Genomic DNA, 58,111 nt, shown 5'->3' on the forward strand with positions numbered 1-58,111 from the left:
TCATCTTATTGCATGATTCTCTCTATGCAATTGCTTTGCAAAATTAAATTGGATTGAGAACAAAAGAGATCAACCAATGAACTTTATGCCTAGGGATAGGGTAACGATCATTGGTTATCATTTAAAACCCTAGTTCATATTGTTGGTCAATTGATTATATTACTCAAGGGATTGATAGTGCAATCAAAACACTTTGGTTTTCTCACTTAAAAGATTAAGGTTAGCAAAAATTGCAGGTTAATGATAATATATGCTTAATTGAATAGGAATAATTTGTAATGCATGTTACGTTAACCCAATGAAGTTAATCTCCAATGATTTCATCCATTGATACAAACCAAGTTTTCTGGGCACACCAAGTGTTTGAAAAAAATCAACAATCAACTTTATTCCTTTTTAACTCTTTACTCTTATGCAATTGTCTTTACTTTTTGTTATTGTTAAGTCAAAAGATATTTTAAGATGAATCAAGACCCTTAATTATTTTTATTAGATACAAATAAATACAACGGTTAAAAGTTTTGTCTTATGTGATATCAGATTATGCTTCATGATCTTCTATTTGATATTTCAGACAGAAGTATGAATAAGTCATGATCTGATACAATATTAAAGATGACATTTAAGACTTCATTTAGTACTTTGTGTCTGAGGTTCATTTGGCAGAAATTGTCTCACAAGACATTCTTTCAGGATTTGTCGAATCCTATGAAGAATAAATGAAGTTTAAGTTCTAAAAGTTCCCAAACAACATCAAAAGATGTGTTTTACTGTGATAGATCTACTTTGACTAAAAGGAACTGATTTTTTGTTATAGTGATCAACACGAAAGCCAATCATAGTGGTTTTCCTGCATGAAGCAGGATATGCGTTTAATGCAAGCATTAAATGATCTAATAACCACAAGCTTCAGATGCAAGCTCAAAGGAAAATTATAATCGTTTAGAAACAACAAACACTTGAAAATGAAAACCTATAAATACTAGATGCTTTGAAGAAATGAGTAACGAACCTACACGCTATCATTCAAATTCTTTATGTAGAAAACTCTTTGTATATTCTTATAAAGTTTGAAAAGCTCTCAAAACATCTTGAATACTCTAAGACAAAAAACTAAATGCTTAGATTTCACATTTGTTTGTAAGATGATTAAGATTTAATCAGTTAGCAAATCAAACAACATATCTTCTTATTTGTATAGAACCAACAGTGGCTTGGTAGGACAAAGAATATTCGGTTGTTAAAGCTTGGCGATAAACTTTGTTGTGAGAGCTAAAAGTAACAGTGACAAATACTTGTAACTTTTGTGAAATTAGTGAAACTTGATTGCTAACCAAAAACTGAACTTAGTCTGAATGGTAGAGACAAACCAATATAAATATGGGTCTTACTTTCTTTTTAGTTATCTTTTGTCTTAAACTGACATAGTGTTTGAATTTGATCTTGTTTGAAAAACATATTCTATTTTTTAAAATATGTTTCCATCGTCTAAACTTGTTTTTGCGCAAATTTGTTATCTCGTTTTATTAAGTTATACTTCAAATGATAACTTTAATTTTCACGAAAAAAGACTTAAGAAAATTCTAAAATTACAATTTAACCCCTTATGATATTTCTAATTGTAGTTACTTTTTTTAAGACTTTACTTTTGATCACTTAATAACATTGAAATTCATAGTCTATTAAATTTATTATTAAATAACCTAATTATTGCACAAGTTTTTGTGGAGACGACTCTATTTATCGCTATTGCTACCTGAAGGATTTAATACTCTTGCCAAAATTCCAATAACAAATTGGAAAACAAATACATAAAGCCTTCGTTAAGTTTGGGCGAGAAACATTGGCTGAAGACTCAACTTGATTTGTATAAATATATATTAAGATTTCCTCAAGCTCTCAAACCATTGTTCCCTCCCATTTTAAATTCGAAACAAGCTCCTAGATTGGAATGGCAGCATAAAAAAATGATTTAATCATGCTTTTTTTAACTATGACCATGATCTTAAATGTACCAAACAAATGTCCACAATGTCTTCTAATGAATTGAATTTAGAAGAAAACAATACTAGATTTTGTCCATCCATTTAGACGAAATGATTAGACACATGATATTTTGAAGATAAAGGATTTGGTGTTCATGAATATAGTGTGGGATATTTTTTAGAGTAAAATTTATGATCTAAAACTTTATATATATATAACCAAAATCCTGCTGTTTATATGTATAATAAAAACAACTTAACTACAATTATAAAAAATTAAAAATATTCATCAAATAATATAGTTATGTATAATGAAATGAATTTCTCCTCTTAATTTAATTTTTTTTAATGTTTTTTAACTTTACCAAAATATTCTTTCTTTGTCAAAAGTTAGACTTCAATGTTATTTAAATTTTTATATTTAAAATATTGAATTATTAATTATTTTTTATTTTTACATTAATTTGTAACATAAAATAATTGATTGTTTTTATTATTTAACTAAGGATCAGTTTGTTTAAACTTTAAAAAAATTGTGAAATAAGTGTTTTTTTAAGAAACATATAAAGTTAACTTCTCAAAAAGAAGTAGAAAATTAATATTTTTTTAAACCAAAAGCAGTTTCAAACATATCAAAATATAAAAAAATCTGTTTATTTTATCTAAAAAATATTTTTTAATAAATAGGTTTGAATAAATGGACCCTAATTCAAACACTATCAATGTTGCTTCTGAATTAGACGTTTTACAAATTTACGTGCATCCTGAATGCCATTCAAACCATAATTGTTTTCATCACAATATGTTAAACTAAACAAAAAATTTCATACAAAAGCATATTAAACCTAGCCCAAACGTACGATTATCCAAGAATCCTCACAAAACAAAATCATACCAATTACCAGAATCAAATTGGAAATGGATCGAAAGCTCCTTTGACCATTTTCTCAAGAGGCCCAAACAGAGGGTGTGACAAATGATCCCACTCGTACCAATCCCAACCATCACACTTGGTAGGTTCAAGATTTTGTGAAACTTGTTCTTTAACTACATCCACGTCCACCATTGCCCTCATGAAAATGGTCACATAGTGACACTTTTTTGGCTGCTCTAACATAGTTTGTTACGGTCAAAATCTGAGTTTCCTATGTCCAACTATGTTTCCTCTTTCACTTCTCTTGCTGCGCATTCCTCAAAACTCTCCTGAAAAATTAAAATGCCCCCAAATTAGTTAGATAAAATAAATTTAATTAACAATTTGTTATATTTATACTATCATTTAAGAGTTTACTATCTATGTACTAATAGAATAAATCAAACTTATCATACCTGATGAATTGCGATTAGATGATTCTATAAAATATATTACACTATCTATGCATAATTCTTCTCATCATTTAATTATTAAACAAAGTACTATATTTTTTTAGTTATCTACAATAACAGTAATGGAGTTTAAACATAAAACATCATACAAACTTAATAACTTTCCTTTCACCCAGCTAACCTTGGTGGGTTTTAATTATAAATGATAATTTTTAATTTTATTTTATAAAAATTACTTTAAAAATAATGCTTAGAGTAACTTTAATTAAAAAGTATTAGGAACATAATCATCTAATTCTAACACATTTTTTATTTAAAATTTATTAAAAATTTAAAAATAAAACTCTTTTAAAAAAATAGTTCATAATAAAGATTATGTTTAAAAGAATATTTAAAAAAATATATTACTAACATGTTTTATTTAATTAATAATACAATTTTGTTTTACTAATAATAAAGCATCAAAATTAAACTAAACACAAATAAAATTTGCACTTAAAAAATATAAGCTGCACTAACTAAGGTCAGTTTAATAATAATAAAAATTCATAATTTATATAAAATTCTAAGTTATTTTTACGCCCATATTAAGTTCAAATAATAATAATAATAATAATAATAATAATAATAATATAAAAACAAAACTAAGCATTACTTGATTATTTCGTTTTCAAAATGTTTGACGAAAAAAAAAACATAATATGAGAGAGAGTAAGGGAGTGACCGAATTCGAGGTGGCCGCCTAGAAGGGTGAAGGTGGCATTGCCGACAGCGGAGCGGCAGCGACCGAGGAGGATCGATCTGCCCTTCAAGAGGAAGATGACAACCACCACCCGCAGCTCCGACTCGCCACTGTTGTTGTTTTTGTTCTCCATTTCTTTTAGGCTCTTGTTTCACCTCATTGTTACTATGTTGCTAGTCAACACTCAACTTCTGCAGTGTTGAATTATCCAATAAGTGAATGACATGTGATCTAGTGGTTGTTTTTCTACGAACATGTGTAAACAAATTAATTGTTAGATCAAAATTAATTGTTACAAAATTTATTATCTAAACTTTCATGCGCATTAAATATTAAAAATTTTAGTGTTACATATAGTGACATTAATTATTTTATAATATAATTGATTTATTAATTCAGTTGGTTAGAGTGTTGTGCTAATAACACAAAACTCGAAGGTTTGATTCTTGTTTGGGTCATTAATTTTAAATTAATTTGTAAAACGTTTTTAAAAAAAAATAGAAAAAAAATATTTGGACCACTTATGGATTGGACAATCCTTGAGCTTCAACACTCGTTTGATGGGTGCACCATCTATTATGCTGGGTGCGTGTAACAAAACCCCATTATGGAATGGACATCCATCAACTACCATAGAATGGACTTAATTTAGTTTATTGGGACGGATAATAATAGTCGATTACAACACTTTTCATAAACTTGTAAAAACAAATGTAATAAATTTTGTAGGGAGATAATTACATTATTTTAAAAAATTAATATATAAGTATATTTTCCTTCAATTATACATTGTCGTATATGATAAAATTGTTGATTTTAATAATAATTATTTTAAAATCATATTGATAATATTTTTTATTAATCAATAATGTTAATAAAAATATATATTTACTTAACTTACATTTAAAAGATTTTTTAAATGACCTATAGTTTTACCTTTTAACCAAATAAGTTTTTTTTATAAAATTTTATGCATAAGGTTAACTTTTTTTATAAAAAAAAAAAGTTTGGCTTAACCTAGGCTCTATATAGGATAGGCCATAGGCTTGTATGGAGCGGTTTGATGTATTCTTTTTGCTACAAAGATACAAAGGAGATGCCATCCCTGAGACATGAAAACATAAGCAACAAAATAGCAACCCAACAAAGAAAACTACAAAACCCAACCATACACCCCACACTAGGTAAAGGCTAAAGACATAAATGAGGACCATTGCTGAAAAGGAACAACAAAATCCTTTTCCCACCCCCTCAACCAAGACCAGGTGAGAAAGATTGCATTATCCACCAGCTTAGGGATGACAAACGGTTGATTTTTAAAAATCATGTCATTTCTAAGGTTCCAAATAGATATTGTAGCTGCTATCCACCAAATCTTCCACTTTCTATTAGAATCCCTCAAACCAGCCAAGGAGAAGTGCTGAGAGAAGTTGTCCCCAGGCCTACAGTGCATAACTCTGTCTTCCTTGACCCAAGAGTTAAACTCCCACCACGTTGGCATAACTTTTTTGTAAGTGAAAAAGAGATGAGAGGCACATTCAACTTGGCTTTGGCAAAAGGTGCAAAGATCATTTTCAATTACAACTTGCCTTCTAATTAAGTTTTCCTTAGTCGGTAACCTATCCCAAAGTAGTCTCCAAGCAAAGGATAGGGCTCTAGGAGGTACTTTGATTTCCCACAGCTGACTGAAGCCACGATTTAGGTAACCAATTGGCTGATCACCTTTAATACAAAGATAGGCAGTTCTAGTAGTAAAGATTCCCTTTGGGTCAGCTCCCCACACCCAATAATCCTTCAAAGCTGCATTAGGGCTTAGTGTTGTAGCCTGTTCAATAAAGGCTGAAGCTCTTCCCAACTCATTGTCGAAAAGATTTCTTCTCCATGAGAATTCCCACTCCCAACCAGCTTCTCCAAAGGACCCCATGCTTTCCACTGTCTGAAATTTTTGAGAGGATATTTGATACAATTTTGGGTATTTATCTCTAAGAGTTATTCCATCACCCACCTAAGAGTCTTCCCAAAATAGTATTTGATCACCACTGCCCAATTTCCAAAGAAATTGCTTTAAGACATCACCCATGCTACTGTGATGAATTATAGACCTCAAATCAGACCACCAAAAGGAATGGGTTTGCTTAGGAAGGCCCTTTTCCAATCCTCTCCACCCCTTGTACTTTGAAGTGAGAATTCTACTCCATAATTGGTCAGGTTGTTGGAACATTAGCCACTTCCACTTGATAAGGAGGGCTCTATTAAAAGCCTTGATGTTTTTGATTCCCAAGCCTCCTTTATCTCTAGGAGCACACACTTGATCCCAAGCCACCCAAGTTATCTTTTTACCTTCTACACCTCCACCCCAAAGAAAGTGTCTTTGGATAGTAGTAAGCCTATTTATCACTACTGAAGGGGCCCTGAAAAAAGACATGTAAAACAGAGGCAAAGCTGTCAAGACAGAACTTATTAGAGTAATTCTGCCTGCCATTGAGACATTTCTCTGGTTCCATTTATTCAACTTAGCCTCGAATTTTCTAATTATGGGCTCCCACACCACCTTCCTTCTAGGATTGACACCTATAGGCATCCCTAGGTAACTGAATGGAAACTGCAGGGGGCCACAATTCAGGTAATCAGCTGCAAATCTGCACCAGTCCTCGGTTTGGCCGATTGCACCAAATTGGCTATTAGCAAAGTTAATTCTGAGACCAGATACCATTTCAAAGCTTTTGAGAATAGCCTTAATAACTGTGACATTATCCATAGATGGTTCCCCAAAGAACATAGTATCATCAGCAAATTGTAGTATGTTGACTGGGATCTTTTTCTTTCCCACCATAAAATTGTGGTAGTAGTTTTTGGAAAATACTGCCCTCATCATGCCTGTCAAGCCTTCAGCAACTAGGTCAAACAAAAAGGGAGCCAATGGATCCCCTTGTCTCAAGCCTATTTGAGGTTTAAATTCAGAAGTAGGACTTCCATTCACTAGTATAGATATTGATGCTAATGAAAGACACCCCTTAATCCAGCCAATCCACTTTTCATTAAACCCCATTCTTCTCATCATGTAAAAGAGGAAATGCCAAGACACAGAGTCATGCTTTTTCAAAATCAACTTTGAACACCAAACAAGGTCTCTTAGATCTCCAAACCTCCTCAACAACCTCATTAGCAATTAAAACTCCATGAAGCAACTGTCTGCCTTTAACAAAAACTGATTGCCTTTCATCTATGAGATGATTCATAACCTTGCTAAGCCTATTTGATAGTACTTTGGCAATAATTTTGTAGACACAGCCTATTAGATATATTGGTCTGAAATCACTAATAAGTTGAAGGTCCTTGATCTTGGGGATAAGAGCAATGAATGATGAGTTGAGACCCTTGGGGAAGACTGCATTCACATAAAATTCTGAGAAGAACCTAAGGAACTCAGGTTTCAGCTCCTTCCAGAAGTGCTTAATGAAGCTAAAATTAAGCCCATCAGGCCCTGGGCTTTTTTCACTGCCACAAGCCCACACTGCACTAGATATCTCCTCCTCTTTGAAGGGTTCCACCAACATCTCACTTTGGATTGAAGGCAAGACATTAAAAGAGACCCCATCTAAGTTGGGTCTGTGCAGGTAAGGTTCAACAAATCTGCCTTTAAAATGCTGAAGAACTGCATCCTTAATGGCAGAAGGGTTTTCTACCCAACTACCATTAATTTGCATCCCCCTCAAGGCATTCCTCCTTCTGCTGGAATTAATGATTTTGTGGAAGTAGGAAGTGTTGCTATCTCCCTCTTTGATCCACTTACATCTAGACTTCTGTCGCAATATTGATTCATGAAGAATAGATTGCTCCCAAAGGTCAGATTGGGCTTTCTTGAGCTCTTGAACTTGTTGATCAGTAGGTTGAGCTGTGAGGGAATTCTCCAAGTCATTCAGCTTATGCTGGATTAGCTTCACCTTGTTGCCCAAGTCTCCACAATTTTCTTTGCTCCAGGTTTTTAACCTTTGCTTAATTTTCTGAAGTTTGCATTTCAAGGCATATCCCCCCCATCCCATAGGTTGATTAGCAGACCAGCAGTCCCTCACCACCTTATTGAAGTCCTTATTGTGCAACCAAGCATCAAAAACCCTAAAAGGCTTAAGGCCCCAATCAATATTTTTAGAATTCAAAATGATAGGGCAATGATCTGAGTAGTTCCTTTCAAGGTTGTGTAGGGAACTATCAGGCCACTTGGATACCCAATCATCAAAGACCAGCACTCTGTCTAACTTGCTCTTACAAGAACCATTAGGCCTAACCCAAGTAAAGGGCTTGCCCAAGCAAGGAATATCATCTACCTCCATTTCAGCGAGCCACTCATTAAATTCAGCTATAAGATTAGTGTCTGCATTACAAAGAGTGCTTCCCATTCTTTCAGCTGGGTGTTTAATGCAGTTGAAGTCCCCTACAAGGCACCAGCACTGAACCTGGGACTGATTCTTCATTAAATATAGCCTCTGCCATAACTGTCTTTTGCTTTCTAGCTCACAAGAAGCATAGATATTAGCCACCACTACCCTCTGACTTTCTACCAGCCATACCCCCTCCAACATGATGAAACCCCTTTCAGCTATTTTAATATCAACCTGGAAGTTATTGTTATTCCTGACACAGAAAAGCCCCCCAGCTGTATTGACCGCAGGAAACCATTTCCAATCAAAGTCTGAGTGACCCCACAGAGCCTGACAAAGTGCCTTGTCAATGGAATCCCTCTTTGTTTCTTGCAAACAAAGAAGATCTATCTTATGCTTCCCAACCAAATTCCTGATAGAGGCCCACTTAATACCTTTACCCAACCCTCTAATGTTATAGGATAGGATATTCATTTAAGAGGTTTCCTATTCCCCAACTCCTTAGCTTCATTTCTGTCTCTACACTCCATAGAAGCATAACTGTGAAGGAAATGTAGGTTATCTGTAACTGTCTCCATGCCTAAGTTTTCTCCGAGATGCCATAATTGTTGAGCCTCTTGCAACACCTTATCACTGCACTCAATTATGCTTTTTAACCTCCTTTCTGAGTCCACGTAACTCTGATTTTTGACCTTATCCTGATTGGCAAGTTGATCTGCTAGAGCCTGGATGCCATCTTGAAGTTGAGGATGCTTTTCCTCAATCTGTGAGAGTCGGGCCTTAAAGAGAGAGTTTTGTTGTCGAAAGTAAACTTTAGAATACTTGTCTGGAGTCTCTTTTATGGATTGGATTACAGGTAGGGATTCCTCCTTATGGCACCCGTCAGTTTTCAAAATTGGGCCTAAATCATTACTTAGCCCACCCTCTTTTTGATTCTGCACAGCTTGCACCCCCAAAAGCTCAACTGGGTGGATGTCTTCTTTATTACACCCTCCTTGAGTCGAAATTGGGCCCTTAATGCAACCTGGCCCAATTCCTTGTTGAATCTGCCCCGATAAAGAAGGAGAGAGAGACTGCGTGACATGTCCCTCTTCTTCCCCGATAAAGGTCTGGTCAGCAGCTACTTTCGCTCCACCATTCAAATACTTTCCCTCTATGTGATTCCTGTGCCTTCGATCATCCTGTAGGGTATTATAGCAGGTTACCTCTTTGGTGTTAGCAGCTTCCTCTTCTGTTCCTGCGAAGCTGTCCCCTAGGTTGAGCTTACCAAAGCTAGAGCCCAGCATACCTTCTACAGTGCCTTTTGACTTTTCTTTGGGTGTAACGTCTGCCTGGATATTACCCAGGGGTCTAAGATCACAACAGCGCACATCGGTCCCTCCTTCTGCCCGTTGGGTACGAGACGGAGACAATTTCTGGTTGGGCAGCTCCGGCGAGAAGGAGAAATTGGTATTAGTGTCGTCAAGAACATCGCCAACCTCCCCTTCGTCGTCCGATGTTATCATCTCCGACCACCCATCGGACGGCGAGCTTCCTTTCCGGTTCGACCCACCTTCGAACCCTGTCTCTTCCACAATCCATACCCGATACTCAAGCTCCCCCACACGGATGATGACCTCCGACCTTATCAACGGCGGAAGCGGTGTCCGCACCAATACTCGAGCCCGGTCCAATCGTCGGCGGTCCTCTGTGTCATCGTCTGACTCGATGACATCCCCAATAGCAGCTACAGCCCTCCTGATATTTTTCATTTCCCACACCTGTATCAGAAATCCCCACAGCTGGAGCCAAACAACCCTGTTATTGGGTCTACATTTCGGCGTCCACTTCTCCAGTGAGTAAAAGAGAGAATCATCGCTTTCCGTCTCTGATTGAATGAGGAGTTGAGCTTTGTCATCGGACATCCCAGGGAGAAGAACCATGTCGTCTCCGAGGAACTTAGTGCGGACGTTATATCCTAACTCCCAAGTGATACGATCCTCTAAGGTTTCCACCTCCATCACCTTCTTTAGCATGCCCACCCAGGTTTCGTTACACCAATATTCCCCACCTTCATCTGGGTTGATCAGAATAGTTGGTGTTTGTGCCTCGTCTGCCCTTTTGTCTCCTTGGCACCCCCCCCACCCTTAGTCATCACGTCCACATATGATCTCCGAAGAGCACCAGTAGTTATCCCGCAGGGCTTACTTGCTTCGTCGGTGTACTTCCTCCTAATGGGGTTCTTTTTCTACAACTCTGTATTCCGAACTGGTCTGTCGAACCTAGGAAGGTTGACAAATAGTTTACAATCGTTGATGAAGATGTTGTCCAGTCTCACCTCCAATCCTTTTGCATCCGAGACTCCCTTGAACCGCATGAACCCGTATCTCCTGCCATCCTTGTTGAGCCTTTTAGCGATGTATACTTCACGTACGTCACCCCAGTTTTTGAAGTGCCTCCATAGCAACTCTTCATTAGCTTCGTCGGGGAAATGGGTGAAATAAAAGGAGGTAATGTCGGCATTGTTCCTCCAGTTAAGGCGATAGTGTTTGTTGTTGTCCCCTATCTCCAGATTTTGTGATTGTCTTCCCGCTAAAGAGGATTTCTGCATAACCTTCATTGATCTTCTGCTTACCACCTTAGTCCAGTTTTCTTCCTCAGCGTAGTCATTGTCCCTTCCGAAAATGTTGACTCGTCGCCCTCCATATGGTTCTTCCCTTCAATCCATACTCCTCCATCTCCTTGAAGGGGAACCGTTTGGAGTTCTTCTGTTTGTGCTAGTCCTCGCCGTGTTTCGATACTGCTTCACACTCGTCCTCGCCGTGTCTGTTTCGCTCCATCTCTCATTTCTTCTGTCTCTGTCTGTCACTCTCCTTCTCTCGCGCCCTCTCTCTGTCTCTCTCCCTCTCTCTCTCTCTTTCTCTCTCATCTTTTTTTGTAAAGTGATCATGTAGGTGTGTAGTATGATAGATGCATTCTGGTTGAACAACTCTTGAGCAAGAAAATCAACCACTCCTTGGAAGCTCTGTTTACGTATCAAGGAGGAATGTTGAAGTGCTAATACACAGTTTCAGTCGCATGTTCTGTTCTAGATATTTTGATAAGGGGTATGAGCTTAATTGAAATTTGGAAAAAGATATGTATGATTAATTGAACCAGTTGATGTTTGTAATATTTACTGATATAGGCAGTTACAGAAGGAGTTTCAGTCCTTATTTTGGGTAAATTTGTATCAAAGTTTGAATTGACTTTTAGCTGGCTTTGAACTTCCTCAAAGTGTAGTGTACTAGCCTTGGTTTACACCATAAACTAAGTTCATAGATCTAGAGTTTAACTTTAAACCTAAAAAGAACAAAAAGCAAGTTATAGGTAATGTAACCAGTCAAAGTTGTAGACTAAAGTTATGCAAAATAAACTCTCAAACTTCAATCAATAATATTGAAAAATGAAAAGAAGCTCAAAATAATTTAAATATCAACTTCTTTCCTTTTCTTAAAATGAAAAGTTTTACCATCCTACTGGATATAGAGCTTGTAAAGCTTTGCTATGTATAACAATCTCACCTCTATACTGGGAGGAACCAGTGGTCTCTTCCCTTTCAACTCTCTAGTTAAGAAGTCCAGTTTCTTTTCTTCATCCCATTCACTGTACGTGCCCATATCCAAATACCTTGTAATTACATCAATGGTTTCAGCATGTCTGCTTGATTCCTGTCACACTGCTAGTTTCAGGCCACAACTGATTATCCAAACAATAATGAACAAAAAACTTTGAAACATACCTGACGCAAGTCAAGCTTCATTAACACCATGCCAAAAGTAGCAACTCTTCGAATCAGATCAGCTAGTCGACCATCAGCTAGCACCCCAGATCCACATAATTGCTGGAGAAATGTAGAGCTAAATGATAATTCTGCACAATATTAGAGGGTAAAAGGGTAGAAAAGAAAGAATACCAAAGATTCATAACAAAGGAGAAGAGGTTCCAAAAGCTGATATTTTGTTTCATAATAATCCATAGGATCATGTTTAGATGGACCATGTCGATAAGAATCTCCAACCGTCTACGAGTTCTCAGAAGCTAAACACATGGAACGAAAGATAATATTACCGGTTATTAAGACAATATATAAAATCTGCATATTCAATAAAAATGTAGATGTGATTTAGTTTTAATGGCACCCCAGGATACAAATCCTCCACAGACAATATTCAAATCAAAACTAGGAAAATATATTTTTCATACTATGCATATCCTAACGTATATATGGTTCTATCTATATAATCATCTTCACTGTGAAAGCCGTGGAACAAAGCAAATAGGATTGATCTCAAGATTAGTACATTTAACAGTCTTTGACCAAAAAGCAATATGATTTCATCATATCCAGGAACGTTCCTAATAATGCATATAAATTAATGATCCATGTGTCTGCTATCTGTCATTCTACACAAAGACATTTTGCAATTGAATTTCAAATCCGTAGTGCCAAGGCTCAAGTTCAAAAGTCCTTCACTCTTTATCTACAAATAATACAGAAAATATCAATATATGCTGAAATCAATCTCATAGAGCTTTATTTGCCACAACGTTTTCTACAATAATATCAATCCTTAGTGGTTCTGCTGACTTAATTTCATAACCACGTCTTTCTCCCTAAAGGAAAAATCAAGCCAACAACATAAATAAAGATAAGATAAAAAAAAATATGGTTTTAGATTGTCCATTTACGGGAAAATATTTTGGACTCCCAATATTTCCAAATTATTTGCCGTGGAACTTCACTTCTAAACCAAAATGTAGTTTCTACCAACCCAAACAAACAAACAAAAAGTTATGCAATATCATTTATTTCATTTGCAAACTACAGTCTACACGGGCACATTTAGTACATGCCTGCCAGGTTATAAAGCTAAAAACTCCTAAGACATAAGCAGCATAGTTTTGTACAAAATAAAACAGCAGAAACTGAATACATGTGTCCATGCAACCAATTTTGAAGCATTGTTGAAGTAAACCAGAAGTAATACCTTATCTTTTATATATTCAAGGACAACTCTATAAGGAGCAATTCCAGGAACCTGAGTTTGGCTCCAAAAGCCTCTGAAAACTGGTCCTTCCTATTTGGGATTCTGCAAACAGTTTCCTCTGAGCAACAAGTTGACTAGAGTTGAAAGAAGGAGAGTATGTCATTGAAACTAATGAAGAACTGGAATTTGGTAAAATTGGTATTGACGAACGGACATTTTGACTGCCACCATTGCTCTCAGTTGAACTTGAAGTCTCACCACCCTATCAGTGAATATATGTACACATGTATTATCTAGGATTCAATGGAAAATTTGGAAATCTACTGAATTGATCTACCTTGTGATTGGGTTGCTTGTGATCAGCTCCTGGCATGTGTCTGGGATACTCAGATCCACCCTCTTCTACATGAAATGTAACATTCAAACCAGAACTTCATACTAATAGATAATAAGTTAATAACATACTTGATTGGGTCAAGAATTTATATATGTCGGCATATGAATAAAATTGCACTATATTCCTCATGCATGATAGCATGAGAAGTTATTCAAAGGATTGGAAGGATTCCAATTCATTTGTTCATGCAATCAGCAATGGGCATCATTCCTTAATTAAAAATTGTTAAAGATTATTAAAGTTAGAAGCCACTCAACAAGTAAATATTTTTTTGCAGTTACAGAAGAAAAGAACATGCCAGTTAAAAACAGGATATGCAAACAAAAAACCAGACAGCAATTTTTTGAAAAATTATACGTACCAGGCCAAGCACAAGAGGGTATATGAGCTCCAGCTGGAAGTTTAGTCGGAAGTGGTGAAGCTTGTTGATTAGGATGTTTTGACTGACTTCTACTCATAGATCCATTCCAGTGCTCATGGTGATCCTCCTCATCATTACCTTCTGAAGAGAAAGAAGTGATCATCAAGTCTTAAAAGTGGATTGAAAGAGTATCAAAGATATCTTTGAGGATATAACAGTGACAAGGCGTAGTCTAGAAGAACAAATCATATAGAAAAATCTTCAGCTAATCATGTAAAGACATTGTGAGTGCATTAATAGAACAATAAATGGATGACCATTTCACTTGCAGTGTATCATCAAATACTATAGTGTATCTATATTAGTCTAACTCACACCAAGGTTTAAAATACTTTGTAGTATCTACAAACTATTTTCATGCCGGAAGAAAACTTTCCATTTGAAAAAGCAGATTTTGTTGCCTCATCATATGAAACCTTTTGCAAAAACATTCCGAGGAAACATATAAAAAAGACCTCAAAGCTTTTACCACACGTATGCAACTATTGTCAATCTCATATCATTCAATTGGAAAAGATTTGACAAAGTGGATTGGAGGTAAAAGTTGACAGGTTGATGTCTACGGAAACAAGAGAAAAGTAAAAGAGCAAAACACAGGCGTATTTTGATAAGTTTGAGTTATTAGTAAGGCCACAAAAGAGATACGTCAGGATAATTTTTAAAGGAATTTCCAAGCCAAGAGGACAATGCCTTGATGCACCAAAGAAGTAATGCATAAAAGAAGACCAAAGAGGGATTAAATGAATGACCAAAGCCTCAAGGATAAATAGATAGAGCATAATATCATCATTCAAAATATTACACGGTAATATTAAGGGTTTCAAAAGGACCATCAAATTCACATGATAATCTAACACAATAAAGAAAAAAAATAAAAAACTATACTATCTTTAAGTGGTTCAATTTGCCTGTGCACATGAACTAGTGTTACTTCTTGACAAACAGTATCCAGAGGTCACATGATATAAAACAAAGATGACTGCTATGCCCATTAGCATTTGGAAGATATCAACAAACACAAAACTAAACAGACAAACCTTTTAGAATTTCATGTGCCAGTTCTGACAACTTATCACTGCACTGGTTCATGGATAGCTCAAATCTTAGGCCATCCACTTCCCGAATGTAGAGGTCAATCGCCATCCATCTTGACAGAAGTGAAACATCTTTTGTGACCTGAAGAACAAAACGAAAACCAATTACACAATCAGATTTGAATAACAGGGTCAAATCAAACGCAAATATTCTTCAAGAAAATCCCACTCCTAGGTAAGAAAAAAAATTTCTTGTAATTTATTCGTAATGTTTGAATTACACGCTACAAACTTTAGTAATTGAAACAGCAAAGCACATCCTTCAACTGTAGTAACATCAACACCGACCACAATCAAGCTTTATCCCACACCTGATGGAGTCAAACACGGATCAGTTAATATCAGAAACCAATTTTTCTTTAAAAGCCATTTTTCTGTCCATATCTAAAGAACAATAACAACAATAGTGATGTTAGCTACATGGATCACACAATGTTACTGGGTTCAGTTAAAAACCAAATTCTCAGGCTATTCATGTCTAAAATACATTCAATGTAATTTTACATTGGCTATCAACTGCCCAAAATTACCCACCTCTTTTATCCTAGCCTGAGACAATATAAAATTTGACTAAAAAGTACAATATTGGAAAAGTTCCAAGAAGATTATTCAAACAAATATTTTGCATGTTAAAAGCTCATTTATTTTTGTCTGCAGTTTTCCCAGTTCAATCATCATTAAACTTGCACTTTCCAAAATGACAGGCAGTAATACTGGACATCTTCAGGTTGTCAATAATATAATGATATTACAGATTCAACTATGCTTCCACTACTAGAAAACTTCTCACGTGTTGAAAAAGAATCATGTAGTTATTTGAGAAAATGAAATCACATAGTAAAAGTACAGGCAGCATGAATGGATATTTGAAGATGCTACCTTTGCTGTCACATTTGGGTTTCCGTCTCTATCACCTCCCATCCAAGATCCAAATTTTATTGGAGTGCAAGTCAATGGAAGTGGTTTTCCTGTGTGCTGCAAGGAAAGATAAATTGCACTGAAAATCTTAAAGAGAAAGAATGTACAAGTTAATTGACATAAATTAAAGATGACAAACCTTCTTTAAAGCGCTGCTAACTCGACGTAAATAATGAGGAACAGCTTTTCAGAGTGACTCCTCCACAATATTCAATACTGGGAGAATTGAAAAATAAATAAACCAAGGGATTCTTCCACTTCTTTTTTTTTTAACAGTGAATCAAATCATGCAAGAGATGACATATTGTTAGATCTCAATATAGACCAGTTATCTGGAGGGTCTATTCTAGAAGGAAGAAAGCCCCTACACGGGAGATAGGATCGAATTAGTTATTAGTTTAATCTTTAGGGCCATCTATCTTTATTATTCTATCTTTATCTTTATTATTCTATCTTTATCTTTATTATTCTATCTTTATCAATTAGTTGGATTAGGATATTATAAATAAGAGTATTCTCATTAGAGGAGGGGGTAGAGAAGAATTAGAAATTGTAAAGGGTTTTCCCTTGGAAGAAGGTTTCCTTCTTGAATAAATTCAGTTTGCTCCCAGTATTTTCCGTTTATTCTTCTATTTTCTGTTTCTCTTGTTTTCTCTGCTGTTAGGGATATTCAATACCCTAACACATATAAATTGTCAAGGATTCTCTCTTAAAAGATTGATTTATTATGTGTTCATGTAGGTGCCTTTGGGGATAACAAGGACAAAACTCTTGAACACTTGGTCAAAATGGCCATAGACCATTCTTAGGAACAACTAAAAAGCCTAAAGCTAAGAGGTAAAGTATATCTAACATATAATACTCAACCAGCTTACCTGCCCTAGCTTCATCAACTGGAGTGGGTTTTGAACGCCTAAGTTCATCTGTCTGCCATATTGAAGTTTTCTCTCCCACCTAAAAAAGCCAATATGATTGATGAGAATAGAAATAAAGTGTGTTAGAAAAAGGAAATCCACTATCCATTCACATTTAAAGATAATCTACCACACTGAAAAACTAGTGGATTTTTTACTTTTGGGGTACAAACACCGGTGGTTAAGTAGAATGGAAATAGTTCAAGAATGGTACCAGATCTTCAATCCACATATCTCGATCTTCAGGGCTAAGATCAGGTCAATCATTATAATCCAAAAGATGCTGCTTGAAGGTGAAAAAGTAGTTAGAGACAACACACTTCCATAATATTTGAGAGATGATATCATAAAGTTAAAGGCTCAAGCTTCCAGTAATTTAATATATTCAGAAAAGAGAACAACTCACAGCAATTTTAAGGTGTTTATATTGCAAGGTACGATGGTTAATTTGAGTGGGATGAGCAGTGAGAACAATTTCAACCTCCTGTGGCAACATAAATGAAATTAGATTTTGAATGACAATAGCAATTGGAACCAGATTCTGTTAAAATCCCTGGCAATACACACATAATGTTTCACTAAATTAATAACAAGATAATTGTCAAGAAAGAAAATAATTACATGCTTTAATCTCAGCTTGCAGAGTGCATAGACAACGAAAGATCATATACTTATTTTCATCTATACGTCTCAGACTATGCAGATTAACCAGAAATGAGGAACAAAACCACAGACCTGCTTGAACACTGTCTTATAAAAACAGGTTGTTAAAGATATCATCACAAGATTTTGCAGCAAGAACCATATTTCCTCCTTTACGAACCCTGCAAAAACATAACTTGTTCAAGACTATCATACTGGGGTAATCTTAGATTAAAGAAGTATAGTATTCCCTCAATGTTGTTATTAGTCAAAGGTTCGGCTTATTTTGGAGAGATTGCGGCTTAATTTTGCACAGAGCTCAGCCAAATAAAGACAAGACAAATTATCAACTAATGGAATAAAAAGACAACAATAGTTGGAGACAAGAATGTATACCTATGGTGGGTTTCAGCTATACCCATCAAAGTAAGATGATGGCTAAAGGCACGAGCAAGGGGCAAAGCTTCTTCCAGCGTCATCTTGGATAACTCTGAAGCCAATTGCTTCTCTAGCATCTCAGCCAAGTCCTCCATTCCCGCTTGTCTCATATTACAAGCACTCTAAATACCAAAACAAACTCTTAAGGAATTTTCAACTCCCAGCGATAAAGATTGTTACACTGTTAACCAATTACCAACGAAATCACACATGAATAAAGGTCAATTTTTCAATTATATGGCAATTCATGATTGGATGACACGCTACATTTCTAGTTAGCACTGTTGCTTGTTAGGAAAAAAAAGAGTAAACCACCATTTGAGTCTGTTACATTAGTTCTTACATATAGTCCCTAGCTAAAAGCTAAAACTAAGGAAATTTTAAATAAGTTCCTGAAAATACAATCTGTCTATCACATTAGTCCAAAAATATAAGAAAATTGTGAATTAATGATAATATTAATAAATGTTTAGGGGCCAAAATGGCAATAAGTAGTTATGTTTAAGGACTTAATGAATTCTAGAGACTTATTAGAAATTTCTTTAATTTCAAGGATGAATTTATGTGACAATGCATTACACTTTCACGAACCAAAATGATGATTCACTAAAGGCAAAAACTGTAACTGATACAAAGCAATTGAATTTCCAAACTGAACAAGGAATATTGAAGATTCCATTCGTAACATGAGGAACCCAAAAACTAACTAAAAAAGCAATTAAATTTCCAGCATACGAGGTTTAGCTCAGTCATTATTTGAGTCTTTGCATAAAACAAGAACCCCACATGCATGCATCATGAAAGTCTAAATGCATTACGCATGTCATGTTTCAACCTTCGCCCATTTTCTCCACAACCGAACAAAACCAAAGACTAATTGATAAAACAGTGATGAAATCACAACGACAAGAACAAAGATAACAAGAAAAAAGAAATTAGAACCCCATCACCGAAAATTCACAAAATCAAGTTAAAATCATTAACAGCATACTCCAATCATTCTAGGAAAAGGTAAAGAAGCAAAACCCATTAAAGAAAACACCAAAAAAAAAAAGTGGGGTATTGATTAAAAACCCAAAAACAATTATTTTAAGTGAAAAGAAAAAAGAAAAGAAAAAATGAGAACCTGTGAAAGGACTCGAATTTTTTCGAGCTTGTCAACGAAGGTGGAGCCAGCCTCCCTCTGGAGAATGTCGTTGAGAAGGTTCCCTAGCAATTTACAGTCATCTTCGAAGCCCTGGAAGGAGATTTCCTCCGCTATGTCGTCAGTGATGTCCGTCATTGTAATGTTCCCACACACACACAACAAAAAACTTAACACACACAAAAAAAAAAACGAATACAGAAGAAGAAGAAGAAAGAGAGTGAGAGAGAGAGGGTTAATGTGTGTGTGGTTGAAGGAGTGAGTAGAGGAGAAAGTGGTGGCATATAATAAGGTGGCAAACAATAACTAACTGGCGCGGAGGAAGGGACCGTTGTGAAATTGTGACGTTTTACTTCCATCCACTTTATAGATTAATACATAAATTAACAATTCTTTTCTCCAATGTTTTAGGATCATATTATTATTATAATATTAATTTAAACTAAGGATTAAGTCTATACTTTTAATAATATTAATTTAAACTAAGGATTAAGTCTATACTTTAATATGCTTAAAATTCGAATACATGAAAAATATTAATTTATGGTGTAACATAGTCAACTGAGCACTGAATTGTTATAAACTTATTTAACGAGTTTGATTTTTATGAATTAAAAAAATTTATATATTAATCATAGTATGCTAGACTCATAGAAAAATCATATTTTATAAGAAAGGTAATTTTTCATTATCAAAGTGCATTTGCTTTTATCATAGAAATATTGGAGTATTTAATAATAATAATAATAATAATAATAATAATAATAATATAACTCTAATTATATATTAATTAAAATATCTAGGTATATTATTGGTGTATTTTAAGTGTGTTAATAAACTATATTATTGGTTTATTTTAAGATAATATCTAGGTATAATTTGTTAACGTACTCATATTAAAAAAAAAACAAGTATATATACATTAGTAAACTGGAATATATTTTAAAAAAATTCAAAATGTTATTTTTTTGTCAAAATTTAAGCTTGAACATCTGAACCTAAGTGGCATTTTTTAGTTAAATTTTAAATGTAATTTTTGGTGATTAAAAACAATCATAAATTACAAAATAAAAATTAAAAGATCAAATCACAATTTGTGGCTGTACAACAACCACCACACACGTCCAAGGCAAGAGATTCAGATTGAGGGCCCAATTGGTGGCTAGAACAACGGTGTTGCTGGCAAAGTTCAATGTAATCACTGACAACACCATCATAGTCACCCAACGCATCATCAAGAAGCTTCCAATAGGGACAAACTTCAGGCTCACAAATTGCAAGTCCACCCCCGCAAAGCCTCCACCCTACACTCTCACAGATCTGGTTGTCGATGTAGAGGCATCCATCGGAGGAAGAGGCAGTGGTGCACAGTGTCAGGGTTGAGCCAACAGAGGAGGTGGAAGGGCCGACTTGATGAGGAGGAAGTCATCGTCGGAGTCCTAGATTTGGAGGGAGAGAGAAAGAGGGGAAGGCGAACCACTTGTCATCGAGGTTGTCATGGAGGTGAGAGGAGGAGGGACAAGGGCAATAAGGCTTCGGAGTAGAAACAAAGAGGACGAAGGGTAGAGAAAGAGAAGGAAGAGAGGCTGGGATCGTTGGATTAGAGAGAGAGAGAAAGAGAAAGGGAAAGAAAAAGAAAAAGTAGGATAGTGCCTAATTTTTAGTGGACACACATGAGAAACTTAGGTTCGGATTCGTCCAAACCTAACTTCGGGCCAAAAAATAACACATTTCTATTTTGTGAGAACGAAAAACATACAAAATTTTTTACAGAGATATATTCCAAACATTTTGACATTTATAAGAACAACAAATATATTTTAGTCTTATTTTTATTGTTAAAAAATGAGTAATGCTACTAACATACTCTTTAACACACTCCTTCATACACACTTTTCTCCAATGTGTTAAAATGTATTGAAAACTGCAAAATCAAGAGAGAGAAAGTCATTGAATACTATGTGGGACTCACTGAATTTTGTGATTTCAAATAAATTTCAACAAATGAGAGAATGTGTGTTCAAAAGAATGTGTGACCCTAACATTTCTCGTTAAAAAATATAGTAGTTTACATATATAATTGTCCTTTAGTTTATGTTAATCTAAATTAAGAGTGATTTTTTTGTTCAAATGAAAGGATACTAGATGCTAATATAGACCTTCTAATTTTTAAGTGGGTCTATGTTAACATTCCCCATTTATAGATAGATATATGAGGAATGTATCTTATATGAGGGTTAGAAGATTAAATTTGGACTGTCTAATCAAACATGAATGATCAAGATTTAATGTCATGTGACCAATTAACCACTTAAAAATTCATGTTATTTTTTTAATAAATCATGTGAATTTTTTAGATTAAACCTTAATACTCCACATATAAGATGTTTCCTCTTATTGGTATTGTTGTAAACTCAACGATGGTTTTTGATAAAACCGTTGTGCTTAGCTTTAAACCAAAGATTGTTTTGCAAAAACCGGTGTGTTAAGCTTCAAATCAAAGAAGATTCTATAAAAATCATCTTGAACACCTTCTTTTAAAGACGGTTTTTCAAATTAAAAAATATTAGTCAATTATTGTTTCATAAAGTAAAATAGTAAACAAAATGAAAAATTATTTAAAATGAATTTTTGTAACCATTTTTCTGGCAATTTAATTTTTTTTAACCGACTTGACTTGTTCATCATCAATTTCTTTTTTTTAGTTTTTTCTTCTTGGGTTTTTTTGACCAATGACATGGACAATTCATGTGTTTTCCAAAAAATAAAATTATGGTTTTCATCAGTTTTCAATTGAATTGACTAATATTTTTTTATTTTTTCCTATATATTAATCAGAATATGCTAGACTCATAGAAAAATCATATTTTATAAGAAAGGTAACTTTTTAATTGTCAAAGTGCATTTGCTTTTATCATAGAAATATTGGAGTATTTGGTAATAATAATAATAATAATAATAATAATAATAATAATAATAATATAACTCTAATTATATATTAATTAAAATATCTAGGTTCGGATTCGTCCAAGCTTAGCTTCGAACCAAAAAAACAACACATTTCTATTTTGTGAGGATGAAAAACATACTGAAAATTTTGCAAGGATAAATTCCGAACATTTTGATATTTATAAGAACAAAAAATATATTTTAGCCTTGTTTTTATTGTTAAAAAAAAAAAAGAGAAATGCTACTAACATTTTCTTTAACACACTCCTTCATACACACTTTCTCTTATGTGTTAAAATGTATTTAGTTGAAGAACAAGTTCCACAAAATCTTGAACCTACCAAGTGTGATGGTTGGGATTGGTATGAGTGGGATCATTTGCCACACCCTTTGGTTGGGCCTCTTGAGAAAATGGTCAAAGGAGCTTTCGACCCATTTCCAATTTGATTCTGGTAATTGGTATGATTTTTTTTGTGAGGATTCTTGGATAATCGTACGTTTGGGTTAGGTTTAATATGTTTTTGTATGGAATTTTTGTTTAGTCTAACTTATTGTGATGAAAACAATTATGGTTTGAATCGGCATTCAGGATGCACATAAACTTGCAAAATGTCTAATTCGGAAGCAATACTGATATTGTTTGAATTACGTTCCATTTATTCAAACTTATTTATTAAAAATATTTTTTAAATAAAATAAATAGATTGTTTTATATTTTGAGATGTTTTAAACTGCTTTTGGTTTAAAAAATAATAATTTTCTACTTATTTTTTAGAAGTTAACTTTATATGTTTCTTAAAAAAACACTTATTTCACATTTTTTTAAAGTTTAAACAAACTGATCCTTAGTTAAATAATAAAACAATCAATTATTTTATGTTACAAATTAATGTAAAAATAAAAAAATAATTATAATTCAATTTTTTTAATATAAAAATTTAAATAACATTGAAGTCTAACTTTTGACAAAGAAAGAATATAATAAAAAAATTAAATTAAGAGGCGAAATTCATTTCATTATACATAACTATATTATTTGATGAATATTTTTTAATTTTTTTATTATTGTAATTAAGTTGTTTTTATTATACATATAAACAACAGGATTTTGGTTATATATATATATATATATATATATATATATATATATATATATATATATATATATATATCAAGTGTTAGATCATAAATTTTACTCTCAAAAAGTTTCAACATTATATTCATGAACATCAAATCCGTTATCTTCAAAATATCATGTGTCCAATCATTTCGTCTAAATGGATGGAATAAATCTAGTATTGTTTTCTTCTAAAGTCAATTCATTAGAAGACATTGTGGACATTTTTTTGGTACATTTAAGATCATGGTCATAGTTAAAAAAACATGATTAAATCATTTTTTTCTACTGGCATTCCAATCTAGGAGCTTGTTTCGAATTTAAAATGGGAGAGAACCATGGCTTGAGACTTGGGAGCTTGAGGAACGAGAGTAAAATTGAAAGGAAATCTTAATATATATTTATACAAATCAAGTTAAGTCTTCAGCCAATGTTTCTCGCACAAACTTAAAAAAGGCTTTATGTATTTTTTTTTCCAATTTGTTATTGGAATTTTGGCAAGAGTATTAAATCCCTGAGGTAACAATAGCGATAAGTAGAGTCGTCTCTACAAGAACTTGTGCAATAATTAGGTTATTTAATAATAAATTTAATAGACTATGAATTTCAATGTGATTAAGTGATCAAAAGTAAAGTCTTAAAAAAAGTAACTATAAATAGAAATATCATAAGAAAATGGTTAAATTGTAATTTTAGAATTTTCTTAAGTCTTTTTTTTGAAAACTAAAGTAATCATTTGAAGTATAACTTGATTAAAAGAGATAAAAAAATTTCACAAAAACAAGTTTAAACGATGGAAACATATTTTAAAAAATAGAATATGTTTTTCAAACAAGATCAAATTCAAACACATCTTTTGATGTTGTTTGAAAACTTTTAGAACTTGAACTTCATTTATTAATCATAGGATTCGACAAATCCTAAGAGAATGTCTTGTGAGACAATTTCTGCGAAACGAATCTCAGACACAAAGTACTAAATGAAATCTTAAATGTCATCTTTAATTTTGTATCAGATCATGACTTACTTATACTTCCGTCTGAAATATCAAACAGAAGATCATGAAGCATAATCTGATATCACATAAGACAAAACTTTTAACCTTTGTATTTATTTGCATCTAATCAAAATAATTAAGGGTCTTGATTCGTCTTAAAATATATTTTGACTTAACAATAACAAAAAGTAAAGATAATTGCATAAGAGTAAAGAGTTAAAAAGGAAGAAAGTTAGGAATAGGAAAAATTGTCAAGGGTAAACCTTGCGTACCTTGAGTTCCTATGAAGATGGAACTTAGTAATGGAAAGGGCCCATCAAGGGTGAATCTTGGGTTTGTCGAGCCTTGGACCAAGGACGTGTTTGCCCTGGGTTTTGTACTTCCATGGAGTTGTGTCGAGGCTTACCAAGGACGGGCCTTGGATTTTGTAAACCCTTATGGATCAGCAAGCGCGAAGGTTGGGTTTGATGAGTCTTGCGTGCAGTGCAAGTATTGTGCTCTTACATACACGCCTCTTACAAAGTGGCAGGTACTGGAGACACGGTGGTGTCTATCAGTGGGACTCACCAAAGGAGGACCTTGGGTTTCGCAAGCCCTTTGGAGGATTGACCAGGGAATTTTCCGACTTGGGTTTTGAGCACCGTACTCTTGCATACATTGCATACATATCACTCGCCATGGGTGGTATGCACTGAAGACGTGGTGATATGTTTCTGCATATATGTCACTTGCCGTGAGTGGCACACACTGGAGACTTGGTAGAGTGCTTGTGGGCATATGTCACTCACCGTGGGTGACATGTACTGGAGTCACAGTGATGCGCTCTTACATGTATGTCACTCGCTGTGGGTGGCACATACTGGAGTCGCGATGAAAATATGCTCTTGCATGTATGCCACTCATCATGGGTGACACACACTGGATACTTAGTAGTATGCTCTTGCATATATGCCTCTTACGAAGTGGCGCGTACTGGAGACTTAATAACGTGTTGTTACGTGCATGTCACTCGTCGTAGGAGGCATGCACTAGAGGCTTAACTAAATTCTCGTGCATATATGTCACTCGTCGTGGGTGACATATACTGGAGTTATGATAGTATACGCTCTTGCATGTATGTCACTCATCGTGAGTGACATATACTGGAGTCGTGATGCTTAGAAGGAGGGCTTCCCAAGGACGGACCTTGGGTTTTAAGAGCCTTGTAGGTACGACTATGGATGTTCTTGTCTTGATAAGAGACATGTCAAAAGGAAGTGATGCAAAATTTTATTCAATGTATTTAATTAAGTACAAATCCCCTTCATTACCCCAGATGTGCCACGTTAAAAACCCTTCAAACCAAAACCCTTGATTTTTCTACTTTTGGGACATAAGACTTGATTAGGGAAAAGACTACAACATTAGGTTTAAAGTGTAGGTCAGCTAAAGTAGAACTTCAGGTGGGTGGCATTCAACGTTCGTGGAATTACTTTGCCATCTAGCTCTTGTAGGCAGTACGCTCCATTGTCATGGTTGGTTGTGACCCTAAAGGGACCTTCTCAGTTGGGGCTAAGCTTTCCCGCTCTAGGATCTTTTTTGGCTTCCTCTCGGACTCGCCATACGAGGTCACCAGGTTGAAAGGCTCATGATTGAACCTTTATATTGTATCTTTTGGTTGGCAAATTCTTCTCTAATCCTTGTCATTTCTTGGACTTTATCAATGATTTCAAGTTCCACCCTCATATTTTCTTCATTTTGTTGTTGCTGAAATAATAGTCTCCTTGTTGACTATTCCCCACCTTCTATGGGGATCATGGTGTCTGTGCCATATGTAAGTTGGTAATGAGTTTCGTTGGTGGTTGTTTAGGGTGTACAATGGTACGCCTAGAGTATGTTGTAGAGTTCTTCTTTCCATAGGCCTTTAGACTTGTCAAGTCTAGTACGCAGGGCCCTGAGAATGACTCGATTAGCTGCCTCTGCATGTCCGTTAGTCTAAGAATGTTCAACAGAGGTGACTAGGTGCTTGATCCCTATCCTTGTCAAGAAGTCTTCGTAAGTCTGAGCTTTGAATTGAGTGTCGTTGTCGGTGACGATAGCATATGGGAGGTCGTACTTGGAGATAAGGTATTTCTAGGTGAACTTTTCCACCTCGCTGGCCATAATTTCCTGAAGTGGTCTTGCTTCTATCCACTTGGTGAAGTAGTTAATAATGACAAGTAAGTATTTCACAGCTCCTAGGGCCTTTGGTAGCAGTCCCAGTATGTCCATTCCCACATGGCGAAAGGGCAAGCGCCACATGGCGAAAGACCAAGGGGAGCTTAGACTGTGAAGGTTGTTAGGAGAAGTGCATGGAACGTCTGCAAACTCTTGACATCTTCGGCATCTCTTGGTAAAGTTGAGGGTGTCTATCCTAAGTGTTGGCTAGTAGTAGCCCGCTCGCACCGCTTTAGTGGCCAAGGAGCGTCCTCTGGTATGGAGACCGCAAATCCATTCGTGAAGTGCTCTCATGATGTAGTCTGTCTGTTGACTATTTAGGCACTTGAGTAAGAATGCTGTCAACCCTCTTTTGAATAGCTTGTCATCAAGGATGGCATAGTAATTGGCCTTACATTTGAGGTGTTGGGCTTCGTCCTCATTTGGCGATAGGACCCCCCAAATTAGGAAGTTCTTGTAGGAGATCATCTAGTTTGGTTACTTCTCTTCTCCTGCCATAATTTCCTCAGCATCTATGGTTGGAGTTTAAAGTGTCTCCTAGATGATTGTCTTGAGGTGCCAACACCTTCTTAATGCTAGCTAGCTTAGAGAGTAGGTCCACTCAAATGTTGCTTTCCCTGGGGATGTAATACATTTAGAAACACCCAAAATTGTTGATGAGAGACTTCGCTATGTGATAGTACTTGAGTAGTACTGTTTCCTTGGTCCGGTATATGTTGGCAACCTGTCCTTGGACAAGTTATGAGTCTATGTAGCTTCGTAGCCACTTGGCTTCAACTTTTCTTGCTAACTTTAGACCTGCAATGAGTGCTTCGTGGTTTGCCTGGTTGTTTGAGGCTCTGAAGTTGAGCTTGAGGGCTTGCTCTAGAGTGATATTGTCAAGGCCTTCGAGGATAGTCCCTACCCCGCTTCCTTTTACGTTGGACACACCGTCAACGAAAAGGATCCACCAGTCTAGGGTGGTTTGTCGTTTCCGACGAATTCTACCAAAAATTCAGTCATGAATTGCGTCTTCATGGGGTCGCGTGGTTCGTACTGGATGTCAAACTCTGAAAGTTCGATGGAGCAGGCCACCATCTTTCTTACGAGTTCAGGATTTCTCAAAAACCTGCTTGATGGGGTAGTTCGTCTTGACTACCACTTGATGACTCGGGAAGTAAGGCTTGAGTCGTTGGGCCAAGGGAATGAGTGTTAGCGCAACCTTTTCAATCATTTTGTAGCGTTTCTCGGTGTCATGGAGCATATGACTGGAGAAGTAGATAGGGAGTTAGTTCTTCCCTTCCTCTTGTATAGGGGCTGAGCTGACAACTTCGTCAATTACTGAGAGATACAAGAGCAAGGGTGCTCTTGGCCTTGATCGACTCAAAGATGGTAGTGTGGTTATGGTCTTCTTGAAAGCTAGAAAGGCTTGTTCACAAGTCTCGTTCCATTAAAAAGGCTTAATTTTCTTGAGCAGTTTGTAAAATGGTTTCGCCTTTTCGGTGAGCTTTGGGAAGAACCTAGACAGGGATGCTAGCCTACCGTTGAGCTTCTGAACTTCTTGTATGTTGGTTGGGCTATGCATCTCCAGTATGACAGTGCATTTGTCGGGGTTAGCTTCAATCCCCTGGTGGGTGATCATAAAACCAAGGAACTTGTCGCCGCCTACTCCGAAAGTACACATTTTAGGGTTAAGGCGCATTCGTATTTTTGTAGTTCCCCGAAGACTTCTTCCTTGTCCGCCACATGTTGGGGTATGCTTTGAAACTTGAAAACTATGTCGTCCACATGTACCTCGACATTTCATATGATTTTTTGTTTGAAGACTCAGTCCATCAGTCGTTGGTATGTCGCGCCTATGTTTTTTAGGCCGAAAGGCATGACCCTTTAGTAAAATTTGGCATCTTCAATGATGAATATTTTTTTCTCCTCGCCTGGAAGATGCATTCTAATCTAGTTGTATCAGGAATAGGCTTCTAGAAAGCTTAGCACCTAGAACCCGAATGATCTATCGACTAGCCTGTCGATGCTGGATATAGGGTATGCATCTTTGGGGCATGCCCTGTTCAGTTCAATGTAGTCGATGCACATGCGCCATTTGCCGTTGGCCCTTTTGATCATGACGACATTGGCGAGCTAGGTACATAACCTAACCTCTCTGATGAAGTTTGCGTGGAGTAGCTTGTCAACTTTTTCTTTGACAGCTTTATGTCACTTTTCTCTCGTCTTCCTTTTCTTCTATGATACTTGTTTGGCCTGGGGCCAGATAGCAAGTTGGTGGAAGATTATGTCAAGGTGGATTCTTGACATTTCAGATGGTTGCGAGGCAAAGAGATCAATGTTTTTGCGTAGCATGTCAGCAAGGCACCGGTATTCATGAGCGGAGAGGTCTCTATTAAGCCATGTGCACTACCCTAATTTAGGTCTAAGTTGCAACTGCGCAAGATCTTCAATGGGTTTCAGGCCTCTATTGAAGGTGTCATATCGCGGATCTATGTCAAATTCACCACCCAAGCTAGCTTGGTAGACAGTTAAGGCTCGAACATGAGACCCTTCATCCACTGTCATGACTTGTGTGCATTCAGCCACTATAGGGTGAGGCATGGCAGGCTCCTGAATGGGAGGATATGGTGCTACCTTCAGGCTCTCTGCATAGCACTGGCGTGCTTACTTTTGGTCAGCCTTAACTATTACAATCTCCCATGTCAGTGTAGGGAATTTCGTTGTCAAATGGGGCATGGAGGATATGGCTCCCAACTCCTTGAGTGTCTTTCTTCCTATTAAGGCAAAGTATGATGTGGTCGCGTCAACCAGTAGATATCTGATGGTGAAGCTCCTAGAGAGCTTGCCCTGACCGAAGGTGGTCATCAAGTCCACATAGCCTCGGGTTTCGACTCTCTCGCCTATAAAGTCGAGGAATGGACTTGCGTAAGGGTGGACAATGTCGAGTGAAACCTCGAGTCTCTGGAATGTTTTTCAATACAGGATGTTAGGGAAATTGTCCTGGTCGATGAGGACCCTAGACACCATGAAATTCACTATGATGATGGAGACAACCACCGGGATTGTCTTGGTTGATGAGATTGATGCCCCTGAAGTCCTTGTGCCGTAAAGGTGATAGGAGGGACACTTCGCTATAGGAGGTGTCGACAAAATTAATGTTGATGTCCCAGATAGTGTGTAGGTGCTGCTTTCGGGACTGGTTGGACTATCCTTCATAGGAAAAGCCTCTAGCGATGGTGTTGATTACACCTCTGATGTGCTGGCGGATTCCTATTCTGGTGAAGGTGGTCGCTCGTGCCGCTGTGGTTGTTGTCTCTGTCTACCTCGGTCTTCCACTCTTCTCCTGTCTACTTCTTGGTTCTTGTGTTGCTCCTCTTGATGTCCTTTAGGCCTTGCTCCTGCCTGGTAGTGGTCTGGTCTCTTAACAAACTGGGCTAAGTATCCAGCCTGTATAAGTTCTTCGATCTTGCCGTTCAAGGCCCAACAATCTTTGGTGTTGTGTTCAATACTGCGGTGAAACTTGCAGTACTTGGTTGCGTCTGACCCTGGCCTCAGAGATTTCATTTGGGGTAGCCGGACAGGTACCTCCAGGTCGAAGGCTTCCTCAAGAATCGTGGTACGATTGGCCGTCAAGGGTATGTAACGCTCATACCGGGCCTTTTGGAGAGAGGTTGGCACTTGTCTAGCTTGTGCCTCTTATCTGACTTGTGCAAGTAGGTCTTGGTGTTTGCTTTGCACCTTTCACACTTTTGTTTGACTTGGTAGACTTCATTCCAGAATTTGGACATTTCTTCTATCTGGATGTAACCCTTGGCTCGTTCGTGCGGCTCATCCATGCTACCAGGTAGTTTTTTGCACAAATTATCTACGAACTTGCTAGGGTGTAGTGCGAGAAGCATGGAATGCAACTTTATCTCAGTGTTGAGATTTCGGATCTGGACGACTGTGCGCCCAAATTTGCCAATGAACTTTCTGAGGGATTCATCGTCTGCTTGTCGTAGACTGGCCAAGGCAGCCAAGGTCATGCAATGAGACCTACTGGTGGCGTACTGCACACTGAATCGTTCGATGAGGGTGTCGAAGCTATCTATGGATCTTGGTGGGAGTCCACCATACCATGTCAATGTTGCTCCCTCGAGGGATATAGGGAAGACACGACATAGAATTGTGTCGTCATTGGTGTAAAGGTTTGTCTATGTTAGGAAGGCGTCCAAATGCTCGTCTGGATCTGTTGTCTCATCATACCGCTCGAGGTTAAGTGATTTCCACCCCAAGGGTATGTCTACCTCCATAACGCGGTCGATAAAAGGATGTCAATGGACAGTCTGTGTTGTTGGACGATGCATGAGAGAGACTCGGATCGTCTGCAGTGTTGCTTGAGCGTTGGGGGTGTGATTCCCCTATAAGACTTTTTATGTTATGTTCACTTAACCAAGTCGTGTGTGCCTCGTTTAAACGAGTTTATTAGAAATGCCTAATGCTATGAACCCACTTGTAGTATAAAAAGGTGGCCTAAAACACAAAGCAACGGTTCCAAAGTTTATGAATTCCAAGGCACAAAGGTAAGAGAGAGTTGTGTGCTGGTTTCCATGCTTAGAGATTCATCCCTAATTGTCTGTTTATTAATTTTTCTTTTCCCATGGTTATGAGTAGCTAAATCCTTTGTTTGTTGGGATTTAATGTAATTGGATACTGCTCCCATGTAATTATTGTATTTTCCTTATTCAATAAAGTACTATTATTGTTTCTCTTCTATATTTATTATTTGTTCTTGGTCTGATCATCTTATTGCATGATTCTCTCTATTCAATTGCTTTGCAAAATTAAATTGGATTGAGAACAAAAGAGATCAACCAATGAACTTTATGCCTAGGGATAGGGTAACGATTATTGGTTATCATTTAAAACCCTAGTTCATATTGTTGGTCAATTGATTATATTACTCAAGGGATTGATAGTGCAATCAAGACACTTTGGTTTTCTCACTTAAAAGATTAAGGTTAGCAAAAATTGCAGGTTAATGAAAATATATGCTTAATTGAATAGGAATAATTTGTAATGCATGTTACGTTAACCCAATGAAGTTAATCTCCAATGATTTCATCCATTGATACAAACCAAGTTTTCTGGGCACACCAAGTGTTTGAAAAAAATCAACAATCAACTTTATTCCTTTTTAACTCTTTACTCTTATGCAATTGTCTTTACTTTTTGTTATTGTTAAGTCAAAAGATATTTTAAGATGAATCAAGACCCTTAATTATTTTTATTAGATACAAATAAATACAACGGTTAAAAGTTTTGTCTTATGTGATATCAGATTATGCTTCATGATCTTCTGTTTGATATTTCAGACAGAAATATGAATAAGTCATGATCTGATACAATATTAAAGATGACATTTAAGACTTCATTTAGTACTTTGTGTCTGAGGTTCATTTCGCAGAAATTGTCTCACAAGACATTCTTTCAGGATTTGTCGAATCCTATGAAGAATAAATGAAGTTTAAGTTCTAAAAGTTTCCAAACAACATCAAAAGATGTGTTTTACTGTGATAGATCTACTTTGACTAAAAGGAACTGATTTTTTGTTATAGTGATCAACACGAAAGCCAATCATAGTGGTTTTCCTACATGAAGCAGGATATGCGTTTAATGCAAGCATTAAATGATCTAATAACCACAAGCTTCAGATGCAAGTTCAAAGGAAAATTATAATCGTTTAGAAACAACAAACACTTGAAAATGAAAACCTATAAATACTAGATGCTTTGAAGAAATGAGTAACGAACCTACACGCTATCATTCAAATTCTTTATGTAGAAAACTCTTTGTATATTCTTATAAAGTTTGAAAAGCTCTCAAAACATCTTGAATACTCTAAGACAAAAAACTAAATGCTTAGATTTCACATTTGTTTGTAAGATGATTAAGATTTAATCAGTTAGCAAATCAAACAACATATCTTTTGATTTGTATAGAACCAACAGTGGCTTGGTAGGACAAAGAATATTCGGTTGTTAAAGCTTGATGATAAACTTTGTTGTGAGAGCTAAAAGTAACTTTTGTGAAATTAGTGAAACTTGATTGCTAACCAAAAACTGAACTTAGTCTGAATGGTAGACACAAACCAATATAAATATGTGTCTTACTTTCTTTTTAGTTATCTTTTGTCTTAAACTGACATAGTGTTTGAATTTGATCTTGTTTGAAAAACATATTCTATTTTTTAAAATATGTTTCCATCGTTTAAACTTGTTTTTGCGCAAATTTGTTATCTCTTTTTATTAAGTTATACTTCAAATGATAACTTTAGTTTTCACGAAAAAAGACTTAAGAAAATTCTAAAATTACAATTTAACCCCTTACGATATTTCTATTTGTAGTTACTTTTTTTAAGACTTTACTTTTGATCACTTAATCACATTGAAATTCATAGTCTATTAAATTTATTATTAAATAACCTAATTATTGCACAAGTTTTTGTGGAGACGACTCTATTTATCGCTATTGCTACCTGAGGGATTTAATACTCTTGTCAAAATTCCAATAACAAATTGGAAAAAAAATACATAAAGTCTTCGTTAAGTTTGGGCGAGAAACATTGGCTGAAGACTCAACTTGATTTGTATAAATATATATTAAGATTTCCTTTCAATTTTACTCTCATTCCTCAAGCTCTCAAGCCATGGTTCCCTCCCATTTTAAATTCGAAACAAGCTCCTAGATTGGAATGCCAGCAGAAAAAAATGATTTAATCATGATTTTTTTAACTATGACCATGATCTCAAATGTACCAAACAAATGTCCACAATGTCTTCTAATGAATTGACTTTAGAAGAAAACAATACTAGATTTTATCCATCCATTTAGACGAAATGATTAGACACATGATATTTTGAAGATAAAGGATTTGGTGTTCATGAATATAGTGTGGGATATTTTTTAGAGTAAAATTTATGATCTAAAACTTTATATATATATATATATATATATATATATATATAACCAAAATCCTGCTGTTTATATGTTTAATAAAAACAACTTAACTACAATTATAAAAAAATTAAAAATATTCATCAAATAATATAGTTATGTATAATGAAATGAATTTCTCCTCTTAATTTAATTTTTTTAACGTTTTTTAACTTTACCAAAATATTCTTTCTTTGTCAAAAGTTAGACTTCAATGTTATTTAAATTTTTATATTTAAAATATTAAATTATTAATTATTTTTTATTTTTACGTTAATTTGTAACATAAAATAATTGATTGTTTTTATTATTTAACTAAGGATCAGTTTGTTTAAACTTTAAAAAAATTGTGAAATAAGTGTTTTTTTAAGAAACATATAAAGTTAACTTCTCAAAAAGAAGTAGAAAATTAATATTTTTTAAACCAAAAGCAGTTTCAAACATATCAAAATATAAAAAAATCTGTTTATTTTATCTAAAAAATATTTTTTAATAAATAGGTTTGAATAAATGGACCCTAATTCAAACACTATCAATGTTGCTTCTGAATTAGACGTTTTACAAATTTACGTGCATCCTGAATGTCATTCAAACCATAATTGTTTTCATCACAATATGTTAAACTAAACAAAAAATTTCCAAGAATCCAAGAATCCTCACAAAACAAAATCATACCAATTACCAAAATCAAATTGGAAATGGGTCGAAAGCTCCTTTGACCATTTTCTCAAGAGGCCCAAGCAGAGGGTGTGACAAATGATCCCACTCGTACCAATCCCAACCATCACACTTGGTAGGTTCAAGATTTTGTGGAACTTGTTCTTTAACTACATCCACATCCACCATTGCCCTCATGAAAATGGTCACATAGTGACACTTTTTTGGCTGCTCTAACATAGTTTGTTACTGTCAAAATCTGAGTTTCCTATGTCCAACTATGTTTCCTCTTTCACTTCTCTTGCAGCGCATTCCTCAAAACTCTCCTGAAAAATTAAAATGCCCCCAAATTAGTTAGATAAAATAAATTTAATTAACAATTTGTTATATTTATACTATCATTTAAGAGTTTAATATCTATGTAATAATAGAATAAATCAAACTTACCATACCTGATGAATTGTGATTAGATGATTCTATAAAATATATTACACTATCTATGCATAATTCTTTTCTCATCATTTAATTATTAAACAAAGTACTATATTTTTTTAGTTATCTACAATAACAGTAATGGAGTTTAAACATAAAACATCATACAAACTTAGTAACTTTCCTTTCACCCAGCTAACCTTGGTGGGTTTTAATTATAAATGATAATTTTTAATTTTATTTTATAAAAATTACTTTAAAAATAATGCTTAGAGTAACTTTAATTAAAAAGTATTAGGAACATAATCATCTAATTCTAACACATTTTTTATTTAAAATTTATTAAAAATTTAAAAAGTAAAACTCTTTTAAAAAAATAGTTCATAATAAAGATTATGTTTAAAAGAATATTTAAAAAAATATATTACTAACATGTTTTATTTAATTAATAATACAATTTTGTTTTACTAATAATAAAGCATCAAAATTAAACTAAACACAAATAAAATTTGCACTTAAAAAAAATAAGCTGCACTAACTAAGGTCAGTTTAATAATAATAAAAATTCATAATTTATATAAAATTCTAATTTATTTTTACGCCCATATTAAGTTCAAATAATAATAATAATAATAATAATAATAATATAAAAACAAAACTAAGCATTACTCGATTATTTCGTTTTCAAAATGTTTGACGAAAAAAAAAACATAATATGAGAGAGAGTAAGGGAGTGACCGAATTCGAGGTGGCCGCCTAGAAAGGTGAAGGTGGCGTTGCCGACAGCGGAGCGGCAACGACCGAGGAGGATCAATCTGCCCATCAAGAGGAAGACGACAACCACCACCCGCAGCTCCGACTCGCCACTGTTGTTGTTTTTGTTCTCTATTTCTTTTAGGCTCTTGTTTCACCTCATTGTTACTATGTTGCTAGTCAACACTCAACTTCTGCAGTGTTGAATTATTCAATAAGTGAATGACATGTGGTCTAGTGGTTGTTTTTCTACGAACATGTGTAAACAAATTAATTGTTAGATCAAAATTAATTGTTACAAAATTTATTATCTAAATTTTCATGCGCATTAAATATTAAAAATTTTAGTGTTACATATAGTGACATTAATTATTTTATAATATAATTGATTTATTAGTTTAGTTGGTTAGAGTGTTGTGCTAATAACACAAAACTCGAAGGTTTGATTCTTGCTTGGGTCATTAATTTTAAATAAATTTGAAAAACATTTTTGAAAAAAAAATAAAAAAAAATTATTTGAACCACTTATGGATTGGACAATCCTTAAGCTTCAACACTCGTTTGATGGGTGCACCATCTATTATGCTGGGTGCGTGTAACAAAGCCCCATTATGGAATGGACATCCATCAACTACCATAGAATGGACTTAACTTAGTTTATTGGGACCGATAATAATAGTCGTTTACAACACTTGTCATAAACTTGTAAAAACAAATGTAATAAATTTTGTAGGGAGATAATTACATTATTTTAAAAATTAATATATAAGTATATTTTCCTTCAATTATACATTGTCGTATATGATAAAATTGTTGATTTTAATAATAATTATTTTAAAATCATATTGATAATATTTTTTATTAATCAATAATGTTAATAAAAATATATATTTACTTAACTTACATTTAAAAGATTTTTTAAATGACCTATAGTTTTACCTTTTAACCAAATAAGTTTTTTTTATAAAATTTTATGCATAAGGTTAACTTTTTTTATATAAAAAAAAAAAGTTTGGCTTAACCTAGGCTCTATATAGGATAGGCCATAGGCTTGTATGGAGCAGTTTGATGTATTCTTTTTGCTACAAACTAGATCTTGATAAAAAAAAATGTATATATTTAAAATTCAATAGTACCATCCATAAAAAAATTCAGTAGTACCTTAAACAATATTATTTTCTATAAAAGAATTGTCGTTCTTGTGAAACCAGAAACAAAACACTCAGAATTCTTGTGAAACCAAAAAACAAAAAACTTAGATGAGTAGATACCCTTTTTTTAGTCTTGATGGAACTGGATATAATAATTGATTTGAAGGACTTCATTTAACCCCATTTTAAATAATATAAGAAAAAATAAAAAATCTTAGTCAATTCAATTGAAAAATCTGCACCAGTCCTCGATTTGGCCGATTGCACCAAATTGGCTCTTAGCAAAGTTAATTCTGAGACCAGATACCATTTTAAATCTTTTGAGAATAGCCTTAATAACTGTGACATTATCCATAGATTGTTCCCCAAAGAAGATAGTATCATCAGCAAATTGTAGTATGTTGACTGGGATCTTTTTCTTTCCCACCATAAAACTGTGGTAGCAGTTTTTGGAAACAGCTGCCCTCATCATGCCTGTCAAGCCTTCAACAACTAGGTCAAACAAAAAGGGAGCCAATGAATCCCCTTGTCTCAAGCCTCTTTGAGGTTTAAATTCAGAAGTAGGACTTCCATTCACTAGTATAGATATTGATGTTGATGAAAGACACCCCTTAATCCAGCCAATCCACTTTTCATGAAACCCCATTCTTCTCATCATGTAAAAGAGGAAATGCCAAGACACAGAGTCATATGCTTTTTCAAAATCAACTTTGAACACCAAACAAGGTCTTTTAGATCTCCAAACCTCCTCAACAATCTCATTAGCAATTAAAACTCCATGAAGCAACTGCCTGCCTTTAACAAAAACTGATTGCCTTTCATCTATGAGATGATTCATAACCTTGCTAAGCCTATTTGATAGTACTTTGGCAATAATTTTGTAGACACAACCTATTAGAGATATTGGTCTGAAATCACTAATAAGTTGAGGGTCCTTGATCTTGGGGATAAGAGCAATGAATGATGAGTTGAGACCCTTGGGGAAGACTGCATTCACATAAAATTCTGAGAAGAACCTAAGGAACTCAGGTTTCAGCTCCTTCCAGAAGTGCTTAATGAAGCTAAAATTAAGCCCATCAGGCCCTGGGCTTTTTTCACTGCCACAAGCCCACACTGCACTAGATATCTCCTCCTCTTTGAAGGGTTCCACCAACATCTCACTTTGGATTGAACGCAAGACATTAAAAGAGACCCCATCTAAGTTGGGTCTGTGCAGGTAAGGTTCAACAAATCTGCCTTTAAAATGCTGAAGAACTGCATCCTTAATGGCAACAGGGTTTTCTACCCAACTACCATTAATTTGCATCCCCCTCAAGGCATTCCTCCTTCTGCTGGAATTAATGATTTTGTGGAAGTAGGAAGTGTTGCTATCTCCCTCTTTGATCCACTTACATCTAGACTTCTATCGCAATATTGATTCATGAAGAATAGATTGCTCCCAAAGGTCAGATTGGGCTTTCTTGAGCTCTTGAACTTGCTGATCAGTAGGTTGAGCTGTGAGGGAATTCTCCAAGTCATTCAGCTTATGCTGGATTAGCTTTACCTTGTTGCCCAAGTCTCCACAATTTTCTTTGCTCCAGGTTTTTAACCTTTGCTTAATTTTCTGAAGTTTGCATTTCAAGGCATATCCCCCCCATCCCATAGGCTGATTAGCAAACCAGCAGTCCCTCACCACCTTATTGAAGTCCTTATTGTGCAACCAAGCATCAAAAACCCTAAAAGGCTTAAGGCCCCAATCAATATTTTTAGAATTCAAAATGATAGGGCAATGATCTGAGTAGTTCCTTTCAAGGTTGTGTTGGGAACTATCAGGCCACTTGGATACCCAATCATCAAAGACCAGCACTCTGTCTAACTTGCTCTTACAAGAACCATTAGGCCTAACCCAAGTAAAGGGCTTGCCCAAGCAAGGAATATCATCTACCTCCATTTCAGCGAGCCACTCATTAAATTCAGCTATAAGATTAGTGTCTGCATTACAAAGAGTGCTTCCCATTCTTTCAGCTGGGTGTTTAATGCAGTTGAAGTCCCCTACAAGGCACCAGCACTGAACCTGGGACTGATTCTTCATTAAATATAGCCTCTGCCATAACTGTTTTTGCTTTCTAGCTCACAAGAAGCATAGATATTAGCCACCACTACCCTCTGACTTTCTACCAGCCATACCCCCTCCAACATGATGAAACCCCTTTCAGCTATTTTAATATCAACCTGGAAGTTATTGTTATTCCTGACACAGAGAAGCCCCCCAGCTGTATTGACCGCAGGAAACCATTTCCAATCAAAGTCTGAGTGACCCCACAGAGCCTGACAAAGTGCCTTGTCAATGGAATCCCTCTTTGTTTCTTGCAAACAAAGAAGATCTATCTTATGCTTCCCAACCAAATTCCTGACCCAACCCTCTAACGTTATAGGATAGGATATTCATTTATGAGGTTTCCTATTCCCCAACTCCTTAGCTTCTTTTCTGTCTCTACACTCCATAGAAGCAAAACTGTGAAGGAAATGTAGGTTATCTGTAACTGTCTCCATGCCTAAGTTTTCTCCGAGATGCCATAATTGTTGAGCCTCTTGCAACACCTTATCACTGCACTCAATTATGCTTTTTAACCTCCTTTTTGAGTCCACGTAACTCTGATTTTTGACCTTATCCTGATTGGCAAGTTGATCTGCTAGAGCCAGGATGCCATCTTGAAACTGAGGATGCTTTTCCTCAATCTGTGAGAGTCGGGCCTTAAAGAGAGAGTTTTGTTGTCGAAAGTAAACTTTAGAATACTTGTCTGGAGTCTCTTTTATGGATTGGATTACAGGTAGGGATTCCTCCTTATGGCACCCGTCAGTTTTCAAAATTGGGCCTAAATCATTACTTAGCCCACCCTCTTTTTGATTCTGCACAGCTTGCACCCCCAAAAGCTCAACTGGGTGGATGTCTTCTTTATTACACCCTCCTGGAGTCGAAATTGGGCACTTAATGCAACCTGGCCCAATTCCTTGTTGAATCTGCCCCGATAAAGAAGGAGAGAGAGACTGCGTGACATGTCCCTCTTCTTCCCCGATAAAGGTCTGGTCAGCAGCTACTTTCGCTCCACCATTCAAATACTTTCCCTCTATGTGATTCCTGTGCCTTTGATCATCCTGTAGGGTATTATAGCAGGTTACCTCTTTGGTGTTAGCAGCTTCCTCTTCTGTTCCTGCGAAGCTGTCCCCTAGGTTGAGCTTACCAAAGCTAGAGCCCAGCATACCTTCTACAGTGCCTTTTGACTTTTCTTTGGGTGTAACGTCTGCCTGGATATTACCCAGGGGTCTAAGATCACAACAGCGCACATCAGTCCCTCCTTCTGCCCGTTGGGTACGAGACGGAGACAATTTCTGGTTGGGCAGCTCCGACGAGAAGGAGAAATTGGTATTAGTGTCGTCAAGAACATCGCCAACCTCCCCACCGTCGTCCGATGTTATCATCTCCGACCACCCATCGGACGGCGAGCTTCCTTTCCGGTTCGACCCACCTTCGAACCCTGTCTCTTCCACAATCCATACCCGATACTCAAGCTCCCCCACACGGACGATGACCTCTGACCTTATCAACGGCGGAAGCGGTGTCTGCACCAATACTCGAGCCCGGTCCAATCGTCGGCGGTCCTCTGTGTCATCGTCTGACTCGATGACATCCCCAATAGCAGCTACAGCCCTCCTGAGATTTTTCATTTCCCACACCTGTATCGGAAATCCCCACAGCTGGAGCCAAACAACCCTGTTATTGGGTCTACATTTCGGCGTCCACTTCTCCAGTGAGTAAAAGAGAGAATCATCGCTTTCCGTCTCTGATTGAATGAGGAGTTTAGCTTTGTCATCGGACATCCCAGGGAGAAGAACCATGTCGTCTCCGAGGAACTTAGTGCGGACGTTATATCCTAACTCCCAAGTGATACGATCCTCTAAGGTTTCCACCTCCATCACCTTCTTTAGCATGCCCACCCAGGTTTCGTTACACCAATATTCCCCGCCTTCATCTGGGTTGATCAGAATAGTTGGTTTTGTGCCTCGTCTGTCCTTTTGTCTCCTTGGCACCCCCCTTTAGTCACCACGTCCACATATGATCTCCGAAGAGCACCAGTAGTTACCCCGCAGGGCTTACTTGCTTCGTCGGTGTACTTCCTCCCAATGGGGTTCTTTTTCTGCAACTCTGTATTCCGAACTGGTCTGTCGAACCTAGGAAGGTTGACAAATAGTTTACAATCGTTGATGAAGATGTTGTCCAGTCTCACCTCCAATCCTTTTGCATCCGAGACTCCCTTGAACCGCATGAACCCGTATCTCCTGCCATCCTTGTTGAGCCTTTTAGCGATGTATACTTCACGTACGTCACCCCAGTTTTTGAAGTGCCTCCATAGCAACTCTTCATTAGCTTCGTCGGGGAAATGGGTGAAATAAAAGGAGGTAATGTCGGCATTGTTCCTCCAGTTAAGGCGATAGTGTTTGTTGTTGTCCCCTATCTCCAGATTTTGTGATTGTCTTCCCGCTAAAGAGGATTTCTGCATAACCTTCATTGATCTTCTGCTTACCACCTTAGTCCAGTTTTCTTCCTCAGCGTAGTCATTGTCCCTTCCGAAAATGTTGACTCGTCGCCCTCCATATGGTTCTTCGCCGTGTCTGTTTCGCTCCATCTCTCATTTCTTCTGTCTTTGTCTGTCACTCTCCTTCTCTCGCGCCCTCTCTCTGTCTCTCTCCCTCTCTCTCTCTCTTTCTCTCTCATCTTTTTTTGTAAAGTGATCGTGTAGGTGTGTAGTATGATAGATGCATTCTGGTTGAACAACTCTTGAGCAAGAAAATCAACCACTCCTTGGAAGCTCTGTTTACGTATCAAGGAGGAATGTTGAAGTGCTAATACACAGTTTCAGTCGCATGTTCTGTTCTAGATATTTTGATAAGGGGTATGAGCTTAATTGAAATTAGGAAAAAGATATGTATGATTAATTGAACCAGTTGATGTTTGTAATATTTGCTGATATAGGCAGTTACAGAAGGAGTTTCAGTCCTTATTTTGGGTAAATTTGTATCAAAGTTTGAATTTGACTTTTAGCTGGCTTTGAACTTCCTCAAAGTGTAGTGTACTAGCCTTGGTTTACACCATAAACTAAGTTCATAGATCTAGAGTTTAACTTTAAACCTAAAAAGAACAAAAAGCAAGTTATAGGTAATGTAACCAGTCAAAGTTGTAGACTAAAGTTATGCAAAATAAACTCTCAAACTTCAATCAATAATATTGAAAAATGAAAAGAAGCTCAAAATAATTTAAATATCAACTTCTTTCCTTTTCTTAAAATGAAAAGTTTTACCATCCTACTGGATATAGAGCTTGTAAAGCTTTGCTATGTATAACAATCTCACCTCTATACTGGGAGGAACCAGTGGTCTCTTCCCTTTCAACTCTCTAGTTAAGAAGTCCAGTTTCTTTTCTTCATCCCATTCACTGTACGTGCCCATATCCAAATACCTTGTAATTACATCAATGGTTTCAGCATGTCTGCTTGATTCCTGTCACACTGCTAGTTTCAGGCCACAACTGATTATCCAAACAATAATGAACAAAAAACTTTGAAACATACCTGACGCAAGTCAAGCTTCATTAACACCATGCCAAAAGTAGCAACTCTTCGAATCAGATCAGCTAGTCGACCATCAGCTAGCACCCCAGATCCACATAATTGCTGGAGAAATGTAGAGCTAAATGATAATTCTGCACAATATTAGAGGGTAAAAGGGTAGAAAAGAAAGAATACCAAAGATTCATAACAAAGGAGAAGAGGTTCCAAAAGCTGATATTTTGTTTCATAATAATCCATAGGATCATGTTTAGATGGACCATGTCGATAAGAATCTCCAACCGTCTACGAGTTCTCAGAAGCTAAACACATGGAACGAAAGATAATATTACCGGTTATTAAGACAATATATAAAATCTGCATATTCAATAAAAATGTAGATGTGATTTAGTTTTAATGGCACCCCAGGATACAAATCCTCCACAGACAATATTCAAATCAAAACTAGGAAAATATATTTTTCATACTATGCATATCCTAACGTATATATGGTTCTATCTATATAATCATCTTCACTGTGAAAGCCGTGGAACAAAGCAAATAGGATTGATCTCAAGATTAGTACATTTAACAGTCTTTGACCAAAAAGCAATATGATTTCATCATATCCAGGAACGTTCCTAATAATGCATATAAATTAATGATCCATGTGTCTGCTATCTGTCATTCTACACAAAGACATTTTGCAATTGAATTTCAAATCCGTAGTGCCAAGGCTCAAGTTCAAAAGTCCTTCACTCTTTATCTACAAATAATACAGAAAATATCAATATATGCTGAAATCAATCTCATAGAGCTTTATTTGCCACAACGTTTTCTACAATAATATCAATCCTTAGTGGTTCTGCTGACTTAATTTCATAACCACGTCTTTCTCCCTAAAGGAAAAATCAAGCCAACAACATAAATAAAGATAAGATAAAAAAAAATATGGTTTTAGATTGTCCATTTACGGGAAAATATTTTGGACTCCCAATATTTCCAAATTATTTGCCGTGGAACTTCACTTCTAAACCAAAATGTAGTTTCTACCAACCCAAACAAACAAACAAAAAGTTATGCAATATCATTTATTTCATTTGCAAACTACAGTCTACACGGGCACATTTAGTACATGCCTGCCAGGTTATAAAGCTAAAAACTCCTAAGACATAAGCAGCATAGTTTTGTACAAAATAAAACAGCAGAAACTGAATACATGTGTCCATGCAACCAATTTTGAAGCATTGTTGAAGTAAACCAGAAGTAATACCTTATCTTTTATATATTCAAGGACAACTCTATAAGGAGCAATTCCAGGAACCTGAGTTTGGCTCCAAAAGCCTCTGAAAACTGGTCCTTCCTATTTGGGATTCTGCAAACAGTTTCCTCTGAGCAACAAGTTGACTAGAGTTGAAAGAAGGAGAGTATGTCATTGAAACTAATGAAGAACTGGAATTTGGTAAAATTGGTATTGACGAACGGACATTTTGACTGCCACCATTGCTCTCAGTTGAACTTGAAGTCTCACCACCCTATCAGTGAATATATGTACACATGTATTATCTAGGATTCAATGGCAAATTAGGAAATCTACTGAATTGATCTACCTTGTGATTGGGTTGCTTGTGATCAGCTCCTGGCATGTGTCTGGGATACTCAGATCCACCCTCTTCTACATGAAATGTAACATTCAAACCAGAACTTCATACTAATAGATAATAAGTTAATAACATACTTGATTGGGTCAAGAATTTATATATGTCGGCATATGAATAAAATTGCACTATATTCCTCATGCATGATAGCATGAGAAGTTATTCAAAGGATTGGAAGGATTCCAATTCATTTGTTCATGCAATCAGCAATGGGCATCATTCCTTAATTAAAAATTGTTAAAGATTATTAAAGTTAGAAGCCACTCAACAAGTAAATATTTTTTTGCAGTTACAGAAGAAAAGAACATGCCAGTTAAAAACAGGATATGCAAACAAAAAACCAGACAGCAATTTTTTGAAAAATTATACGTACCAGGCCAAGCACAAGAGGGTATATGAGCTCCAGCTGGAAGTTTAGTCGGAAGTGGTGAAGCTTGTTGATTAGGATGTTTTGACTGACTTCTACTCATAGATCCATTCCAGTGCTCATGGTGATCCTCCTCATCATTACCTTCTGAAGAGAAAGAAGTGATCATCAAGTCTTAAAAGTGGATTGAAAGAGTATCAAAGATATCTTTGAGGATATAACAGTGACAAGGCGTAGTCTAGAAGAACAAATCATATAGAAAAATCTTCAGCTAATCATGTAAAGACATTGTGAGTGCATTAATAGAACAATAAATGGATGACCATTTCACTTGCAGTGTATCATCAAATACTATAGTGTATCTATATTAGTCTAACTCACACCAAGGTTTAAAATACTTTGTAGTATCTACAAACTATTTTCATGCCGGAAGAAAACTTTCCATTTGAAAAAGCAGATTTTGTTGCCTCATCATATGAAACCTTTTGCAAAAACATTCCGAGGAAACATATAAAAAAGACCTCAAAGCTTTTACCACACGTATGCAACTATTGTCAATCTCATATCATTCAATTGGAAAAGATTTGACAAAGTGGATTGGAGGTAAAAGTTGACAGGTTGATGTCTACGGAAACAAGAGAAAAGTAAAAGAGCAAAACACAGGCGTATTTTGATAAGTTTGAGTTATTAGTAAGGCCACAAAAGAGATACGTCAGGATAATTTTTAAAGGAATTTCCAAGCCAAGAGGACAATGCCTTGATGCACCAAAGAAGTAATGCATAAAAGAAGACCAAAGAGGGATTAAATGAATGACCAAAGCCTCAAGGATAAATAGATAGAGCATAATATCATCATTCAAAATATTACACGGTAATATTAAGGGTTTCAAAAGGACCATCAAATTCACATGATAATCTAACACAATAAAGAAAAAAAATAAAAAACTATACTATCTTTAAGTGGTTCAATTTGCCTGTGCACATGAACTAGTGTTACTTCTTGACAAACAGTATCCAGAGGTCACATGATATAAAACAAAGATGACTGCTATGCCCATTAGCATTTGGAAGATATCAACAAACACAAAACTAAACAGACAAACCTTTTAGAATTTCATGTGCCAGTTCTGACAACTTATCACTGCACTGGTTCATGGATAGCTCAAATCTTAGGCCATCCACTTCCCGAATGTAGAGGTCAATCGCCATCCATCTTGACAGAAGTGAAACATCTTTTGTGACCTGAAGAACAAAACGAAAACCAATTACACAATCAGATTTGAATAACAGGGTCAAATCAAACGCAAATATTCTTCAAGAAAATCCCACTCCTAGGTAAGAAAAAAAATTTCTTGTAATTTATTCGTAATGTTTGAATTACACGCTACAAACTTTAGTAATTGAAACAGCAAAGCACATCCTTCAACTGTAGTAACATCAACACCGACCACAATCAAGCTTTATCCCACACCTGATGGAGTCAAACACGGATCAGTTAATATCAGAAACCAATTTTTCTTTAAAAGCCATTTTTCTGTCCATATCTAAAGAACAATAACAACAATAGTGATGTTAGCTACATGGATCACACAATGTTACTGGGTTCAGTTAAAAACCAAATTCTCAGGCTATTCATGTCTAAAATACATTCAATGTAATTTTACATTGGCTATCAACTGCCCAAAATTACCCACCTCTTTTATCCTAGCCTGAGACAATATAAAATTTGACTAAAAAGTACAATATTGGAAAAGTTCCAAGAAGATTATTCAAACAAATATTTTGCATGTTAAAAGCTCATTTATTTTTGTCTGCAGTTTTCCCAGTTCAATCATCATTAAACTTGCACTTTCCAAAATGACAGGCAGTAATACTGGACATCTTCAGGTTGTCAATAATATAATGATATTACAGATTCAACTATGCTTCCACTACTAGAAAACTTCTCACGTGTTGAAAAAGAATCATGTAGTTATTTGAGAAAATGAAATCACATAGTAAAAGTACAGGCAGCATGAATGGATATTTGAAGATGCTACCTTTGCTGTCACATTTGGGTTTCCGTCTCTATCACCTCCCATCCAAGATCCAAATTTTATTGGAGTGCAAGTCAATGGAAGTGGTTTTCCTGTGTGCTGCAAGGAAAGATAAATTGCACTGAAAATCTTAAAGAGAAAGAATGTACAAGTTAATTGACATAAATTAAAGATGACAAACCTTCTTTAAAGCGCTGCTAACTCGACGTAAATAATGAGGAACAGCTTTTCAGAGTGACTCCTCCACAATATTCAATACTGGGAGAATTGAAAAATAAATAAACCAAGGGATTCTTCCACTTCTTTTTTTTTTAACAGTGAATCAAATCATGCAAGAGATGACATATTGTTAGATCTCAATATAGACCAGTTATCTGGAGGGTCTATTCTAGAAGGAAGAAAGCCCCTACACGGGAGATAGGATCGAATTAGTTATTAGTTTAATCTTTAGGGCCATCTATCTTTATTATTCTATCTTTATCTTTATTATTCTATCATCTAATCTTTATTATTCTATCTTTATCTTTATTATTCTATCTTTATCAATTAGTTGGATTAGGATATTATAAATAAGAGTATTCTCATTAGAGGAGGGGGTAGAGAAGAATTAGAAATTGTAAAGGGTTTTCCCTTGGAAGAAGGTTTCCTTCTTGAATAAATTCAGTTTGCTCCCAGTATTTTCCGTTTATTCTTCTATTTTCTGTTTCTCTTGTTTTCTCTGCTGTTAGGGATATTCAATACCCTAACACATATAAATTGTCAAGGATTCTCTCTTAAAAGATTGATTTATTATGTGTTCATGTAGGTGCCTTTGGGGATAACAAGGACAAAACTCTTGAACACTTGGTCAAAATGGCCATAGACCATTCTTAGGAACAACTAAAAAGCCTAAAGCTAAGAGGTAAAGTATATCTAACATATAATACTCAACCAGCTTACCTGCCCTAGCTTCATCAACTGGAGTGGGTTTTGAACGCCTAAGTTCATCTGTCTGCCATATTGAAGTTTTCTCTCCCACCTAAAAAAGCCAATATGATTGATGAGAATAGAAATAAAGTGTGTTAGAAAAAGGAAATCCACTATCCATTCACATTTAAAGATAATCTACCACACTGAAAAACTAGTGGATTTTTTACTTTTGGGGTACAAACACCGGTGGTTAAGTAGAATGGAAATAGTTCAAGAATGGTACCAGATCTTCAATCCACATATCTCGATCTTCAGGGCTAAGATCAGGTCAATCATTATAATCCAAAAGATGCTGCTTGAAGGTGAAAAAGTAGTTAGAGACAACACACTTCCATAATATTTGAGAGATGATATCATAAAGTTAAAGGCTCAAGCTTCCAGTAATTTAATATATTCAGAAAAGAGAACAACTCACAGCAATTTTAAGGTGTTTATATTGCAAGGTACGATGGTTAATTTGAGTGGGATGAGCAGTGAGAACAATTTCAACCTCCTGTGGCAACAAATGAAATTAGATTTTGAATGACAATAGCAATTGGAACCAGATTCTGTTAAAATCCCTGGCAATACACACATAATGTTTCACTAAATTAATAACAAGATAATTGTCAAGAAAGAAAATAATTACATGCTTTAATCTCAGCTTGCAGAGTGCATAGACAACGAAAGATCATATACTTATTTTCATCTATACGTCTCAGACTATGCAGATTAACCAGAAATGAGGAACAAAACCACAGACCTGCTTGAACACTGTCTTATAAAAACAGGTTGTTAAAGATATCATCACAAGATTTTGCAGCAAGAACCATATTTCCTCCTTTACGAACCCTGCAAAAACATAACTTGTTCAAGACTATCATACTGGGGTAATCTTAGATTAAAGAAGTATAGTATTCCCTCAATGTTGTTATTAGTCAAAGGTTCGGCTTATTTTGGAGAGATTGCGGCTTAATTTTGCACAGAGCTCAGCCAAATAAAGACAAGACAAATTATCAACTAATGGAATAAAAAGACAACAATAGTTGGAGACAAGAATGTATACCTATGGTGGGTTTCAGCTATACCCATCAAAGTAAGATGATGGCTAAAGGCACGAGCAAGGGGCAAAGCTTCTTCCAGCGTCATCTTGGATAACTCTGAAGCCAATTGCTTCTCTAGCATCTCAGCCAAGTCCTCCATTCCCGCTTGTCTCATATTACAAGCACTCTAAATACCAAAACAAACTCTTAAGGAATTTTCAACTCCCAGCGATAAAGATTGTTACACTGTTAACCAATTACCAACGAAATCACACATGAATAAAGGTCAATTTTTCAATTATATGGCAATTCATGATTGGATGACACGCTACATTTCTTGTTAACACTGTTGCTTGTTAGGAAAAAAAAAGAGTAAACCACCATTTGAGTCTGTTACATTAGTTCTTACATATAGTCCCTAGCTAAAAGCTAAAACTAAGGAAATTTTAAATAAGTTCCTGAAAATACAATCTGTCTATCACATTAGTCCAAAAATATAAGAAAATTGTGAATTAATGATAATATTAATAAATGTTTAGGGACCAAAATGGCAATAAGTAGTTATGTTTAAGGACTTAATGAATTCTAGAGACTTATTAGAAATTTCTTTAATTTCAAGGATGAATTTATGTGACAATGCATTACACTTTCACGAACCAAAATGATGATTCACTAAAGGCAAAAACTGTAACTGATACAAAGCAATTGAATTTCCAAACTGAACATGGAATATTGAAGATTCCATTCGTAACATGAGGAACCCAAAAACTAACTAAAAAAGCAATTAAATTTCCAGCATAAGAGGTTTAGCTCAGTCATTATTTGAGTCTTTGCATAAAACAAGAACCCCACATGCATGCGCATTACGCATGTCATGTTTCAACCTTCGCCCATTTCCTCCACAACCGAACAAAACCAAAGACTAATTGATAAAACAGTGATGAAATCACAACGACAAGAACAAAGATAACAAGAAAAAAGAAATTAGAACCCCATCACCGAAAATTCACAAAATCAAGTTAAAATCATTAACAGCATACTCCAATCATTCTAGGAAAAGGTAAAGAAGCAAAACCCATTAAAGAAAACACCAAAAAAAAAAAAGTGGGGTATTGATTAAAAACCCAAAAACAATTATTTTAAGTGAAAAGAAAAAAGAAAAGAAAAATGAGAACCTGTGAAAGGACTCGAATTTTTTCGAGCTTGTCAACGAAGGTGGAGCCAGCCTCCCTCTGGAGAATGTCGTTGAGAAGGTTCCCTAGCAATTTACAGTCATCTTCGAAGCCCTGGAAGGAGATTTCCTCCGCTATGTCGTCAGTGATGTCCGTCATTGTAATGTTCCCACACACACAACAAAAAACTTAACACACAAAAAAAAAAAACGAATACAGAAGAAGAAGAAAGAGAGTGAGAGAGAGAGGGTTAATGTGTGTGTGGTTGAAGGAGTGAGTAGAGGAGAAAGTGGTGGCATATAATAAGGTGGCAAACAATAACTAACTGGCGCGGAGGAAGGGACCGTTGTGAAATTGTGACGTTTTACTTCCATCCACCTTATAGATTAATACATAAATTAACAATTCTTTTCTCCAATGTTTTAGGATCATATTATTATTATAATATTAATTTAAACTAAGGATTAAGTCTATACTTTAATGCTTAAAATTCGAATGCAGGAAAAGTATTCATTTATGGTGTAACTTAGTCAACTGAGCACTGAATTGTTATAAACTTATTTGACCAGTTTGATATTTATGAATTAAAAAAATTTATATATTAATCATAGTATGCTAGACTCATAGAAAAATCATATTTTATAAGAAAGGTAATTTTTCATTATCAAAGTGCATTTGCTTTTATCATAGAAATATTGGAGTATTTAATAATAATAATAATATAACTCTAATTATATATTAATTAAAATATCTAGGTATATTATTGGTGTATTTTAAGTGTGTTAATAAGTTATATTATTGGTTTATTTTAAGATAATATCTAGGTATAATTTGTTAACGTACTCATATTAAAAAAAACAAGTATATATACATTAGTAAACTGGTATATATATTAAAAAAATTCAAAATGTTATTTTTTTGTCAAGATCTAAGCTTGAACATCTGAACCTAAGTAGCATTTTTTAGTTAAATTTTAAATGTAATTTTTGGTGATTAAAAACAATCATAAATTACAAAATAAAAATTAAAAAATCAAATCACAATTTGTGGCTGTACAACAACCACCACACACGTCCAAGGCAAGAGATTCAGATTGAGGGCCCAATTGGTGGCTAGAACAACGGTGTTGCTGGCAAAGTTCAATGTAATCACTGACAACACCATCATAGTCACCCAACGCATCATCAAGAAGCTTCCAATAGGGACAAATTTCAGGCTCACAAATTGCAAGTCCACCCCCGCAAAGCCTCCACCCTACACCCTCACAGATCTGGTTGTCGATGTAGAGGCATCCATCGGAGGAAGAGGCAGTGGTGCACAGTGTCAGGGTTGAGCCAATAGAGGAGGTGGAAGGGCCGACTTGATGAGGAGGAAGTCATCGTCGAAGTCCTAGATTTGGAGGGAGAGAGAAAGAGGGGAAGGCAAACCACTTGTCATCGAGGTTGTCATGGAGGTGAGAGGAGGAGGGACAAGGGCAATAAGGCTTCGGAGTAGAAACAAAGAGGACGAAGGGTAGAGAAAGAGAAGGAAGAGAGGCTGGATCGTTGGATTAGAGAGAGAGAGAGAAAGAGAAAGGGAAAGAAAAAGAAAAAGTAGGATAGTGCCTAATTTTTAGTGGACACACATGAGAAACTTAGGTTCGGATTCGTCCAAACCTAACTTCGGGCCAAAAAATAACACATTTCTATTTTGTGAGAACGAAAAACAAACAAAAAAATTTACAGAGATATATTCCAAACATTTTGACATTTATAAGAACAAAAAATATATTTTAGTCTTATTTTTATTGTTAAAAAATGAGTAATGCTACTAGCATACTCTTTAACACACTCCTTCATACACACTTTTCTCCTATGTGTTAAAATGTATTGAAAACTGCAAAATTAAGAGAGAGAAAGTCATTGAATACTATGTGGGACTCACTGAATTTTGTGATTTCAAATAAATTTCAACAAATGAGAGAATGTGTGTTCAAAAGAATGTGTGACCCTAACATTTCTCGTTAAAAAATATAGTAGTTTACATATATAATTGTCCTTTAGTTTATGTTAATCTAAATTAAGAGTGATTTTTTTGTTCAAATGAAAGGATACTAGATGCTAATATAGACCTTCTAATTTTTAAGTGGGTCTATGTTAACATTCACCATATATAGATAGATATATGAGGAATGTATCTTATATGAGGGTTAGAAGATTAAATTTGGACTGTCTAATCAAACATGAATGATCAAGATTTAATGTCATGTGACCAATTAACCACTTAAAAATTCATGTTATTTTTTTAATAAATCATGTGAATTTTTTAGATTAAACCTTAATACTCCACATATAAGATGTTTCCTCTCATTATATATATATATATATATATATATATATATATATATATATATATATATATAAAGTTAGATATAAATATATTAAGAACTGAGGATTCATAGAGAGTGACGACGGGAGAGTGGAAATCTTATTGGTATTGTTGTAAACACAACGATGGTTTTTGATAAAACCGTTGTACTTAGCTTTAAACCAAAGATTGTTTTGCAAAAACCGGTGTGTTAAGCTTCAAATCAAAGAAGATTCTATAAAAATCATCTTGAGCACCTTCTTTTAAAGACGGTTTTTCAAATTAAAAAATATTAGTCAATTATTGTTTCATAAAATAAAATAGTAAACAAAATGAAAAATTATTTAAAACGAATTTTTGTAACCATTTTTCTGGCAATTTGATTTGTTTTGAACCGACTTGACTTGTTCATCATCAATTTCTTTTTTTTTTCTTCTTGGGTTTTCTTGACCAATGACATGGACAATTCATGTGTTTTCCAAAAAATAAAATTATGGTTTTCATCAGTTTTCAATTGAATTGACTAATATTTTTTTATTTTTTCCTATATATTAATCAGAATATGCTAGACTCATAGAAAATTCATATTTTATAAGAAATGTAACTTTTTAATTGTCAAAGTGCATTTGCTTTTATCATAGAAATATTGGAGTATTTGGTAATAATAATAATAATAATAATAATAATAATAATAATAATATAACTCTAATTATATATTAATTAAAATATCTAGGTATATTATTGGTGTATTTTAAGACAATATCTAGGTATAACTTGCTAACGTATTCATATTAAAAAAAACAAGTATATATACATTAGTAAACTGGTATATATATTAAAAAAATTCAAATATGTTATTTTTTTGTCAAGAGTTAAGCTTGAATGCATTTGAACCTAAGTGACATCTTTTAGTTAAATTTTAAATGTAATTTTTTCAGATTGAGGGCCCAATTGGTGGCTAGAACCACGGTGTTGCTAGCAGAGTTCTATGTCATCACTGACAACACCATCATCGTCACCCAACGCATCATCAAGAAGCTTCCAATAGAGGCCAACTTCAGGCTCACAAATTGCAAGTCCACCCTCGCAAAGCCTCCACCCTACACCCTCGCAAATCTGGTTGTCGATGTAGAGGCATCCATCGGAGGAAGAGACAGTGGTGCACAGTGTCAGGGTTGAGCCAATAGAGGAGGTGGAAGGACCGACTTGATGAGGAGGAAGTCATTGTCGGAGTCCTAGATTTGGAGGGAGAAAGAAAGAGGGGAAGGCGAACAACTTGTCATCGAGGTTGTCATGGAGGTGAGAGGAGGAAGGGCAAGGGCAAGAAGGGTTCCGAGTAGAAATAGAGACGGCGAAGGGTAGAGAAAGAGAAGGAAGAGAGGCTAGGATCGTTGGATTAGAGAGAGAGAGAGAGAGAAAGGGAAAGAAAAAGTAGGATAGTGTCTGGTTTTTAGTGGACACACATCAGAAACTTAGGTTCGGATTCGTCCAAGCTTAGCTTCGAACCAAAAAAACAACACATTTCTATTTTGTGAGGATGAAAAACATACTGAAAATTTTGCAAGGATAAATTCCAAACATTTTGATATTTATAAGAACAAAAAATATATTTTAGCCTTGTTTTTATTGTTAAAAAAAAAGAGAAATGCTACTAACATACTCTTTAACACACTCCTTCATACACACTTTCTCTTATGTGTTAAAATGTATTTACTTGAAGAACAAGTTCCACAAAATCTTGAACCTACCAAGTGTGATGGTTGGGATTGGTATGAGTGGGATCATTTGCCACACCCTTTGGTTGGGCCTCTTGAGAAAATGGTCAAAGGAGCTTTCGACCCATTTCCAATTTGATTCTGGTAATTGGTAATGATTTTTTCGTGAGGATTCTTGGATAATCGTACGTTTGGGTTAGGTTTAATATGTTTTTGTATGGAATTTTTGTTTAGTCTAACTTATTGTGATGAAAACAATTATGGTTTGAATCGGCATTCAGGATGCACATAAACTTGCAAAATGTCTAATTCGGAAGCAATATTGATATTGTTTGAATTACATTCCATTTATTCAAACTTATTTATTAAAAATATTTTTTAAATAAAATAAATAGATTTTTTATATTTTGAGATGTTTTAAACTGCTTTTGGTTTAAAAAATAATAATTTTCTACTTATTTTTTAGAAGTTAACTTTATATGTTTCTTAAAAAAACACTTATTTCACATTTTTTTAAAGTTTAAACAAACTGATCCTTAGTTAAATAATAAAACAATCAATTATTTTGTTACAAATTAATGTAAAAATAAAAAATAATTAATAATTCAATTTTTTTAATATAAAAATTTAAATAACATTGAAGTCTAACTTTTGACAAAGAAAGAATATAATAAAAAATTAAATTAAGAGGAGAAATTCATTTCATTATACATAACTATATTATTTGATGAATATTTTTTAATTTTTTATTATTGTAATTAAGTTGTTTTTATTATACATATAAACAACAGGATTTTGGTTTTATATATATATATATACATCAAGTGTTAGATCATAAATTTTACTCTCAAAAAGTTCCAACACTATATTCATGAACATCAAACCCGTTATCTTCAAAATATCATGTGTCCAATCATTTCGTCTAAATGGATGGACAAAATCTAGTATTGTTTTCTTCTAAAGTCAATTCATTAGAAGACATTGTGGACATTTTTTTGGTACATTTAAGATCATGGTCATAGTTAAAAAAAAACATGATTAAATCATTTTTTTCTACTGGCATTCCAATCTAGGAGCTTGTTTTGAATTTAAAATGGGAGAAAACCATGGCTTGAGACTTGGGAGCTTGAGGAACGAGAGTAAAATTGAAAGGAAATCTTAATATATATTTATACAAATCAAGTTAAGTCTTCAGCCAATGTTTCTCGCCCAAACATAAAAAAGGCTTTATGTATTTTTTTTTTCCAATTTGTTATTGGAATTTTGGCAAGAGTATTAAATCCCTGAGGTAACAATAGCGATAAGTAGAGTCGTCTCTACAAGAACTTGTGCAATAATTAGGTTATTTAATAATAAATTTAATAGAATATGAATTTCAATGTGATTAAGTGATCAAAAGTAAAGTCTTAAAAAAAGTAACTATAAATAGAAATATCATAAGAAAATGGTTAAATTGTAATTTTAGAATTTTCTTAAGTCTTTTTTTTGTGAAAACTAAAGTTATCATTTGAAGTATAACTTGGTTAAAAGAGATAAAAAAATTTCACAAAAACAAGTTTAAATGATGGAAACATATTTTAAAAAATAGACTATGTTTTTCAAACAAGATCAAATTCAAACACATCTTTTGATGTTGTTTGAAAACTTTTAGAACTTGAACTTCATTTATTCTTCATAGGATTCGACAAATCCTAAAAGAATGTCTTGTGAGACAATTTCTGCGAAACGAATCTCAGACACAAAGTACTAAATGAAATCTTAAATATCATCTTTAATGTTGTATCAGATCATGACTTACTTATACTTCCGTCTGAAATATCAAACAGAAGATCATGAAGCATAATCTGATGTCACATACGACAAAACTTTTAACCTTTGTATTTATTTGCATCTAATCAAAATAATTAAGGGTCTTGATTCGTCTTAAAATATATTTTGACTTAACAATAACAAAAAGTAAAGATAATTGCATAAGAGTAAAGAGTTAAAAAGGAAGAAAGTTAGGAATAGGAAAAATTGTCAAGGGTAAACCTTGCGTACCTTGAGTTCCTATGAAGATGGAACTTAGTAATGGAAAGGGCCCATCAAGGGTGAATCTTGGGTTTGTCGAGCCTTGGACCAAGGACGTGTTTGCCCTAGGTTTTGTCACTTCCATGGAGTTGTGTCGAGGCTTACCAAGGACGGGCCTTGGATTTTGTAAACCCTTATGGATCAGCAAGCGCGAAGGTTGGGTTTGATGAGTCTTACGTGCAGTGCAAGTATTGTGCTCTTACATACACGCCTCTTACAAAGTGGCAGGTACTGGAGACACGGTGGTGTCTATCAGTGGGACTCACCAAAGGAGGACCTTGGGTTTCGCGAGCCCTTTGGAGGATTGACCAGGGAATTTTCCGACTTGGGTTTTGAGCACCGTACTCTTGCATACATTGCATACATATCACTCGCCATGGGTGGTATGCACTGAAGACGTAGTGATATGTTTCTGCAATATGTCACTTGCCATGAGTGGCACACACTGGAGTCTTGGTAGGGTGCTTGTGGGCATATGTCACTCACCGTGGGTGACATGTACTGGAGTCACAGTGATGCGCTCTTACATGTATGTCACTCGCTGTGGGTGGCACATACTGGAGTCGCGATGAAAATATGCTCTTGCATGTATGTCACTCGTCATCGGTGACACACACTGGATACTTAGTAGTATGCTCTTGCATATATGCCTCTTACGAAGTGGCGCGTACTGGAGACTTAATAACGTGTTGTTACGTGCATGTCACTCGTCGTATGAGGCATGCACTAGAGGCTTAGTAGAATGCTCGTGCGCACATGTCGTGGGTGGAACATACTAGAGGCTTAACTAAATTCTCGTGCATATATGTCACTCGTCGTGGGTGACATATACTGGAGTTGTGATGCTTAGAAGGAGGGCTTCCCAAGGACGGACCTTGGGTTTTAAGAGCCTTGTAGGTACGACTATGGATATTCTTGTCTTGATAAGAGACATGTCAAAAGGAAGTGATGCAAAATTTTATTCAATGTATTTAATTAAGTACAAATCCCCTTCATTACCCCAGATGTGCCACGTTAAAAACCCTTTAAACCAAAACCCTTGATTTTTCTACTTTTGGGACATAAGACTTGATTAGGGAAAAGACTACAACATTAGGTTTAAAGTGTAGGTAAGCTAAAGTAGAACTTCAGGTGGGTGGCATTCAACGTTCGTGAAATTACTTTGCCATCCAGCTCTTGTAGGCAGTACGCTCCATTGTCATGGTTGGTTGTGACCCTAAAGGGACCTTCTCAGTTGGGGCTAAGCTTTCCTGCTCTAGGATCTTTTTTGGCTTCCTCTCGGACTCGCTATACGAGGTCGCCAGGTTGAAAGGCTCATGATTGAACCTTTATATTGTATCTTTTGGTTGGCAACTTCTTCTCTAATCCTTGTCATTTCTTGGACTTTATCAATGATTTCAAGTTCCACCCTCATATTTTCTTCATTTTTTTGTTGCTGAAATAATAGTCTCTTTGTCGATGATTCCCCACCTTCTATGGGGATCATGGTGTCTGTGCCATATGTAAGTTGGTAATGAGTTTCATTGGTGGTTGTTTAGGGTGTACAATGGTACGCCTAGAGTATGTTGTAGAGTTCTTCTTTCCATAGGCCTTTAGACTTGTCAAGTCTAGTACGCAGGGCCCTGAGAATGACTCGATTAGTTGCCTCTGCATGTCCGTTATTCTAAGGATGTTCAACAGAGGTGACAAGGTGCTTGATCCCTATCCTTGTCAAGAAGTCTTCGTAAGTCTGAGCTTTGAATTGAGTGTCGTTGTCGATGACGATAGCATATGGGAGGTCGTACTTGGAGATAAGGTATCTCTAGGCGAACTTTTCCACCTCGCTGGCCATAATTTCCTGAAGTGGTCTTGCTTCTATCCACTTGGTGAAGTATTTAATAATGACAAGTAAGTATTTCACAGCTCCTAGGGCCTTTGGTAGCAGTCCCAGTATGTCCATTCCCCACATGGCGAAAGGGCAAGCGCCACATGGCGAAGGACCAAGGGGAGCTTAGACTGTGAAGGTTGTTAGGAGAAATGCATGGAACGTCTGCAAACTCTTGACATCTTCGGCATCTCTTGGTAAAGTTGAGGGTGTCTATCCTAAGTGTTGGCTAGTAGTAGCCCGCTCGCACCGCTTTAGTGGCCAGGGAGCGTCCTCTGGTATGGAGACCGCAAATCCATTCGTGAAGTGCTCTCATGATGTAGTCTGTCTGTTGACTATTTAGGCACTTGAGTAAGAGTGTTGTCAACCCTCTTTTGAATAGCTTGTCATCAAGGATGGCATAGTAGTTGGCCTTACATTTGAGGTGTTGGGCTTCGTCCTCATTTGGCGATAGGACCCCCCAAATTAGGAAGTTCTTGTAGGAGATCATCTAGTTTGGTTACTTCTCTTCTCCTGCCATAATTTCCTCAGCATCTATGGTTGGAGTTTAAAGTGTCTCCTAGATGATTGTCTTGAGGTGCCAACACCTTCTTAATGCTAGCTAGCTTAGAGAGTAGGTCCACTCAAATGTTGCTTTCCCTGGGGATGTAATACATTTAGAAACACCCAAAATTGTTGATGAGAGACTTCGC

At 35.5% G+C, this 58,111-nt stretch overlaps 1 protein-coding gene and 1 pseudogene across 1 annotated transcript; both read right to left on the reverse strand.

The window, feature by feature from the left end:
- Positions 1–11,747: 11,747 nt before the first annotated feature.
- On the reverse strand, positions 11,748–17,452 carry LOC114372961 (phosphoenolpyruvate carboxylase 4-like). Its single transcript, XM_028330532.1, has 10 exons — positions 17,400–17,452; positions 17,147–17,225; positions 16,233–16,328; positions 15,297–15,435; positions 14,200–14,340; positions 13,779–13,843; positions 13,493–13,703; positions 12,193–12,323; positions 11,975–12,121; positions 11,748–11,753 (listed from the first exon to the last, which is right to left on the reverse strand). The coding sequence occupies exons 1-10, from the start codon at positions 17,450–17,452 to the stop codon at positions 11,748–11,750; spliced, it is 1,068 nt and encodes a 355-aa protein (XP_028186333.1).
- LOC114388475 lies at positions 15,417–49,777 on the reverse strand (annotated as a pseudogene).
- Between the last annotated feature and the right edge of the window lie 8,334 nt (positions 49,778–58,111).

This window comes from Glycine soja, chromosome 2, assembly GCF_004193775.1.
Source record: "Glycine soja cultivar W05 chromosome 2, ASM419377v2, whole genome shotgun sequence".
NCBI classification, from domain to species: domain Eukaryota; kingdom Viridiplantae; phylum Streptophyta; class Magnoliopsida; order Fabales; family Fabaceae; genus Glycine; species Glycine soja.

Excerpts from the sequence above, each read along its gene's own strand:
- LOC114372961 (XM_028330532.1), bottom strand. The coding sequence starts at position 17,452 with ATGATTGACCTGATCTTAGCCCTGAAGATCGAGATATGTGGATTGAAG. Across the intron at positions 17,226-17,399 it reads ATATGTGGATTGAAGATCTG|GTGGGAGAGAAAACTTCAAT; the intron begins GTACCATTCTTG and ends TGGCTTTTTTAG. Across the intron at positions 13,844-14,199 it reads ACCCTCTTGTGCTTGGCCTG|AAGAGGGTGGATCTGAGTAT; the intron begins GTACGTATAATT and ends CATTTCATGTAG.